Here is a 72,089-nt window from a genome sequence, read left to right on the forward strand (position 1 = left end):
AGATGACAGGGCCCCACGGGACATCCCAACGGGCTGGTGCGAAAGTGAAATACAATTCTGCTGGGAGATTTCTGTGACACTCTCCAAACAGGGTGGAGGCACTCTGATTCAAAACCCTTCCAATCCTGGTGATCGAGTTGCGGCAAAGGTCAAGAGTTGGGATATGGGCGTCTCTCATTTGCCGTTTGAAGCCTGGGCTAACTAGACTTTTAAAAGGAAAAAAAAAAAACATAATTGCGTTTTTGCCTTTTCTTTTTCCTCTTGGATTTGGTAGACTGGACTGGAGGACAGGCTGTTCTGAGAATGGGTTTAGAACAAGAAGTTGGACACCCAGGGTGGCACCAGTTGCTGAACTGAGTGTGGAACACAGTCTCTATGTCCTGAGAATGTCAGTGAGGCTGCCCTGCTGGAGTATTTAGCCCAAGTGTTGAAATGAAAATCTAAGGGAGACGCAGGCCCCATAGTGCACCCCAGGCACTCACCTCATGGCCCCATAATGCACCCCAGGTACTCACCTCATGGTTATCTCATGGATTGGTTTAGCCACAGCTGTGCCTGAGTTTTGACAATGAAGTTTTGATGACAAATAAAAGCTGTGACTTGGTATTTTATAAGAACACACACTTTTTTTTTCCTTCCTTGTTATTTTTTATTATGTGCATAGACTTGAGCCAAGCTTTTCTGGGCTCTAGGAGTTTCTTGTTTTGCTCTTTTCCCCCTCCCTTCTTAAAACTGGCACCGTGAATATTGCATGACAGAACTGATTCAGAAGCAATCTCTAAAGCTTCTACTTGGGGGGCCTTGCCAGGCTTAAATAAAAACCAGCATGGCAAAACCAGGGGGAGTCTAAAGTTTGAGAAGGAGCTTTGCAATGGAGACAGACTGCCAGGGACCCTCCTCTACGTCAGAGGAAGTTCAGGATGCTTGATTAGGCATCCCAGGTTGTTGTGTTCTGTGTATAAGGCATCTGGCTCCTTGATTTGATGTTTTCAATTTGTGACTTTATTTTTAGTCCAAATATGGAGTCTGATAGGTGCCTTTGTGTAGCTGGAGTTTTCTCCAGTCCCGCTCAGACCCAAGTAAAAAACACACAGAGACTTATATTACTTATAAACTGTATGGCCGTGGCAGGCTTCTTGCTAGCTAGATCTTACATCTTAAATTAACCCATTTCTATTAATCTATAAGTTGCAGCTTGTGTCTTACTGGTACTTTACATCTTATTTCTCATGGTGGCAGCGGCAGAAGCTGGCAGTGTCTCCTGACTCAGCCTCCGCTCGTCCCAGAATTCTCCTCTCTGCTTGTCCTGCCTATACTATACTTCCTGCCTGGCTACTGGCCAATCAGCGTTTTATTTATCAATCAATCATAGCAACACATTCACAGCGTACAGAAAGACATCCCCAGCACCTTTGGGAAAGCCCTTGTACGTAAAGCCATGTTCATTCTTCCCTTCTGTCACATGTCCTTCACTCTCACCACCTCCCCTTTCATAACTCCTAGGCTTCAGCCACTTCATTGGGATTCTTAGGGTTGATTATTTTTTAAAAGTTTCTGGATTTCTGACCCCCAGCATCCAGCTCATGTCTGAGATACACAGTTCATGCCTTGAGCCTACAAAACAACCTTGAACCCATGAGAGTTATTTTAAGCATACTCGAGTGGGAGCAAAGGATTTTGGAGATTTCCTCATTCACTTGACCTGTTATTGTCTCTAATTCCCCATATGACTGAAAGTGATTTCAAAACATCCTATGCAATATATCCCGCAATTTGCAAAATGTTTCTTGCGAGCTTTGTTGGCTGTCTGAGCTTGAAGTTTTTGAGCTTAAAAGTTTTGTGTGGTTATTTTATGATTAATATTAATATTAATAATATTAATATTAGGTGCTGTTGTCCCACAAGGGAGCTCCCTAAACCTCATAGAAAACTATCATGAAGTATAAAGAAGTATTATAAGAAAGTCTTATAATTCCTCCTGATTACTAAAGAATGATCAATTTCTTGGGGTTTTTTAATTTCTAGATTATCTGGACAATTACTTAGAAAGGAGCAAGGGTCACATCCTTTCTCTCACTCTCACCCCTAATTCTCTCTCTATTTTGTCACCCCACTTTCCCTTTTCCCCACTTCCTTTCCTGTCTCCCCTGCTCTGCCATGCCAGTTCTAAATACCACTAACACCTGTCACTTATCTACAAATCTTGCCAGGGCATGATTCAGGACCAGCTACCGATTTATTGTCTATCCACTCCCCCCCCTCCCCTTAGGCATTTTCACTTCGCTTGCCAAATGAGTAAGGTTTGCTGGTAGAGGGCTCAGCAGCTCAGCAGGAAGAAGGGGATTTGCTTCCTCTCTGAGCTGCTTTTCCTCCAGAAAGAGGCATACACCATATTTTTCCAAAGCTAAATATCTGCGGTGAGCATTTTCTAGAGTGCCCAACCCTAATAACGTGGGTGACTTCCTCAACATTTTGCTACGCTGCAAGGCATGTGGCTCTCCTGGGACAGGTTCCAGCATCCTGCCTGAAAAATGCATGGCCTCCAGCAAATGCTCATCATTGAATTGAGCACCTTCTCCTGCAATACCTTTCAGGTGGCTTCATAGGAAAGAAAGCGCCTTTGGGCAAATGGTTCCCTATGAATGGCTTCAGGGAGTGTGTACCTTGGACAGGGAGGACTTTTCTGGTATGATGTAGAATGGTGATGGTTTTTGTCAGGTTTTTTGTCATTCTGGGAAAATATACAAGATAATGAAGTTTAGTTTACACTTTCTAAGCCTTCGATCAGTTGCTGTTTGGCCTCTGTTTGGATCTGTACCATGACAATACATCATTCCTACAGTTATGTGATAAAAGTAAGCTGCCCACCTCATGGAGACCAGGAAGCAAAACAAATAGTAAGAAAGAAAAGGAGCCAGAGATGCGATATCTCCTTCGAGACCAGACCCTCAGCGACCACAATTCCCATGCTTTGCACAGCCCCTGAAGGTTCTACCTCCTCCAGTAAGGAGTACCAGGGTCTAAACACCAAGCCTTCAACATCTTCCTCTCAACAGCTTTTTCCAATATTCCTCAGCACGTTGTTTATTCTGCCATTGAAGTTTGGATACAAGTAATCTATTTGGCCATTGTCACTTGCAAGCTAGATGGCTGTAACAGCCTCTTTGTTTGTCCCCCTCCCTCTCCACATGCTCTCTCGCAACTTTTTCTCCATGTGGCAGCTGGAGTTGTTGCAAGTGTTACCAAAGAGTGATTGTGGGAGGTAAGTATCTGGTTATAAACTGTCAGCAGAAAGGATTCACATAACGGGATTAAGTGAATACTAAAATGACTGAGGTGGCAAACACACAGATCACACATGAATTAAAACAGAGACCTAAACACACACACACAACACACACACACACACACACACACACACACACACACACACACTCACATTTATTCATACGTTCCAAGTGTAACAGGAGATACCTAAACAAGATTAAAGGACTTCACCAAACTTATTTTTCTGTTCGTGGTATTGTTAAGATAGTTTTACAAAGTGTAACTAGTAAGAGAATGGAGATAAAGAGGAAAAAGGTATGGGCACTGTCAGAATTATTACTCCACTATGTAAATCTGCAAATACCTTACATGAAAAATTGGATATAAAAAGTTGCAATTCCACGTTGTGGGTAGCAGATGGGGGTTATTCTAATCATGCTGCCATTAACTCTAAATTCAACTTGTCTTTAGTAGAATGATTTATCTTGCTTGGAGAAAAGGATCTCTTGGTTTTTCTCCTGGAGAAAAAAAAGAGAGAGAGAGAGGGACATAGCAGTAATTGATTGACTGACCTTGTTTGACAAAGGATCTCGTTGCTGTAGAATGAAGATGTACATAAGGTTTAGGTGTTACACTTCAGAGCAATCCTTGCTTAAATCTGCCTTATGTGGCAATATTACTAATTTTTTTCTTAGGAAACATAAATTCAAATCCAAATGAGGGCTGCAATTGATATTATTATTATTATTATTATTATTACTATTATAGTAGTAGTAGAGTTTTAATGCTCCTCAGTACAGTCCCTGAAATTCAAGAAGATGCAGGGTCAAAGAGAGGCCATAGCAGGCAATATCTCTGGCCCCTCGGGCATCTAAACTACTGATTCTGAAATTTGTTCATAATGCAAATGTTCTATCTAGAGGACACAGTCAGCCCTCCACTCTACTTTTGCAGAGAAAGGGAAGCATCATGGAAATTTCTACCAAGCTTTGTTGCAGACATCCACTGCCCCAGATTTCCTCTGAAAGTATAGCTAAGCATTTTAGTGCAGCCCTCCCTGAAGACCTTAAGTGTATCAGAGGCTTGGATACAAGATGTCAGATATTATGGAAAGTGAGAGAATACCAGGCACGTTGCCTTTGGGAGGCACTAAAACTTGGTATCATAATATAATCTCTTGATAAAAGAAGAGAAGCCAGGCGGTGGTGGTGCATGCCTTTAATCCCAGCACTTGGGAGGCAGAGGCAGGTGGATCTCTGTGAGTTCGAGGCCAGCCTGTTCTACAAAGCGAGTTCCAGGAAAGGTGCAAAGCTACACAGAGAAACCCTGTTTTGGAAAAAAAGAAAAAGAAAGAAAGGAAAACCAAAAAAAAAAAGAGAGAGAGAGAAAAGAAGAGAAAATAATGACTATGAAGCAATTCAGGAAGTAATGAAATAGTCCTTGTAGTTATGAATTTTCCAGTGTTTGGGGAAGTTTACTCTTGCCAGGGACAGCATGGGAAATCTTGTAAAGGGACAATTGGCTAATGAAAGGGAGGAAATTCTGCATGGAAATGGAAAGAAGAATGTGAGGGAAAAGAGCCTTTCCTCTGAGGGCCTGGAGTCCTTACTTGCACCAGTCCCTACCAAAATAACTAGAAGGCTTAGAGGAGATACAAACCAGGAGATTCAGAGGTTCTGGAGCCCTGAGCAAGGTATTCTGATGGAAGTTCCTAAATGGGAGCATAAAATGAGCACCATGCAATAGATGCCATGCCCGCTTCTCTGCCTTAGGACACAGTTACTCATCCCTCCTGCTGCCAAGCGTTAAGTACTGTTTTGAATGACAGTGGAGTGACTCCCCAGAAATTTCCCAGGGAAATGCCTATGCTGAGTCAATTCCTCTGCACCTACAATAGCCCTAAAATAACTATCATGTAACTACTGGTTGGTACAGCCTATGGGATTACAGAGACATAGTCTACTAGTCCCTTGTCTGAACTAAGGATCATCTGCAGGGCTTTTTCATCTCCAGAAACCCTGGGCAATAGACTGATGTAGAAGTAACCAACCATCTTATTAAATAAGAAACACAGAGCCAATACAGAGATAAAAGCCAAGAGGTCAGAGCAATAGCTAAGAGCTAAAAACCTTACCCTTCACTATCGCGGTGGTCCTACCTCTCTGAAAGAGACCTACTTCCTGTGTGTCTGTCTTTATAAAGACTTTCTGTTCTGCTTTCTCATTGGTTGTAAACCCAGCCACATGACCGCCTCGTCACTGCCTGTCTGTACAGACCTCCAGGTCTTCTATGGTTGGTATTGAGATTAAAGGCATGTGTCTCCAATGCTGGCTGTATCCTTGAACACACAGAGATCTACCTAGCTCTGCCTACCAAATGCTGAGATTAAAGGCATGCACCACCACCGCCCAGCTTTCATTATGGCTTGCTAATAGCTCTGACCCTCAGGCAACTTTATTTATTAACATACAAATCACATTTCAATACAAATAAAATATCACTATAGATTGAGGTCTCCATTCCAAATGCATCTTCCCAAAGTCATTGTCTTCTACCTGTCATTACCCCCTTTCACTAACTTATAAGTGTTTTTCCTAGATACACTTTGCATTAAACCGGCTGTGAAAATAGAGGTGAATTCTATCCTAGGAACACATGTAAGATATATGATAAACATTCAGAATTGACCTGAAGGGTTTCTTATTGGAGTTAGGGAAAAATCAACAATGATGAAGCCATTAGTCCCTGACTGTGTAGTATAAGTCTCCTGAGTTCTCACTCGTTTTATTATTGGGTTTTAAAGCAGAGTAACTGAAGCCCAAGTGAGAGGACTTTACAGACATTACAGGAGATGAGCTCACTGTAGATGTGACAATGGAGTGACAGCTACAAAAAAGAAAGACAGACAAAAAGAAGGAAAGAAAGATAGACACACAGACAAAAAACAAAGAAAGGAAGGAAGGAAGGAAGGAAAGAAGGAAGGAAGGAAGGAAGGAAGGAAGGAAGGAAGGAAGGAAGGAAGGAAGGAAGGAAGGACAAACAAACCACATAGCATAAGCAAAATCAGAACATGGCATCAAGGTCCTCCGGGGTATGCCTTGCAGAAGCAGGTATATTAAGGGTGAGTCCTATGCCCTACAAATAAAGTTAAGTTAAAGTCATGCTGAGCAAAAGGAATAGCATCCAGCACCTCTCCACCCACCCATGCAGGAAGTGGCTGAGGCAGAAACTTGTAGTTGGACTGTAGTTGGAAGGTCCCACCAAGCTTCTCTGGTCCCACCAAGCCCCCACAGTCCTGTGGCCTGCATATAAAAATCATTCAGAGGCTTATATTAATTATAAGTGCTCAGCCATTAGCTCAGGCTTATTATTGACTAGCTCTTACACTTAAATTAACCCATAATTCTTATCTACATTTAGCCATATGACTTGGTACCTTTTCTCAGTTCTGCCTTGTCATCTTGCCTCCTCTGAGTCTGGCTGGTGACTCCTGACTCTGCCTTCCTCTTCCTGTCTTTCTCTTGGATTTTCTGCCTGGCTATATCCTGACTCACCATAGGCCAGAGCAGCTTCTTTATTAAACAATCATAGCAGCACATATTCACAGCATACAGAAAGACATACCACAGCACAGGACTTGGAGTGCTGTTAAGTAGTTCGTGGAAGATGGGGTTGGTTTCAGTAGGCACCATTACATTGCTTCACTGGATTTGTTTATATTGACTTTTATTTGATTAGTGCATGTGACTGACATTCTGTCCATCTCCTCTGATCTTCCAAGTGCTAGGCTCCATGGACACCATGTGGGAGCTACTTTACCTGTACATTTTTGTTTTATTTTTATTGTAAGGGGTATTAAGTGCAGGTAGGCTAATCAAACTCTCTCCTTCAGTGTGTAGAATAATAGTTATTGTCTTCATGTAAGTTAATTCTTCTTTGTTTCCTCTAGCATGAACTCTGATGAAATTCAATAATATATCAGAGTTCTAGAAACAGAATGAAAGTAGCATTTATGGACTACTGTACTGTGCCAGACATTCAGAAGAGGATAAATTGGCTAGCTAATTGCAGACCAAAATAATAACAAGACATCCGATATAGAAAAATCACCATTTTTTCCCAGAAAAATAATCTTATTTGAAAAACATGGTAAATGGCTAATAAAATATACCCCCTCGACCCAGACCAACTCAGTGTGGGAACAAACTTCCTGACCTTGTCATTCTCATTCATTAGGGACTATTTCCAAACCTTAGTGAGATTTCTAGCAGAAGCTTCCCGTTAGCCAAGCAAGCAGTTGTAAACCCCTCCCAATCACTTTGTTTTTCTTTGCAAAGCAAAATGTTGTAGCATTAACTGTCCTTCAAGTATTTGAAGAGATCTACAGCCACTAAAGCTCGTAGGTGGAGTAATCGGATAAGTTATTTGAAGCCCTATAAAGTTAACTAACCAAAGTATCGTGACTAGGGAGAGGCTGAATTGCTGTGAACGTCTGCTAACTAAGGCACACTCTAAAGCTGTCTCCCTTCACTCTACCAACTTATTTTAAGTACAAAAACATAAACGAGTTTCCTTTCTCAGTGGGTTTAGAGTGGAAAAGTTGGTCTGTTATCGGCCCACATTCCCAATGGCATGAGGAAAGCTGTGCTGAGAAAGCCTGTCTTTATCCGACTCTGGAAACTCAGCTGGGTTACATCAGCTCTAGGGAAATAATTCAACCTTTATAGATGAATTCTTACCCAGTTGTAAGTCTGCGGGCTACTCCTTATCTTGTCTATGAAGGAAATGACTCAAGTACAAGGAGGGAAAATGGGAACTACCTACAGCATCATTGGACTCACTCCTTGCCAGATAATGTCATTCCCATGGAGACACTCTCTCAAACAAACCTCATGCATTCTGGGCTTCTGTCCATACAGTGAGATATCATCTCTATATGCCCAGAATTAATTTTGAATAATTTAGAAAGTGACCATCTACTGGGATCATAGCAGTCAGTCATCATCGGGGGAAGGTCAGTAGAAGGTCTCAGCTTCCTTTGTATGCTCAGATTTCTGAGTGCCTTCTGCCAAAACTCTGCTTAGGGAAAGTTACTGCTGGTTACAAATCACAACCCAACACCTAGAACCTTGGCTATATGGAGCAAGACTTCTTTCATCTTGGGCTAGATGTTTGGAAAGGAGTAACTTCAGTATGTACAGAAGTATGTTTTCCCTTTCTTAGATTAACAAACAGCACCATATTTAGACAGGAAAAAGTACTACCAGATAAGAAAGACATATTGGAAGCTTAAATACACATTCCTATGGGACTGATAAAAAAAGCATTCTAAACATACAAAGCTCTAGTTTCACAGTCTATCCAAAAATCAAGCCATACATTTTCATAGTATTTACTTGGATCTGCTATGGATAAGTTCTTAATTCATGACAATAAATAGCAGAGGAGAATAAATGAGACTTAAACTTTGTTTCCAATGTGTCTGTCTTAGGCTTCAGTGTTGATCAACCAGTTCCAAAGTCAACTATCCTCAAAATTCCTTCTGGCCATATAAAAATGGTATCTCATTGTGTATACAGAAGGCTAGCCTGGACAACATCAGTTTAAGAAAGGGCCCCCACCTTTACAAAAAGCCACAGCTAGTTAAAGTGAAGGGAGCAACTGACCATGGGGCTCCCAGACCAAAGGGATACATCTACAATAGGAGACATGGCAGGAGTAGGTAGGGAAAGATTTATAAAAGCCAGAGTTGCTGAGCAGCTGTGGAGCACACCTTTAATCCCAGCACTTGGGAGGCAGAGAAAGGTAGATCTCTGTGAGTTCAAGGTCAGCCTGGTCTACAGAGCAAGATCCAGAACAGCCACCAAAACCTGTCTCGAAAAACAAAAGAAAACAAAACAAAAAGCCAGAGTCCTCTAAAATCTGTTATGGGATTGTGTCTCCTAGAAATGGCAGGGAAGCTTCAGCCATGATATCTCAACAGTAAAAATGCCTAAGCAAGACCCAATCAAGGACAAGACCAGTAGATATGCTAACATGAAAGGAGGAAAAATGAAAAATCATGGGGTCCCAGTCCTAGACAAAGAATTACAGGTAACTAAGGAACGCTATGGATGGAAGGAGTAGTCTTCCCCCACAGAGAGACCCTCTAATTGAATATATAATACCAAGTGATCAGTCATGAAATTATGCACGTGCAATACTGAAGAGACTCTGTAGGTTGTACCCACACATACATGCATATATACACATATATGACAATAGCAAAGGATGGGAGAGGAGGAATTTGGGAAAGAATGAGGCAATAGGAGGTGTGGGGATAGAGAATGTAGTGGTGGGGGGGGGAGAAGTCAGAGGAAGGAAAGCGAATATAGGGAAATGATGTAATCATATTTTTGAAAAATGTTTTGAAATTTTTCTAAGGGTCTCTATGGAAATAACATTGTCTGGCAAAGGAAAAAATCCAATGATACTATAGGTTATTTTCCTACTAGATTTATGGAAAGTTGATGTTTGGCATGACTCCATAAGAATGTGAGGTGAACCACAATCACTAGCATTTTTTATTTGCTAAGCACTGTTCTTGGCACTGAGATACAGAGTGTGCCCCTGCCCTCTGATTGTTATACCCTGTGTAGCAAGGGAGTTACCAATCAAGTAAATAAATAAATATTCTGCTTTCTGATAATGATAGATGCTTTGAATAAAGTAAAAGAAAGTGACAGTAGACATTGGAGGGGATTAGAGCATCACATTCCATAGTATGGTCAAGAAAGGAGTCTTGAGGAGGTGATCTGTATGACAAGAATAAATCAACCATGGTAACTTCTTGGGGAAGAGTGCTTTGGGAAAAATAAATACTAACTTTTCATGGCCCTGAGAAAGAACAAGCTTATCTTGGCCAGGGAACAGAAAAAAGAAGTGCAAGGGTGTAATAAATAAGGCAGAGGTATGTTTAGCAAACAGTCGTGAAAAGAAAGAGTGGTGAATATATTGGGCCTTATGGAACATGGTATCCTCAGAAAAATGGCACATAAAGGCATCTAAGCAGGTGAGTGACAAGCTTTCCCGTTGACTGTTTCATAAAGAAATAAAGAACGACAAGAATGGATAAGAGGTAGACGTCTCTGATGATAAACACAAGGTGTTGAGAGACTGGCCAACAACAGTCATGATAAGGATGAAGAGAAGTGTACAAGAAGATTGAGGGCCCTAAATTTCTCTGTCATGGAAAAACTCTGAGTGTCTTCTAACATTCATAAATACAACAGCAACACAAATCTGAAGAGTTTCTCTGAATTTCGAGTGGTTTTCCCTTTCAGTTATTATTTTTAAATCTCAATAACATCCCTACAGAGGTTGCAGCAGGGATATACTCTGCTATCTAGCAACGAGGGTATCAAATAAGACACTGGATCCACTGAAGTGGAGGGAGATCTAAAACCCACTGGGTACCAAAGACACATCCTTCCTCCTACTGTCCCAGTGTTTTGAATATTCTGAAACCCTTATTTTGTCAGATGCTACGTGGTCAGTACTGAATTTTATTCTGGCTATCATCACACACTGGATACTTACACAGTTCATAAGAAAGTATTAGACATTTAATGAAGATCTAGAGAAGAGTTCAAAAGCTCCAAGGAAGAAATAACCAAGAGATGGTGCGATAATAGATAATGATGTCAACGTGATTGGTCCTGGAATCACCGTGGTACTATATTTGAGTGTGTTTACAAGTGTGTTTCTGGAAAAGTTTAAGCAAGAAATGAACACTGACCCTAATGTGGGTGGTGCCATCCTGTAGGATGGGGTTTTGAATGGGATAAAAGGGCAAATCAAGCTGATCACTGGAATCCATCCCTGTGCTTCCTGACTGAAGATGCTGTGTGACCAATTGTCTCATACTCCTGCCATGTGATGGACTGTGAGGCAAAATAAACCCTTCCTTTCTTAATTTTACACACACACACATACACACACACACACACACACACACACACACACACACACACACACATTTGCAAGCTATTTTTTTTTTCATAGCAGTGAGGGAGAAATTGGTCCCAAAGAATGGGCTGCATCTGTGAAAAACTTGATTTTGTGATTCATAGTCTTTTAGAATGGCTTTGCAAGGGGCAGTGGATGGAGGAGTTTGACGATCTGTGCTTAAGTATCCCTGGGATATTGTAATCAGAGCTTAATGGGCTATTCCCGTGGGAGTCTGAAGAACTGAAATGCTAAGATATTCATAAATGTGCACAGCAGATGCCTGGTTCATGAAGTTTCAAGGGATAGCCAGGGCTCCTTAGAGAACTGAGACAAGAGACACTTATGCTATATTCTGGTGAATAATGTGGATCCATTCTTCTCATGGCCTGTGTACTGGATTGAAGCTGAATTTAAAAGCAATGGATAATTGGCAGAGGAAACTTCTAAAGAGATTATCCTGTTCTGTTCTCTTGTTCACATCTCACAAGAGAGAAGGGAGAAAGATCTAAAGGAAACAAAGCTTGATGTACACGGATTGCAAGCAAGTTGAGAAACATTGGCCAGTGACTTGCAGTGGACGGCAGTACAATCTGTCTCAGTAATACCTGCTTTGGTAATGCTAATGAACTAAGAATAGTCTTTCATTTTGTTATTGTTTGTAACATTTGTTTGAAAATTATCACAAAGAGGATCTGTAATATGAACATTATTCCAAAACTCCAAAATGTCAATGTTCATGAGCAAAGTACTCTGGGCCACATATACTCATGAGGTCATTTACATATCAACTATGCTTGTTTTCTTTTGTACTAAGTTGACAGAGGTGAGAATTTTCATGACATACCACCAACACTGGAAATGTAGACTATTTTTCTACATTACGAGGTTGCCAACCCTTACTATAGCACCAAGAGACTTTAGTGGGAACTCCCGGGACTAGAATCAATAATACCACTGATCCCTACTGAAACCATACTATCTGATGCCTCTAGCTACATGGTAGCATTGTCAAAGAAATGAAGGATTCTTTGAAACCAAAACAATAAAAATAAAATAATTTAGAAAAATAGATTAATTTTAATGTTAACTGGGAAAATGGAACAATTAATCATAAAAATTCCTCAAGCCAGAAAATGCTATTCGATGCCTCAACCTACTTTTTAAAAAATGATATTTATTATCCTTTTACTTCATGAAAAGACAATACATGTTTATGGTACTAGAAGAATACAAAAGTGTATACAGAATATAAATTAGCCATATTGCCATAATTAGATATAACCACATTTAAACACTGGTCATTACAAAATTGGTATGCTGCTGTACAAAACGGTCATGAATACTTCAAGTGTGACATTCTCCAACGTTCTCATATACTCTCTGATAGCCTGTTTAGTGGCTGACAATGTTCCATTTAACTGTTAAATAATGTTAATAAACCATTGAACTGTTGCTCATGTTATTCCATTTTAATTACTTTACATTTTTGTTATTTTGTGTGAGGAATGCAATGATACACAAATTTGTTTATTGCTTTTCTTCACTTCTGGGATTTGTTTCCAGCTATGACAAATTAATATAATAAAAATTTTCTCTAATTTGGGTAGCTACAAAGGAAGCATAGAGGAAGAATTTAGAGACAAAGATAATGTTAGTTGATATGGGCTCTCCGGGGATTTCCAACATAAAACTGGAAGATGTCTACTGAGTATATGAGTCATTAGCTGACATATTATCTTTGACCAGCCATGATACCTTTTCTACACACCTCATTTTTAGACTTATACCATTACATTCAGAAAAACAAACCCCCCTTCCCTTAGAAAAAAGAGACGGTAATCTTATCAAAAATATTTTATTTACAAAAAAATCAATTATACTATACATCCTATAATGGAAATACATTGAATAATTGCTAAAATAAATACAAGGCAATTAATTCAACTTTTTATAAGAATGAGAAAATTTGACATTTGAACGTTATCAAAGCTTAACTTAGAACATAAATAGTTAAAAAGGCAAACTCAAGTTTTAGTCTCATTTATTGTCGTGGTGTGTTTGTTTTCCACTCGCTGTGCATGCAGTGAGAGTCTGAGTTTTTCAGAACTTGAACAAACCTCTTCATACTCACAAGGTAGAATGTGCAGCTTCCCTTCATCATGATGGACCACGGAAGTCTGCATACTAAGGAAACAGCACATAGACTCTATATCTGCTTCACCACAATGCTTTTATCCAGCTATTCTTGTGTTAGTGCATGTTTGGCACAGGTCTACACAGCACCAGCCACAAGGCAAGATATATGGTGTGAAAAGTCAAATTGAATAACTGGGGCCTTGGAATAACTGAATTAGTCAAGTTCGGAAGAACTGGTTCATCACTTTTTGTATGTACCCGCTCTTAATAATGCTAATTAAATCTTAACATCATTTCTGCTTGTGGACATTTTTAGGAAGGCCAAGTATGGAAGAGATGAAACGATTACCTGTATAATTCAGAAAAATACCCTTCCTGAGAAGTAAAGAGGACACTTGGAACATAAATGTGCCAGTTCTGAATTATGTTTTATATTAGTTTAAATTCACTCAAGTAAACATCACCAACATGCAGTGTGAATTGGCAAACTCAGACACTAAACCTGGGAAACACACCTAATGTGTGTATGTTAAGGTCTACCACATACAGGCCACAAAATAAAACTTTTGATGAATTGCATTCTATTTGTCCCAATCACACAGATAAATTTTCACCAGCTTTCCATTTTCCTAGGCCTACACAAATACTGCCATCATCTCTAGAGATGACCCATTTTTGATGTTCATATTTATTCAGTACAAGGTGCCCAGTGTTTTCTTTCAAAGACTAGCATTCCCTTTTGAAAAAAAAAATCACATTCAAAAATTGCACTTTTCTACCCTTTTGGCCTCAACTTTAATGATTTGCTCTTGTACACACGTGAGTAATGTATTTTTACCTAAAAATTGAAATGTATCTTGGCCCTTTCTAGAAGAAATAAAAAGTTAGAATATTGAAAGTTTACATTTTTTTTCACAGAAATAAACTATTCAATTGTAAAAGGTAGAGAAAGAGAGAATCTTTTTATTCTTTCATGAACATCGGTCAACCAAGTTTCACATTTTGGGCAGGTTAATTTTTATAGTATGAATTTTTTAGAACCTATTTTATTATAAAAAAAAAGAAAAGAAAAGTGTATTTTGGCAGAAAAGTAAAATATAGACTATGATGTGAAATTTGTTTTTAAAAATTGGCATACAAAATGTAAAAACACAGTACAATTATATCAAAATACAGCATAGCCAGTGGCCTTTAAATTTTTCCTTTGGCATTTGATTTGGTAGCATTAAAGACAAACATTTTTTCCTTAAAAAAAGAAAGAAAAAAAATCATCTATCAAAAAAGTCCATAAGTTAGGTTGTCTAGGTTGAAAGAATGTTCCCTTGAGTTTTCAGAATCCTTTTCTTCCACAATCACCCACATAAAGCATGGCTAGTGAGGTATATAGAAAAACACTGTCAGGCGGATGCACAGTAAGGGGGAAAGTGCATAAACAAAGAAGTCATCCCACGTTCCTCAAAATGTCGGGTTAAATCCGAGTTTCTTCTTACTGATGTATCAATTCACTTTGGCAGAATCAAAAATCAACCCATCACACGTCTTTGTTCAAGTCCCAGCAGCAGTGATATGTCTCCTGTGGTGGCAGGGTGAGATGCCACAATACTGTACAACCCCTGGAGGAGCTAAGGTGTGTGTGTGTGTGTTGTCCCCATGTGTGACTGCAAACACCCCAGTGAGATCATACGTCAAGCACCATGTCGTACTGCTGTCCCTTCTTCCGCCTGCCACACTTATTGATGAGAACCACATACAGAGTCAAGAGCATGACCCAGTAGCATGCATAGATCAAGGTTCCCACAATGAGAACAGTCTGTTTGGATTCAGAAAATGGCTTTTTTGATTCCTTATAAATGGTGAAAATCACACCACCTAGAAGGATTGTAAACCACACGGACACTGGAATAAGTCCTATGAAATTAACAACAATGGTCTTCCTTCCAGATGTGCCCCACCCAGCTTTGTTTATGGTTGCAATTGCAAACATCTTGGCAGGAAGTAGGCTTGACATGTATAACACTGAATAGAGAGACATGAAGACCATGACAATATTTCCTCTAAGGCAGCTGGCAAAAGATGATTTTATGAGACCCACTAGCTGGACAGTTAACAGGAAGAGGAGGATGTTCCAGATTTTACCCCTGTAGAACAGCTGGATGACTGTGGCAATGAGAAAGAAAGGAAAGAATCCAGTGATAACAGCTTCATAGGTCATCCACAAGTGATGCTTGTGAAACCACATGGCATTGTACAGCCACTCTCGGAAGTAGGACTTGCTCCAACGGGTCTGCTGGTTCAGCCATCTGAGATACTCTATAGGTGTTTCAGTAAGGCACTTGGACCGAGCTGTGTATTTTGTTGCATAGCCCAGACTCAGCACCCGGTTGGTGAGATGCCTATCATCACCAAAACTGCATTGGTTGCCCATGAATTCCTGATTATACCAGTCTTCTACAAACTCATGCAGTAAGGAGTTTCTGTACATTCCCAGAGGACCGCTTATGCACTGGACACATCCAAAATAAGACTGGCAGGCCCTCTCTATATTAAAAGCCATCCAGTATCTCACACTGCTGAGGAAGGAGATCCAGGAATCATACTTGTTTAAAATCTGCAAGTAGAAAAATAAATAAACAGAAGTTAGCTTTAGCTTAATAATACCAACAAACCCCAAAGTGTCCTGAGATCACTGCCTGGCATGCGATCTGTTCTTCTGTGACTTGATTTTGGCTTCTCTTCTCTTTCTGCCACTCCTGGTCTTCTCAGGCTCTGTATTATGAAATAAGCTTGATTGGTTGGATGTATGTGTCTGTATATTAATGGATTTTTTTCCTACTTCATTATTCTCTTCTTCTTGCTATATTCTTTTGTGCTGTTGGGCATTAATATTGAGTTATATTTTTAAGCATCAATCATCAATCCTTAAATGTTCCCAGATGTGCTTTTGTAAATTACCATCTGAGAATGGAAGATTTTTAAGGTTCTAGGTGTGTTGTGATGGGTGTTCTGTTCACACTGGTTCCTGAAAGAAACAGGGTCACTCTAGGATTCTTCTGTTCTGGTTAACTTCCCAGTTTCCAATCCTTATCCGTTCATTTTCTTTCTCCATTTAGTAATACCTGGGATAAAAGACTCCCCCAAATAATTATTTCTATCTGAATTTTGTATATCTCTCTCCTTTTTAAAATAAATTTCTTTGTTCTTCCTAATATGATGTCTCACTATTGTCTTTTGTAGCATGCATGCATACATGGGTCACAAACCGATCCCGTTTTGACGTTCATTTTCTTTGTACTTCCCCTCTGCTGTTAAAAATTGAATACCATACTTTCAAGGGATATTTTGATTTAACCTTTTCCATATTTTCATATACTTATATTTCTGTCCAAGATGCATCAGTATTGTGTCATTAATAATTGTTTCTCCATTACTAATACACGGTGGGACACTTGTTGATTTTTGTCTTTGTCTGTTCTTACTGGTGTAAATTTGAATTGCTATTTCTCTCTTTTGCCTTTGCTTTTCAATTCTTATGTTTTAAAATTTTATGTGTATGAGTGCTTTTCCTGTCTATACGCATGTCCGTTATATGTATGCAGTGCCCACAGAGACCAGAAAATGGCAACAGAGTTCTTGGAATTGGAGCTATGGATGGTTGTGAGCCTTCATGTGAGTGCTGGACACTGAAGCCAGGTTCTCTGTATAAGCAGCAAATGCTCTTAACAATTTGATCATTTCTTCGGATCTTTCATTCTGTAATTTTAACCTACCACAGTGGCCAGATTTCTAAATGCAGAGGTATACAGCATACCATCCATTTCTAAATATACTTCCATTTCACTGCTTCTGTTACTAGATGACTGCATTATCAGATTTTAGTGGGGTTTTGAATATTAAGTTGTGATCTGAGGGTGCTTGGTGGAAATCATTATTCATACTTATACATTTGTAGTATATGTAACTTATCAGTCACTACGAATACATGTTATACACCCGGGCTAAGCATAGACATCCAAAATTATTTAAAGTTAGATAAGGCAACCAGGATTGAAGTTTATCTGATTCATGTTCTCACATGTTTCCAGCACCAAGACCATGGAACATTGAACACATAGACATTGAATGAATCAATACATGAGTGTTATTAAAACTATCTCATACAAAAACAATGAAACCACATGTACCTGGACATCTCCCCCAACACCTCCAACCATAGGGTCTTCTTCTAAAACTTTCACCATCTCCACAGATGAGGCAGGGTCAAGCATGGTGTCTGAGTCACACACCTGCCAAGGAGAAAGCAGGGAATGATTTAAAGAGAAACACGACTGGACCTCAATCACAGTGGAGCTTATGGACTGTACTCCTAGCCTTACTGTCCCCAAACTTCTGTCAGAAAGTGTGACAGAGGATTCTGTATATCATGCCCAATATAGACAGGTTTCCACCAAGTGCAATACACTGCTAGACAGGCTAACTTAAACAGTAGTTGAGTGTGGATAATCAGCCTGTCCCAGTTTGCTGGTTAATCTCAGTTGTCCTTTCACACAGTCTGTAATTGGCTTTCTGCTTCTTCATCATGCTGTACATGCAAGCCTCTATCAGGTGCCCGTGAGCTTTCCAGTCTCTAGAACTGTGAGCCAAATGAACTTCATTATAAATGATCCAGTCTTAGGTATTTTGTTACAGCAGCAGAAATCATCTCAGATAAGAGAGCCACGACACTCATTAATGGGACATAGTACTCTTTTCCAGTAAGTGACATAAAGCCCTAACAAATGTAATTTGACCAGAGTTGCTTTGTGATGAACCACTGGACAGGCTGTTGTGGTTTTTATGTGAAATGTCACTTATGATTTTGTCTGTGTGAACTTGGTCTCTAGTGAGTGGCACTGATTTGGAAGTTTATGGAACCTTTAGGAGATGGAGCTTCGCTGGAATCCTGGGAGATGGGGTTTGCAAATTTTAAACTGGTCTCTGCCCTCTCAGGTTCCTGATCCACAAAGAGATGAGCCAGGAGCTGCAGCCAGCTCCCATGATCACAGAGTCACCCACAGTCATGACTTCCCAGCCATGATGGATATGTATTCCTTTGAATACTGAGGCAAAATAAACCCTTCCTCCCCTAAGGTGTTGCCCGCTTCTCCCGAATTCTGTTTTTTGACATCAGTCCTGGCTATCCTCATAGTACAAACTCAAGATTTATCCTATTTACAGCCATAGGGAACACAATGATATTGTGGTCAAAGACAGGTGATGTGTTTGCTGGTGGCCTCATCAGATTATACCATCTAGTGGCTTTGTAGCCATTTTAGTGTACATAATCATACTCTACGATGTTTGCCCAAGTACAAAAGTCATCTAAAATGCATTTTCAGAGTATATAACCATTATCAACCAACACATAACCACATTTATAATCAAAATGGCCAATTTTAACCAAGCTCCGAATTTCCTTAAAAATAATTTGAAGAAAACAAATAAATTATCAAAGCATGGAGTCTTAGGAGCTAACTACATTTATTAACTGTAGTATGAACCACTCACCTTATTATCTAAGGAATCCCAACATTTTAAAAACCTGTCTCTTTCAACTTTGTTAATGCCTATTTTCCTGAAAAGATTCCTTGCTAGTGAAGATTGCTGGAAACAGTTATTTAAATGAAGTATTGGAATTTATGGATTTTAAATAATGTATGCACATACAATTAGAAGAAGCAATCTTATCACTTCTGATTTTAATTGTCGTAGTAAATTTGAGTTTAACTTATGGGTTTAAAATTTTTGTTGTTTTACTAAGTAGAAGCACTCCCTTACAAATGAAAAAAAAAAGTCTGTTCATTGTTCTTGTTGGGGTTGTCTGTTCTGCCTTATTGATTTTTGAAAATTATCTTTAGGATCACTATAGTCATTTATTTTGAGGAGGACAAAATAGGCAGAGGGAAGTCTTCGGTTTTTCATTCTAGAACACAAGACTTTACTAACACTCTTTTAAGTCCAAGCGTTCCAAGCCTGAGTAAGCTACACAAAGTCAATCAAAAAGTGACTTTGTCTCTTCCATGACTTGTTTATTACAAGTTTGCATAAGCCTACATGCTGGGCAGGAGGCCTGCACTAAGGGGAGAGAGAAGTAAAGGCACAAGTCCAGCCCTACTTGAGACTCCAGCATCTAAAGTTAAGGACACATCTACCTCTATTGACTTAAGTCAGGAATGGCAAACCAAAGCCTAAAATAAGCTTAAAACAACAGGAAGGGAGCAATCCAGAAGTAAAATTCAAATAACCCCGCCTGCTTCTAAGCATAAGTGAGCAAGAGGAACTGCCACTTTGAATGGACTAAACTTGAACTAAATCTCTGAAGTTCATATTTAAATTGGCCCCTCCCATTTTGCAAAAGAAACTCCAGGCAGTTTCTGAGAGAGGCTGTTAGTATGGTGAGCTTAGCTATATCAGGAGGAAAAGTTCTCAGAAATCTCCTGGGAAGGGGTTTGTTATCATAGGATTTAAGAGCTTTAAAGAATTTCAGTTTCTGGATTCTGTTTAGTGACTGAATGCCAACTAGAAACCCTGTCTTTACAAGCTGGAAAAAGCATGTGCACTCAGGGGCACAAGAACTTTTACCTAATAAGATATGAAGAACACAACTTTCATCCTTAAAACTCATCTAATAGGACATTGTTCCTAGTTTTCTCCTCACTGATTAATAACATGTACAAAATGAACGTTGACTGCTCAGCTCAGGGTTAGAACCTAGGACAGACATGCATTAGTTCATGAATAACTGAATCTCATGTCAAGAAAAGCTGTAGGGTGTGATTTGCACATAGGAGACAGGGCATAGATCAAAAGTCTTTGTCCATATTAGGGTATGATTGTGAATAGCTGAAGCACATAATAATTCGTTATAAGATTTCTCAGTAGCCAATAACAGAAATGAAGAAAAATAACAACTTCTGAATAAAGTAAGGAAAAAAAATAGTCCAATGTCCAGCCCACTGTTGGGAAAACCACAGAAAGACCAGTCCTCTTCTTTCTGTTTCTCACTCCCACCATTTTAGCCAAGAGTTAACCACGTCTTCTATATCTTTCCTTATATTAAGCAGGGATTGGCAAACAAGGGGCTTTAGGTAAAGACCAGCCTGCCACCTATTTGGATATTGCCTAGGGGTTACGATGATTTCTGTGTTTGAATTTGAAAAGAAACAAAATGAGGATATTTTGTCATGTATGTAGATTATATGAAATTCAAATATCACTGTCCATGGCATCCAGCCAAGCTTGTTCATGTACCTGTTATCTTGCACTGTGTTCACACTACAACAAAGTCAAACAGTTGCAAAGCATAATATTTACTCTCCAGGGTTTTACAAGCAAAGTGTGCCAACCTTGGGTTTAAAGTAATTGGCTGAAGGAAAAGGCTCTGCTTTCAAAAACGTAGCAGCAACACTGAGATTAAATGTTTTAAATCCCAGTTTTAATTATGCAAGGCTTTTCAAAGGTTCCTTTCTTCTCCATATAGTACAAAGAGTGGTGACTCATATAGCAGAGAATGTTAACTAGTGTATAGATTTTCTATAGTCAAGACTGCCTACCTTAAGAACAAATGTTCACAGAATCAAGTAACCTAAATTCTTGAGTCTTGTCTCTTACTAGTACACGGCTTTGAACTTATCACAATCAGGGTGCATTAGTGAGACCATGAATGCATAAATACTGCGTGTGTTACAAAGCACTGTATGCCATTAGTACAAAGTAGTAAGTAATCCTTAAATGTTTTACTTCTTTTTTATTTTTTATTTTTTATTTTTATTTTGGTTTTTCGAGACAAGGTTTCTCTGTGCAGCTTTGTGTCTTTCCTGGAACTCACTTTGGAGACCAGGCTGGCCTCGAACTCACAGAGATCTGCCTGCCTCTGCCTCCCGAGTGCTGGGATTAAAGGCGTGCGCCACCACCGCCTGGCATGATTGACTTCTTAAGAGAACCCAAACCTCAAAGATCTTTGCCCTACGGAGAGTGCTCAATTGAGAGAAGCACTAAAAGAGACACAAGACTTGATTACATGTAGACTATCTCTTATGGAAACAGATTATAGTTCACCTGGAAACATCTACAACAGTTAGGAACCTCACAGCAACCTAATTGGAGCTCCCCTCAAGAGCACTTCTCCCCCATCGCCTTTCATATCCTAAGACCCAAGTCCAAAAGGCAAAGGCTGTACGTTTCCCTCAAACTTTTGAAAAATGTCTTTCCTTTCAGTTTCACTAATGGATCACCTCTGTAGTTCATATTCCATCTTAACAAGCAGTGTACAGCCAGCACAGCAAGAGGAAATCTGAAATTGCTGTGGTTGACTTCTATGAGGAAACAAGTTGAAAAGAAATCAAGAACACTTCTGATGTTTCCTTTCCCAGTTCAACTCTTTCTTGATCTTGATCCTTTATCTTAACCTTGACTTTCCAACTTAACCTTGACTTTCCATCTTAACCTTAGCCCTTCATTTTAACCTTGAGACAATGTGACTATTTCTAGAGTGTGTGAAATTTGGTTTTGGTTCCTGCTACAACTTAATTATAAAGTAAATGGAAATTCTGGTCCTCTATCCCAAGGAATGTCTCTAAACAAAAGAGGGCAAGAGTGAGAAAAAAAAGAAAAAGCAATAACAAATAAACAGAAACAACAACAACACAAACCCGTCACAAATAATTACCAATTAGGAAACAGAAGATGGTCCCACTCTCCCTAAACTCCTCTAAGGATGCACCACTATAAACATTGAGAACTTAAAGGGAAGAAAAGGGAATGGGGAAGGGAGCTGATATTTAATTTAGTGGTAGAACACTCACCTAGAAAGCATTAGGCCCTGGGTTTTGTCTTTAGAACCAAAGCAAAAAGAAAGGAAGAAAGACAAAGAGAGACAGAGAGGGAGCAGGGAATAAAACAAAAGCACCATGTAAGATTTTAGAATGAAAATAAAACCATTCCCAATCCACAATCTGCCACTTACATAAACTTGGACCAGGTTCTTAACTTGAATCTCTCAGCTCATTTCTCTAAGCCTCTATCCCTCAAGACAAACATATAGATTATTATTGTTCTTATCAAATCTTGTCAGAATAGTTTCATGATAAGATAATATATATAAAACATTTACTAATGGATAATACATAGTAAATAATGAATAGAAATGATATACATGAAGAATCATATAAACAAAAAAACAAAGTTCCAAGAAAGAGCTCTTGGTGAAGTTAGTTTAACTAAACTATGACCCACCCCTGAGGCAGAGGGAACCAGAGTTTCACTAATACCTGACAAATTTAGATGACCCAAGTGATCTAAAGCCAATGTTGAAAAAAAGTCTTAGATTGAGTTATAGTTTGGTGGAAAGACGTATAAAATGTAAAGAGTGGTATGTATTTGACAGTAATTAATTCATGACTTGGTTGGGATACAAACCAAAGCACTTTTACTTGTCAATCTGCTCTCTTCTCCTTTAACATAATCCTAAATTAAGGGCCCTGTACTGAGCTTTCCACATTCCCTTCATGTGTTTTTGTTTGTTTCAAGACAAAAGCTCACCCTACACCCCAGGCTGGCCTCATATTTGTGATCCTCCTTCAGCCTTCCCTGTGCTATTATAGATGTGTGTCACCAGGCCCAGCTCTTATTCCCTTCCTTATGTTTTGATTTGTGTTGGTGTGTTATGTGGTGTGTGTGTTGTATGTACTTATTAGTGCAGGAGCGTACATGTGTGTTGGTGTGCATGTGAATATGTGTGTGCTTAGATGTGGAGGCCTGACTATGACTGTATCTTTCTTCATAGATGTCCACATTTTTGGAGACAGGTTCTCTCGCCGACCCTAAAGCTCATGGATTAAGCTAGATTGGCTGTCCCATGAGTTTCAGGGATTTACTTCTCTCTGCCCCACCTGAAGTTACAGGCACTAGCTGTGCATAGGCTTTTTACTTGGTAGGAGGTAAGGGGCATTGGGGGATGGAGGCCAAGGAATAAATTAAACAATTCTGAAAAAACAAAAATTGCACATCTTGATGGGGGTACTATGTGATGCTTTAAGAGGTATGTATATTATAACTGTTAAACTTAATTAATCATGTCTTTTGCCTCAAGAAACAAAGTGAAAATGAGAACCAAGACAGTAACAGATACATGGAGAGAACATTCTGATACAATTTGTCCTTTGTCTTTTACCTTACACTAGTAGATCTTCAGCATTTTGCTTTCAGTATCAACAGGTGGGAGGAGTAATAATGGTACTAAGTTCAGCCTTGATCTGGAAAGGATTTGTCAATCATGAGTTCTACCAGCAATAATGGATTCAGCAGAGGCCAAGTTCACAACAAATTAACAACAGAACTGGATCTCGCTATTCCTCTTTCAAAGTGCACTCAACCTTATATCTCCAAATATAATATTCTCAACACTGCCATGGGAATATTTCAGTTTCTTGGACTTTCTACACAGACTCAAAAATAGGCAAATGTCATGCAGCAGTTATCATTATTTATGATATCTGTGTTCTATAATTTTTCATAAAGACAGGAGCAGTAGTTATTAAAAATATTTCTAGCAGGAATCCAGGATTATGCTTCTCTGAGCCACTGATTACATTTTCAACCATTATTTTTGTTAACATTTTTATTGGTAGTTGTTTGAGAACTGTTTATATGCATATACCTGAGCAATACATAATCTTGTTGTGCTTGTGCTTCTGTTTAAATGTCTCTTAATAAATGAATATTACTGAGTACTAAGACTGAATTCATGACCAGTTACACATCCTGGAGAAAATTCATATATATATATATATATATATATATATATATATATATATATATATGCCAGGCAGTGTGGTAGTGGCACACACCTTTAATACCAGCACTCCAGAGGCAGTGGCAGGTAGAGCTCTATAAGTTCAAGGCCAGCCTCATCTAAAGAGTGAGTTCCAGGACAGCCAAGGCAACACAGAGAAACCCTGTTTCAAATCAAAACAAAACAAACAAAAGAAATCTGTGTACCTATGATGCTGTCAGGTTAAATTAATGATAAAATTGCCACTTGTAATTCTCCTGAGCTCTGGGAGTCCAGTTGAAGAGAGGGAAGAAGGATCATATGAGCAAGAGGGGGGTCAAGATCATGGTGGGGAAACCTACAGAGAAAACTGAACCAAGCTCAAAGGAACTCATGAACTTTAGACCAATAGTTGTGGAACTTGCATGGGACTGGACTAGGCCCTCTGCATATGAGAGACAGTTGTGTAGCTTGGTCAGTTTGAGGGGCTCCTGGCAGTGGGATCAGTGGGATCTATCCTTGGTGCATGAACAGGCTTTCTGGAGCCCATCACCTATGGTGGGATGCCTTGCTCAGCCTTGATGCAGCAGGGAGAGGCTTGGTCTTGCCTCAATTGAATGTACCAAGCTTTGCTGACTCCCCATGGGAGGCCTTAACCTTTTGGAGGAATGGGTGGGGGCTGGGCCGGGGAGGGGAGGCTGTGGGAGGAACAGGAGGAGGAGGGAAGAGAGGGGGATCTGTGGTTGGTATATAAAAATGAATTTAAAAAATTTTAAATTAAAAAAAAGAAAATGTTCATATTTATAGAATTCTTTCTGCCTGAGAAATCCTTAATGTACACATCAGGGGATTTTGGCTTTTTCTCTGTCTTATAGCCTGATGGCCACTTTGTTATGTAGATAAGAGATTTGAATAAACAATCATATAATGTAGATATCAAAATATGTTTTATAGTCTGATAACATTATGTCAAAATTTAATGAAAAATTAAATATAATCTTAAACTTTTGAAAATTCAGGAAAAAATACCAAGGGTATATGTTTAGAAAGCATTGATCTATCACTAGTGACTGATTTCTTGCAGGCCATTTAATTTTGTGCATTGTGATTTTTAAATACATAAAATATACTATTATAAATGTGGACTGCCTTAATAAATGAGATAACCAACATGAGCTTGCTTTTGAGGAGGTAAACAAGACTTTTCCCCTTTGGTGAGGTATAGGCAATTAGGTCAGCGTAGCCCCTTCTTGGAAACTGGTTTCATTACACAATACATCCATTCCAATGTCTAAACTTTCCTCTTCCTCTCTCTTCCTCCCCCATTCATAAGGGCTACTTTCCTTTCATTGTGTTTCCTTGCTTTCAGTTCTTCTTCTGTTTTTCTACGTGCTCTGTCTCTGAGAACAACCACCACCATCGCAGGTAAACTGCTACTACACTACCTTTCCCCAGCCAGGACTTCCTCAGTGTTCTGGCTTGAAAGGCTGCAAGTGCGGACAGTAGTCAGCCCAGAAGACAGACAAAGGGAGAGTCCACAATTTCTGAGGCCTTATTCCTGATCAGTCCAGAGGAACTGTAGAGTCCCCTGAGATTGTCTATAAAAGAGAGCACGCACACAGAAAGTCAAGTTGGCTTGGGTGCTATTGCTATAGGAAACACAACAGAGGGTAAGGATGGCTTTAAGAACATTTAGTATTGTTGGGTTTCTCCTTTGTGGGAGGTGAGATCATCTGTTAGTAGTTATGCCGGGAGGAGTTTGGATTGGGAACTGGGAGCATGGTGAAGATATGAAATAATAGGTCATGAGAACAATAAGCCAGAAACCCAAAAATCAAGTGCACAGAGTACTGAGGAGCACTGAAGACCAGCTGTGATTAGAAACCAAATGTCTTGGCCACACCTCTCCATGGTGAGTCGGTATTCTCTAGCAAGTACACAGATAGATGGTCACAGCTTCTTCCTTAGACTTCCAGTCCCTGTGTCATACCCATGGGGCATTGTGTCCTACTCTCCTTAAGGCACTTACCCATCAAGTTCAATCCCCAGCCAGGCTTTGTCACCACTGTCTTCACACTTCTCTCCTTTTTGTCTTAATGTGGCCTCTACTTCACAATTTCCACACTTTCGATCAGCCACAAGAGAAAATTAGAGCATTCAGGGTTTAGTTTGAACCTTAAGTAGCTGCCATTTTGTAATCAAGCAAGGTTATCTTTCAGGAGGTTTGTTGGGGAATAGCATGGGAAGGAAGGGCCAGCTTTGGGATATTAAATGATTTTTACTCCTATTTGTGTGCTTGCAACTGCAAGAGAGTCTCAGAAGGCCTCGGAGCCTAGATGCCAGGAGTTGCTGGGGTCAGTCTTTTAGAAAGTTTAGTCTGGAGGAAGACTCCAACAGGAAGCCTACTCTAGCCTTTCATATTCCTTATTGCTTTTTCCTGGACAAGCACAGAGCACAGTTGTCAAGGAAACAAACAAAGCTCAAAACAAGAATGATGGGAGAAGGGGGTTTGGGAGGAGTAGGTTAAGGAAAAGGAAGAATTAACACAGTGATGTCTTCCTTGGAACTGACAAGTGTAACTAGAATTAAAAGCAAAATATCAAAACAGATGTTTTCTTATTTAAGGCAAAAAGCTTTGTTTTTTGTGTTCTAAGTTATCCGTTTCTTTGGGAAACATCCTATCATCTTCCTATCTAGATCCAAAGGTATAAACATCAAATGTCCAGAAATAACTGAATCTGCCTTAATAAGTAAAAGTTGTACCGCTGAGAAATTAGGAGACAAACAAGAGAAGACCTATGCTGACTCCACAGAAATTATATTAATACGCAAATGGAAACCAGTGAAATACCTCCTACTCTTCCCACACTGTCTGAAGTTAACCCCATGACAACAACAGATGGTGCATACTATATATTTTAGTATAAATTGGAGGAATAATAAACAACCTATTCACGGTAAGATCTCTAGTTATATGGGCAATAACCATGTAACTTTTGCTAAGCCCTAGAGATGTGTTGATTGATCTAATTATTTTAAAGTGCATTTTAAGATTGGTTTACTCGATCTGGTAAACTGAGGCTCAAGGAGGTGAAATTTCTCAGTCAACAGCTAACAATCATTGTGATTAGATACTCAGGCAATGACTGTAAGATCATTACTCAGTCTCATCTCATTATTGGACCTGGGAGTATGACATGTGTCGATAAAGATCCCTAAGCAATGGGATCTCACTTCTAAAAGCAGGCTTTCCCTTCAGTGAGGATGGACAAAGGGCTACAATGGCTTTCTTACACCAGACTTACTCCTCTTTTCTTGGTCTCATCATGGTCAAAATCTAACTAAAGAAGCTGAAAACAAATGAAAACGAGAAAAATGCCGCATACCCAGTGTGAGCTGAGGGAGGAGAAGCCTTGTAGGGAGCTAGAAGGGAATTAAGGAGACACAGCCTGCCTCATTTTCCAGCAAGTACACATCATCCCCAACTCTCTCAAAGGTCAAGTTGCAGTGAGGTAATGCTGCTTGGGGAGTGAAATAAACAGCACATTGGTTTTGCTCCCTCTCCAATGGTTTGCCCCTCCTTTCCCTTTTTTCTTTCTCCCTCTCAATTTTACAATCTTCGCTCTTTTTAAAATCAAGGGCATTTTCACCACTCCCCTTTTCCCGAGTCTGCACACCAATCATTTTCTAGTCTTCCTTTCAGCCCTGCAGCTTTTCTCAAGAAAAGCTTTCCACTCAGGCAGAGGTTATTTTCTTACAGAGCTGCTGCTGCTGCTGCTGCTGCTGCTGGTGGTGGTGTGTGTGTGTGTGTGTGTGTGTGTGTGTGTGTGTGTGTGTGTGTGTGTGTGTGTGTGTGTTTAAACAGTGAGGACAAGGATGTTGGGTTTGACTTGGCAGAATCCAGAGGGACAGAGAAGAACGAAGGAAAAGAGAAAGAATGAAAGGAGAGGTCTCCTGTCCAAATAATCCCAATTTCTAACCAATGGCACGGACAAGGAAGCACTTTCATAGATGCTTTTAACAGTTTTACAAGAATGTTTTTTTTTCTGTCTTTCAAAATGTGCTTTCAACAGTCATGCTGTTTTCCAATGGACTGAAAGGAGCCCTGTGTTCAGAAGGGACGAGGATGGGCTATAGCATAGGGCTGGGGAGATACAAAAGCTGCTTTATTTCAACGTATGTTTGCCCTGGCAGGCATTTTTGGACCTACCTGTACATAATCCACACTTCGTCCTAGTGCTCTGAAGGCTGTGTACATGACTTCTCGCTTCCCGCCCCATTTTTGCATGATGCAAATGCTTTTGTTAGACAAGACCAATTGTGTTACATGTTGTGAACTTTCTTTATGGGACTCTTCTGTCTCACCAGGTCCCTTTTCATGGAAGTTGTTCTTCCAGATGTAGGTGGCTGATTTGTCCCTGCCCATGACTTCACTGAAGATGTCCATCATGTAAAGGTCATCATCTGAGTTCCCATCTATGACCATCACGACTTTAATCCCAGGGTAGGTCAGCCTTTTCACAGATTGCAAACATTTTCGTAAGTAGTCAGGATCTTCTTGATACGCAGCAATGCAAAGAGCTACAGTTTTGTTCAATTTAATGGGGGTTTCAAGGGACTTTTTCATTTTCCGGTGTTCCAAAAAGGCAAAGAGGCTTTGGATGATGAGGTGTGATGCTAAAAATGCACCATAGAGTCCAAAGGAAAAATAGTAATTATCCGTTTGGATAAACTGGTAGCCAACAATATAAGCAGCTGTGATTCCGAGGAGGAGAGAGACTCCAAAAAGTGTAGTTCCAATTATTCGCAGGACACATAGAAACCTCTCACAATGCATCTGTAATGTAATCAGAGATCCTTGTTGTTAACCAATCTTGTCCCAGGCAAGATTATCATATACAGATATTATAGGCATCAGTGAGCACTGTACAAGGAGCATTCAGGGATTCCCCCCACACCTCTTATTTGTATTCATTTTATATTTATTGCTTGATAATTTGAAACTTGTATTCAATAGATTTGATCAATACTACTGTCTACTCCATCCTTTCCAACTCTTCTCATGCTGCCACCATGATGCCACTCTCCCAAATTTATGCACTCTTTTTTTTTCAATCTGCTTAGTCTACTTAGTGCTGCCAACCTGTGCATAGATATAGCACCATTAGAGCCATATGCTGAGCATAACAACCTATCAGAAGGTGCATTACTGATGAAAATTGAGTCTTTATTCTCCAGCAGCCATCAATGGCCAATGGCTCCTTAGCTAGAAATGGGACTTGGTGTGCCCCTCCCCCACACATCATTCACAAATTACAACACCGAGTTTCTCACTTAACTTGTTATGTTGACACCAGAGCTCATCTTCAAGTCAGGATGCCCAGATAGCATAACTCACAGGACTGTTTCAAGAATCAAGTGAGTGGGTAGTGCTAGCATATGTCACATTGCATTGAATACATACCTGGATGCATTGTTCTCAGTGTCTTAGGTCCGATGTCTAAGGCAGCTAGCTCCCTTTGTATGTAGCCACAGCTAGGCATCAAAATAAATTTCCTAAAGCAATATTTTTGCCTGCTCAATACTTTCTTCAGTCCATAATTACTGATGAGTAAGAAATCCACAGAAGATTCTGCTGACCTTCCCATGAGAGTATGACTTCATCTCATCTCTAACACACATCCCTAGGCTTACATCTCCATGAAGCTGGATGAGGTTAGAGATTAGGAAGACTGGGTTCCGGGACTAGCTTATCAGTTAGTGCTGTGATCTGGCAAGCATCATCTCACTTCCCTGGATCTCAGTGTATTTGTTTGTGCATATGTTTGCTGTTTAAGACCTGTTCAAATGCTCACATTTTACAAATCCCCCTTAGATGTTAAAGTCTGTTACCCCTAGATGTCCTGTATAAAGATCTTTCCAAGCTCCTGTATTCAGATGTCTGCCTCTTCCACCCACCAGTGTCAGGTGGTACAGGCCTGAAGGTCAGGAAAACAACAGCATCATCATAGAACAAAATGCATATTATTAGAATAATGGCTTCATTGAGTAAGAAAAAACATCCCGCTGGATTCCAACAACTGAAAGTCCATCCTATCAAAAGATCCAGCAGATCAGACCTTAAGCCTATCTCAGGTTTCAATTCACCCCTCAATTCTGCATGTATCCTAAATAAGGTTATGTGGTGGGGGATATGTGTGTGTGTGCATATTTCTGTATGCACAAGCACATATGCACCTGTGTGTGCAGGCATGTGGAAACCAGATGGCAACCTCCAGGGTCATGCCTCCAATGCGGTCCACTTTCTATCACACTTTTTTCTTTTTGAGACAAGGTCTATCATTGGCCTGGAATTTTCCAAGTCACCTGGACAGTGAACCTTAAGAATCTGCACACCTCTGCCTAAACAACGTTTTAAATAATTTAAGGAGTGGAGAGCTGTAGCTGGAGATTTTCTCTCCAGCTTCCGCCAAGTCCTACTAGCCCTGGAGCCTACTTATACAATAAACACACAGACTCTTACATTATTTAAACTGTTTGGCCATTAGCTCAGGCCTATCATTGTCTAGCTCTTACTCTTATATTTAGTCCATTTCTATTAATCTATACTTTGCCACATGGCTCATGGCTTATCGGTACCTTACATCTTCCTTGTCCTGGTGGGGGCTCCAGTTGTCCCCCCTCTGCCTTCCTGTTTCCTCAATTCTCCTCTCTGTTAGTCCCGCCTATACTTCCTGTCTGGCTACCGTCCAATCAGTGTTTATTTATACAGAGTGACATCCACAGCAGAGAGCCATTTTTTTCTGTTTCCTAAATCATTTCTGATATTAAGCATTGGAATTTTGCTCCATAAACCCTTTTTATTTTATTTTAAGCTCCCCCTTCTAGGAATGAACTACCATAAGATGAATAATTGTTACAAATGCAGTGTTCCTTTGTTCACATTTCCATACCCACTTTGGGAATGGGTTATATTTGCGTATCATTAATTTATAATAATGTTGTAGTCCAACTAATGTTTGAAACGGAATGAATTTATTTTAAATGAAAAATTTGAGAGTCCAATTATCTCCACAAAACTTTTTCCTTTGTATGTTGTTTATAGTCTCCTAATCCTTATCAAACTGTAAAGATGAATATCCCTTAGGAAGTAGTAACATCTTGGTTATTAACAACTGTGCAGCTATCTTCACATTTTATTGCATCTAATCACGCTTGACTTGGTATGCACTGGACTTCTCAGAAATTTTGATGAGTCTATCTACCAAAATTGTTGCCTTTCCTTGTCCACAGACAGTATGATGGAGCTACAATATTGTGGCCTGTGGAAATTTAAGATAATAATTCTAGTAGAAGAGAGAAAGATTTTTAAAAAGAACATCGTCTCCCTCCAATCTTTTTTTAAATCTTCTTCTGGTCTGAATATATACCAGCAAGGTTCTGGGGGTATATATCACCCCAAGATAAAAATAGAGGTTCGTCATTCATTGCATTAAATGTAGAATGCAGTCATTCATCTATCAAGGCAGCTGCATGGACTCATGTTAGCAATAACTAACTTACAGGATTTTGTTTTGTTTAAATTGACCATTATACATTTTTGGATCTCATTAACCCTAATTAATATGACCAAGATAACATAATGTAGGCCAGAGACCAAGATCCTGGCTATCTTTCTACCTTGTGGACACCATTTCCTTCTGTTAAATGGAAATGATCATGCTCATCAGACTCTTCAAAACACTGTGCTGAGGAGCAAAGCAAAACAGAGTAGAAAGCATGTCTAAAAGCCAGAATCACTGCCTCCTTTGAAGGGTCAGTTGGCTAGGAAGCCGAAAAACATTCAAAACAAAATAGATATGTGAGTTACACATTTAGCAGATATACAAGACACCCTGGTGTGTGGTATCAGAGTCTGATGACAGCAACCTTAACACAAATGGCAAGTTGAGTCTGCTGGAGAAAGAGTGAGCTGCAGAGTCTTCCATGAGTAGTGAGCAAGGACTGTATCCCTTGTTAATTAACAGAGCCGACAGGATGCTGAGCACTCCCAGAGCCCACATTAACCGATGCCTAAAGGTGCTGCAAGCACCAGACTTGGAACTTGTCATTTCCAAGACATGAGTCATTCTCACAAGAGTGAAAAATTTCAAGGGGACCAAAGCATTTGCCAGGGAGAAGCTTACATGTGTGTTCAGCTTGCGTTTAAAAAAATCACCATCACTAGCAAAAGAACAGCCTTTTCTTCCCTTATTCACATTTTCCTTGCTTTTATCAGCACACATGGATGTAGAGAGCAGTCACAGAGCATCTGCTGGCCACAGCTGAGGTGGGAACACCCTCTGACATCATAGGCGTCTACAGAATGTCCTTTTGAAGCCTGGGAAAGTTGCTAACAAACTGCAATAATGTGGTTAGAATTGAACCTTTGTATTCCTGCTACAGCTCAGTACTGTCGGGTGAGACACGTAGAGCATCTCAGAGTGGGCCAAAGGGCAAAAGGCACATTGTAAAGCCTGCTTTGCTGAGTAGGTGCATGGATCTCAGAGAGTGACAAACAGGGATGTGTGTGTGTGTGTGTGTGTGTGTGTGTGTGTGTGGTTTGTTTAATTGCTCTGAGCAATTTCATAGATGTGGGTACCATATGTGTAAAATTTCTCAGAAAATCCTTAATTCAAACACTCTGTTATGCAAACCTACTTTTCAACTAAAAGAAGAATATGTCTGTGAGGCTTTTCTCTTGAGTTAGAGAAACTGGGTTATTTCAGTCCTAGATCCTAAGAAAGATGATTTAGAAATTTACATACTGTAAATATTTCAAATGTAGAACTTGAATTTGGGGAGTGGCTAGATCAGATTTTAGCCCATTGGCTTTTGGATTGCTACTGTGCTTGGACTTGATAGCAACTATTTAATAACTTCTTTTCTTCCCCCCAAAATTTAGGTGAAAACAAAATGTAAAAGAATGGATTACTCTAATACAGTATAAGCTCATATCTCCACCCATGCGTTCATGCATCTGTACCTCTCTGTACCTCTCTCTCTCTCTCTCTCTCTCTCTCTCTCTCTCTCTCTCTCTCTCTCTCTCTAACACACACACACACACACACATCTATCTATCATCTATCATCTATCTGTCTGTCTGTCTTTCTGTCTCCATCTATCTATCCATATATATATATATATATATATATGTTGTTTTCACTAATGCATGCATGACATAAAACACTGCCTAATTTACAGTTAATATTCACTCAGCTGAGTGAATGGATTCATCAAAACTGTCATCATCATTATCCCCTATGCAGCGGCAGCTAATAGTTATTTGTCATTTATTTGGCTTTAAGCAGAAAAGAAAGGCTTTTGTTTTATTTTTAAGTCATATGATCTTATTTCATCTTAATGTCTTGAGGTGGCAAACGTATTATTAATCACACATCATAATGCATGTATATGACAAAGAAACCAAAATACTGAGTATTGAAATTACCCACCCAAAGTTACAAATCAGGAGTGGGACCTACACAGTGCCTTAAATCCAGATAGCATTTGCTGAGAAAATGTTGAATCCTTATGAGAAATTACACAGAAGTCTTTTGTTTCTAGCTAAAAACTGCATGGCACAGGGAAGATTGGGGGAGAACTTTAAGATGCATCCCTGTCATTGTGGTGTGTAGACAATGAACAATCACGTTGGTTTGGATATATGGCCAGACAATATTCAAAAACTCCTGGGCTTGTGTACTTTTCCATATGCACGCAGCTTAAAGAGATAAAGAATAGTGTTGCTTCCAAATAAGCTAGTGGCCCATCTAAGCAAGTGTGATTTTAACGCCAGCAGCAGAAATCCTGTCTTGCCATAAGAAAGGGACTACTGTTTTCAGTACTGCCACCTGTGAGGAGACATACAGCCTTACGGGTAGCTCATCTCCCCGACATGGGACCCTGGGTCAGTAAGCATCAGGGCCTTTTCCTCACCCTTGACCATGAGGAAATGTCTTAGTGCCATGTTGAGAACTGAGTTCCCATAGATTTCATACAGCATCCTTCTATATTTGATCTGGAGAACTGAAGCTCACTCAGATTTGTTGCATGAGTATCTGGGAAAAGCAGCAGGTAGTAGGTCAGATGGTCTCTTCCAGGGTGTACAGTTTAATGACTGTGAGGAGTCCCAGACCAGCTCTAGAAGACTTTGGGGCAATAAAGATAATAAAGACAGAAGATATGCATGGTCCCTGAGAACATCCAGAGCAATTATGACTTGCAATCTGTGCAACTTTATGAGTAAGGGGGTCACATTTGGGCTACGAGGGATAAGAAGACTATCTTTGATGCACCAAAAGGCTATCCCCTGCAGTCCTGTTCTGTTCATTAATCCTCACACAGCTTTATATTTTGGCTCTAATGACTTGTAATTGTGATTATGATCGTGACGGTGAGTGTCTGTGAGTGTGTGTGTGTGCGAGTGCGTGCATGCATCTGTGTTGTCTCTTCAACTGGAGAGATTATGAGGCATTGACTAGATTAGCAAAAGTTTTGAAATCAGATATACTTATGTTCAAATCTCAGTTTGTCATTCACCCCATAGAATTTGGCCTAAAGCAAGAGATCGAGTTGAGATATAATCACAGCTCCTCCTTTTAATCTTGGGGCAACCTTGAACAAGGTACATAAGATAATCTGACTTCAGTTTCTTAAGCTTTTCAGTGGAGCTGTCTTGTACAGCTGCAAAGGAGATAATGAGGTGGACGGATAGGAGAAGCTTTTAAAAATAAATAGCTATCAATTAAATCTTTGTAATGCTGTTTTCCTACCCATAATGACCTAATTAGCTTCATTTGCCTCCCTTGTAGTCACTGCTACTTGTTAGTTAATAATTAATAAATTATGGCCTGATGAACAGTACGGAAGAATTAGGGGTTAGAGAAATTTGATTCAATCCAAGCTTTGCCCTACACCAGCTATCTGACTTTACACAAACTTTTGAAGGTTCTGTGAAGAAGCTATGTGACAATTCAATTGATATAATGGAACTTCAAATTTTGAGAGCGAGCATTAAGACTCGTGAATTTTAGTATTGCTGCCATTAGTATCACGGATAAACTTGGGTTACACTAAACCCTCCATTTCCATGGTCTTCACCATATTTACCTGATGAGAATAGACAGAAAATTCTTCTTGGTATCCACTCCTTGCACTTCATTTCCTGGTCTCTGAAGGACTTGTGAATAACACCGTTTTGAGGAACGAAGCATATATAAAATGCTTTGCTTGAAATATGGTGTGTATTTAAAAATGATTCTTTTAACCATCATTGTTGATACAAGCCAATATTTTAATGCAAATAGAGAATAATAATTTATAAAGTCCACACCTGCTTCCTCTCCTCATTATATTTTCAAATCCATTGAAGACTGTAACTTGCAATCAACATGTCGTCACATTAAGAACACAGAGATGACAGGAGACATGTAAAGGATGTTTCTTTACTGAAAGCACTGCTCCAGACTCTACCAATATATAGACCAGTACTGGAACATAAAATTTCTTTACCATAAATTCATTAAATATTTTGTAAGTGCTTCATTTTTTCCCCTATAGGTTTTATATGCTGTGTACAATCTTTAGAACTGGGAGTATTGGTGCAGAGAGGTGATATCAGCAAGGATAATGGAAACTTGCTTCTCCATAATAAAAGTTATTTATATGATAGTTCTGCCAGCTAGCCATGGACAAAAAAAAATTGATAGTGAATGAAAGGTTTAAATTCAGTGATTCCCAAATGTTGATATGTATCCGATTGACCTAAAGACATATAAAATCAACTGGTGTGTTGTTGGGACAGTATTCAGAGTTCCTTGATATAAGTTGCAACTACAGTATCACAAGATTCTAAAGTGCAACAAAGTCTGGGCCAGCAGATGCTGAGTTACAGAGTTCAATCCTCCTTCACCTTGATGTTTATTGTGTCATTTTCTTCTCTTATCTGTTAGAAACCAGAGCTAGAAATACCCAACTGAAGTTCTCTCAAGTCTTCATAGTGGAGCACGTCAATGCCTTTCTCTTACCCCTCTGACCTGCTTTTTCTTTGAAGTTATCTTTCTATCTCTAGTCTCACCTCAGTTTTCCTAGCAAAGACCCTGGAGCCAACTAGGCAGAATCAGAATACAAAGTCTTTTAACTGCCCTGTCACTCAAACGGAACTTCGGGCTTCAAATTTCTCTGCACTGCACCATCAATTTTAATCATGTACTTCTAGCATAGCCTTCTTCCCAAACTGCAAGTGTCTCCTAAATGTCACCATCCTGCCCTGTGTTCATAGTGGAGGGGGAAATTACAAGGAGTTGACATGCAGCCTTCCTGACTACCAATACTTGGGCTTAAAAACTTACTCTTTAAGTCATGTTATGCAGTAAAGCATAGCACAATGTCCAGTCCCTGTGAAATAATGTAAAGCCTTATGTAGCAAGTTGATACTCATTCTATGGATGTTTATGTGACAGGGAAAGTAATGAAACTCAAGCTGTGGTAACTTATGGCCATGAATTTTCTATACAAGGAGCTAACCCTTTTTTCAGTCAACACAACAGTTTCCAAGAGCTCCGTCCCTATCCTTGCAGCTTCTAGAAGAACACAGCCTGGGTATTCATGGATGAAAAGAAATCAGAAAGACACAGAGCTTATGGGTTAGTCCCTCATTACATAAATCTGTGGACTGCACATCATGCATGATGCAGGTAGTCAATAACACACAACTCCTTGTTATTCGTTCTCAGATTTCAAATGATATTGTGCAATGAAAATTCCCCAAAGGGGATCTCCACTTGGATCCCAAGACAAAGGCTTTCCCCACAGTGCCAAAATTAGGAAATATCTAGAGAAAGATATTTTTTAATGTGTTTTTTAAAAAATCAAAGAAGAAAATGCTTTGTAAAGTCTTGCAGCGAGGTGTGGTGATGCTGAGAATTTTTGATTTGGAGATGAATCTGGTTTCATAGTGAGACTATGTCAAAAAATAAAGGAAGGGAGGGAGGGAAGAAGGAAGGAAAGAAGGAAGAAAGGAAGGAAGGGAGGGAGGGAGGGAGAGAAAGAAGAAGGAGGGCGAGAGAGAATCAGAACATCAAGAGATCTTAGTTGGTAAAGATAGCCCAAACGGAAAAGTATTTATGAAATGCAACAATGTGAACTTACACCCTATAGAGCTAATAAAAAGGAGCAGTTCGAGCTATCTTACTTTCTAGTAACTATTGCTTAGTCTCCCATTGCACAAGTCCTGTTTTCCTGGACAACAGCCGACTGTATATAGTATTTACTTTCCTCAGAGTGATATTCAAATGTGATGCTAATCACTAATATGTTATATATTTGGATTTGTATATGCTGATGATTTCCGGTTTTAGATATAATAGAACCAACCAAGGTAAAATGCATCTAATCAACACATTTACAATGCAGGTGTCTAGTCATCTAACTAAGGTAAGGGGTAAGGGAAGGAGAATAGGAAAGATGATATTCCAGGTACAAGGCTTTAATCTAGAACCTCCACATAGGATCTGGGTTTGTTGAGAATTGTGAACACGCAAAGCATAACATATGTGCCACATCTGTGCTTTCTGTCTCTAAATTTTCACTGAAAATGTAAAAGAACCACTACTCTACTAGGGAAACCTTTGAGAGATTGTTACTACTCAGAAATACGATCTCATTTGAGTAGCTAATCTTATCTAGGAAACTGTAAACATTAAACTTATGAATGACTCATTTTGCATAGGCTGGAAGGCAAAGAGAAAGATTTAAAATTTGAGTTATTTTCAACCTAATAGTTTTTGCAAAATGTAAACGTTGTCCTTAAGTAAATAGGTTGATGGGCATGGATATTTGTTCCACAGAAATGCATCTTTCAATTTAAAAGTCTCATACTCTAAGATCAAATATGTGCCGACTATTCAAATATTTACTTTTAAAATAACCTATTAAAAACAAATCACAACCAGATTTAACACCTCCAAAGGTACACTGCTATATGCCTCTCTTTAAAGGGAAATCCCAGGCTAAGCCTTGACATCTACAATGGGCAGGGAGGCTGCTCTACCAAGTATGTGCCACACCACTTCAAGGAAGCCAATCTGCTTTCCTTAGCTTTACACTAAGCAGACCTTGAGTGTCTATATATACTCTGGCCTCTAACGCGGGGTGGGGGTGGGGGTTTAGGGTGGGGTGCAGGAGGCGGGGGAACCTTTCCGGGCCAATCAGAGCCTCCAAACCTATTGCATCACATACACCCCTCCCAGGGTGTGACATCAAATGCAATCCCAGCCCAGCCACGTGGGTTGAAGTAGTGTAACGTTTCTGTGCAGCTGCCACAGAGACTCATTTGGCAATAAAGGGTCCCAGGAGGTAGCGAAGTGAAGGGCGGGGAGGGGCCGGCTGGGCTTCTACATGTTCCAAGCCCGGACGGGGTTTCTGCAGCTGGTTTCCCTAGTGGCTCGGGGTACCTGAGTCAGGATAGTGTGCCCTGGCGTTTTGGGGATGTCCAGAGCAATGCTGGTGGAAACTGGAACCAAAGTCGGTGTAATAAGACCTGGGTCTTGTAAGCCCTGGTCCTCAGACACCACCCTGCTCCCAGCCCTTCTTCCCAGCCTTAATGGTCCTTTTCAGAGCTGTTCCCCCTGGGCTGTCTTTCTTGGGCCAGAGGAAGCCGCTTCTGTCGCCGTGAAGTTCTCACCCTCACACAGACCCTCCTTTCAGACCCGCCCTCTGGTTCACCGGGACTGATTTCTAAGCCCTGGCTCACTCTGGGCGGGAACCACCGTGACGAATTCCGCCCAAGGTGTTGATTATCCCGTCTCAACCCAGGCTCTGGCTCCCCTCCCACCTCCACTCCGGCTCCCAGGGCCCCTCGACCCCACCCTGGGCAAGGGTCTAGGGAGAGAGCCCCTAAGTCCCCCCACACAGCGGTGTCTTCAGCTGCAGCAGAGCAAAGAAGCGCCAGCGTGCTCCGTGCCACGTCGTATTTGGCTCAGGAACCGGTGCAGCTGCCGGAGCGCAATGCTGTCCCGGCGCACGCCCTGCCTCTGGGCTTCAGGAGACAGCCTGGAGCAAGGAGGGATGCGCGCCTTCCTCTCGCCCCCAGTGGCGAATGCCACCGCCTGCGTTAGGGACCCCTCGCCCCAGAAAGGCTTCCGCAGGGTGGCTGAGTCCGGATGCACCCCGCCTGACACTTTAATGGAGTTTGGAAACTGCAAAAGAGAGTGGAGGCCCTGGAAAAGGGGGGAGTGGCTGAACCAGGATGGTAGCGAGGAGGTGGCGCAGGACTTTCCTTCCTTGGGGTCTCAGCCCAACAGAGCTAGAAGCCTGGCTCGCTTAACCCTTTCAATGCAAACCAAAATTCAGCTTCCCATCCCCCCGACCCCCCTTTAAGCACACAGAACTGTGTCAGGGTGTTCCTGCCCACATAGTAACAGGGGTGGGTGGGTAGGAAGAAGGGAAGGGTGGGAAGGTAAGGACGTTTATGGAATGCATTTTTCCTTACACAGTGGAAATCCTTGTTTTCTAGCCCCGGAGCCCGTTTGACGCTCCGGAAGATGCCTAGTGGAAAAGTACATCTCCGGACAATCAGCTTCCCTAGGCTACACAGTTACCTGTGCGCCCTGAGAGGCAGGGGATTTCTGGCTAAGGCACAGGGATGATAAAAGCTGCTGCCAGATCTGATAGTGATTGGCAATATTCCCTAATATGCAGTCTGTTGGAAAAAGAAAACTTTAGACCTCACATGTTTCTATAGAAACTGGGTCTTTTTTTTTTTTTTTTTTTTTTTCCAAGCTCTGTGGATAATTTCTTCCCTGCCCGGGGTCTATCTAGGGCATTCACAGTTCACCCAAACGCGCCTGTGTAACGTACCTTGTTCAGTTCCTGCTCATAAACTCGTCCTCAGCCTGTCTGTGTGGTCCCGGAGGGTCGTGGAAGGCAGTTTCCAAAATTGAGGTAATAAGAAATCAGATGAATTTGAGACGACCGGCCAAAAAAAATAAGAAATTTAAAAACAACATTTAAAAAAAAAAGATGGGGGAGTCTTCAATGCTTGGTTCTCCCCTCTTTGAGAAGAAATTGTACTAATATTCTCTTTTATTATTTCCGTTGTACTTAAATCTCCTAATTCTTTTTGTTAAACGTGCTTTAAAAATAAATTAACTTTTTTTTTTCCTATTTTGCTATTTGCTCCAATCCCCTTCCCTCCGATAAGGCAAAGTCTCTTTTTCACATCAACCTAAAAGCCCGGTGAAGACTCAGCAGAGCGTCGGAAGCGCAGAAAGGAGAGAGAAGTCTTTGGCTGGTTCAAGTCCCCGGTTCAATGGGCTGCTCGAAGCCAGGACTGGGTAATTCTTTCCAGACGCCTTGACTTCTCCTGCCTTGCTGTCGCTGCCTTTCTGCCTCCTCCAACTTAAGGGGGTCCTAACAAGTGAGCCGGTGGGTGTTTTAATAGGACGGAGAGAGTGGGGGAGAGGGGAGTGGAGGAGGGAGGTGTGGACTGGGGAACCCGGAGGGGAGGGACTATGAGGGATGGGAGGCGGGGAGGAGTGAGGGGGGAAGAGAGAGAAATTGGCCATTCAAAGCCCTCTTAGAGCTAGAGGCCGCTTCTAAAGTCCAATGAATTCAATTAACTTGATTGTTAACGTGTGCAGGGAAACGCAGCTCACAGATGCTGCCCACCTCCTGACTCCCTTTCCTCCGGCGGCAGAGCGGGAGCCCTGCTATGCAAATACTGCCGAAGTCCGTCTTGGTTAAAAGGATTCCCTGGATTGGATAAACTCCCTCCTGCATATAAGTGATTTGTTTTAAGTCTCAATGTTTCTCTTAAGCTAAATCACTGCCCTGGGCAGGATAGTGGTGAGTGTGTGTGTGTGTGTGTGTGTGTGTGTGTGTGTGTGTGTGTGTACGCTCCTGCTACCTGGAGCCTCCCCAAACCGCCTAGGAAGCGGAAAAAGAGGGCGACCAGTCTGCCATTTGTTAACCCTTTCCTTCTGCCAACTCCAAACTTTTTAAGCTGAAGGCAAGTGTCAACACCTCTCCGCTGCTGCAGAAGTTTTCGCGGTGGGTGGGCTGAGAACTGAAAAGAGAAAATATTTTAAAATTTCTTTGCATTGTGATTCCCAGATCTGAAAACGTGCAAAAGACACACGGGAAAGAAACTTATCATGATGATGATGGTGATACAAATAAATCTGAGAACGCTCAAGGAAGGGAAACTGTCATCTCTAAAGTCCGCTGAAGTGACTTTTGCTTCTTGAGAGCCTTTAATCTAATGATTTCAAACTACTTAAAAAAATAAAATAAAATTCAATGCCGCCAAGACGGGACGGTTCGTTTTCCCGGTTATTTCCTCAACCTACAGGCGTCCGCTCCCCTTTATTCTTTTTCCTTGATCCCTCGCTGCCCCAGCCCCCGCCCCCGCCCCCACCCAAAGTAAAAGGTAAAAAGAAAAAAAAAAAAAAAGTTCAATGAGTAAAAAAATGGACAGTAGGTGGCGCTGTTTGGGAATAAATGAGATCGGATTTCGCAGTAACTTGGTCTTTGAAAAGTTGGCTAAAGTAATTTGGTAAAGCCTCGCTTGTCTTTTACTTCCATTTCTTTTATTCCTTCCTCCCTTTCCTTTTCTCTCCCTTCTACGTGACGCTGATGTGGAATTCTTTCCAATTCTACTGTATCTTGATGACTGGGCTGCTGGGTTTTTGATAAGATCCGACTATAAATTTGGGCCGTAGTCGAAGTGCCAACGTAAACGGAAAGGTAGAGTAAACTGAGAGTGCGATTGCTGCACACCGGACAGGTGTGGAGTTGCTGCGGGGTGTGACTAGGGTTGCAGCGTTTGGCTACAATGCCCGGTAGTTCAGCTTGACCCATCCCCCCCAGAGCTGGGTCAGCAAAGCCAGTCCCCCGCCCCCACCCTCGAAACACACAAGTCATTTCACCTCTGGGCAGCATGGCTGTGGTGGATGACTGCAGTCCACTCTGGGGACACCCACTTCCTCATTTCCCCAGCAACCCTCTTGAAGACTTCACTCAGTCTTTGAACTCTGCCTGAGGTGATTCAGCTGTTGCAAAGACTGGCTTAAATTTCAGAGCAGAATTTCATCTCACTTAATCAGACTTGAGTTTCCTGAGTTTTCAGGGTTTGGGGAATGGTAAATTATTATTATAAAGTACGACCTATAGTGTAAATTAAACTGAGTTAGGAGTAGGGTAGACATTGTGGGGTGCCAAGTCTCTCTACCTGTAAACCCCGCAAACGTAACCTCCAGCCTCCATCCCTACATCTCTTGCCACCTAACTGCCCACCAATGAGGGTGTTCTACCCGTTGGTGAGTAATGTTAAACCATCCCTATGCTAACAATTCAAGCAACAGAGCACCTATAAAACCGAGTTTCTTTATTAAAGAAAAACACGTTTGTTGTTTCTACCTTGTAGTTCATCACGCACGAAGCAATGTTGCATGTCCTCCTGCTGTGGGCAGATATAAACTACATCTGTGAACTTCTGCACTCCCCTCCCCCGCTGAGGCAAGGGAGAAAACGCTAGCACATTTTAAAGCAAGAAGATAAAGTTCCCTATAAGCAAAAGGGATTCACAATAATAGACCTTACGTGCAAATCACACCTTTGGTATTTATTGTCTGTGGGGTTAGAACGGTACTTTACTTTTCTGGATCTTTAATTTTGTATTTTGGAAGGGAGGGGAAAAAATCAGGAAAAAGGAACATTTATGCATTTCTCTCTCTCTTCTCTCTCTCTCTGGTGCTTGGCGCGCGCGTGTGTGTGTGTGTGTGTGTGTGTGTGTGTGTGTGTGTGTGTGTGTGTGTGTGTTTACTGTCTAGTCTTTTACAGAAGAAAACTGTACTCTTGCATTTATTTGGTATTTATCTATTGCTTTTGATAAAGCTCCATGAAAATAAAGCTGCTCTTTCCACATCCATGTCACTGAAATGGTTCCACCGCCCAACCTACAGAAACAGGAGTGAACTTTGGGTACTCTGCCACTTAAAAACTTGTCCATCTAGCCGGGCGGTGGTGGCGCACGCCTTTAATCCCAGCACTTGGGAGGCAGAGCCAGACGGATCTCTGTGAGTTCGAGGCCAGCCTGGACTACCAAGTGAGTTCCAGGAAAGGCACAAAGCTACACAGAGAAACCCTGTCTCAAAAAACAAAAACAAAAAAAAAAAAAAAACAAAAAAAAAAAGAAAAAGAAAAAAACAAACAAAAAAAAACTTGTCCATCTAACATTCTAAATGTGTCTCTTGGATGGTGCTGTGTATTGTGATTATTGTCCTAGACACCAAGTGTCTGAAGCAGGAAGATCATGAGTTCAAGCCAGCCTTGGCACCATCTATCTTATAAATAAATAAACCATCTTTCAAAACATTCATAAATTTGTAATATCTCATGTTGATTCTGAAACCTACCAGTTTACTAGTTTATTCAGATGTTCAAATTATTGATATCACACTATTAAAAAGCACACTCATTCATTACCAAAATCTCTGAGCTCATCTAATAAGTCTCTAAATACTGGAGGCTTTCATACCCATCATAAGAAATGGACATTTCCCACAGAGAAATTTTCTTCTGGATGCTCAGGGTTTCTAGCAGCAGCAGACACCATGGTCCTTGACACTGTGGTGGCAGGGTCGCTTCATCGAATTAGAAGAGATCCTTCAAGCTGAACATTATTAGTATACAACCATAATCCCAGCCCTTTGAAGGATGGGGCAGGAGGATTTGAGTTCAAGGCCAACCTGGCCTATAGAATAAGATGCTATCTTAATACTTAAAAAAATAAATGAAAACAATGAAATAATAGTAGTTCGTCTGTTCAGTCAAGCAAAAATGATATTCTAGGATCTAAGTGTCCAATACAGAAAGACAACACAAGGAAACATATCCAGCCAACAACCACAGTAGTTAAATGCACAGCAGAAGGCTTTTCCATGTGCTTCCCATATCTTCATATAGAGTCTTAAGAACCCATAAAGCTGAGAGTTGAAATTTGGTCAGGAATCTATAATGCTTCATCTAGGGCATCTCAAATGAAACTGCTCTTTGCTCGTGAGTGTGCCCGAGGGGTCACTTCAGTGCAATGATTTGTTTCTCCTGGAAAGCCTGGCAGGTTAGCCACCGCTTTTTGCCTCAAGATGACAAAGGGGGGGAAGATAAAAATAATGCATTGTTATTGTTATAACTAGCTTAGATAACCTTGAAGAGTCTTGGGTCCCCGCAAGGATTGAAAAAAAATACTATTTTATGTTATATACACTAAATGCAGTGGGGTGTGACTCTGTGCTTTTCTTATTAATTTTAAGATCTTACACAAACTGTCACTGATAGAGATGAGATCTAGAACTAGGAACACACATGTCAGTATGTTACATTAAGCATAGCTGTAGGAAATACTTAATGCTTCTTATGGCAAAAAGACGCAGAGAGAATAACAGACATTTGATAATTTTTGACTGTGTTCCCAAAATAATTCACACACATTCAGACATTACGATGTGATTTCAGAAGTCCCCTACTGCCTTCCAAACCTGTTCCCACAAATCTAAAAATCCCATGCTAAGAGAAACATTGCAGCATCTTTGAAAAGACAATGACATTCCAACTCTTCCTAATTATTTAGAAACTGTAATATGTGCTTAATTTTTTTTTAAAAAAGAGAAAAATACTAACATGCTGATATTTCTTCTAATGATGCATGCTCAGTTCCTTTTACTGCTCAGAAATCACTTTGGAAGACCATGTTTAGTGTTTAGGAAGCAATTTGGAAGAAATGTTAGGGAATGCTTGGTTCTCTGGGAGAATTCTGGGGATGTTAGATTCTTCAAGAATTCATTACATTTCCTTTACCTAGGTATTGACACCTGATTTCACGGTTAAGAAAGTATTCAGGTTAAGAAAACTCCAAGCCAGCACTCAAGAGGCACTGACAGAGGCAGGTGGATCTTTGAGTTTCGAGGCCAACCTGGTTTGCAAAATGAGTTCCAGGACAGCCAGGGCTATACAGAGAAACCCTGTCTCAAAAAAGAAACAACAAAAATACAAAAATTAAAAAACAAATGAAAGATAGAGAAAGAAAGGAAGGAAGGAAGGAAGGAAGGAAGAAAGAAAGAAAGAAAGAAGGAAAGGAAGAAAGAAAGAAAGGAGAAAATACAACAAACAAATTCAAGTAGCAAAAACTGGGGGCAGATGTGTCTGGACTTAGAGTGCAAAATGAGGTTTCCTCCCTTTAAGGAAGGAAGGTGCCAGGTGCACGCCCAGTTACGGGAACTGCACCTGGGGGCAAGCATTACCGCTGTCAACCCCAGTACCTTTAAGATGTGCCACTCCAAGCTTAGTCACTTCCTAACCGTCAGGGTGACTTAAGAATGACAGCAAGACATGGTGGTGCTTTTCCAAGAAATTCTGTTGTCCTGAGTTTCAGAAATGGTCTCTCCTGTGGAATTTTCCTTCCAACACCTTGACCTGACCGTTCTTGGTTTCATCGGATCGATGTGGGTATATGAGATCTGAGCATGGATATATACTCAGGTGTTGGGTTTTGCTCTTGGCTCATCTCTCGCAAATGGCAGTTTGTTCAATACAAAAATTACCAGACTTTTAATTAAGCAGTTTACGGAGCGGTTTTAATGTTAAAGACAAGGAGCATTGAGAGTCAAAAGGGAAAAGAAATACAAACCCGTGTTTTTCAAACCGGTCAGAGGATGGTCTTTGGTACGTGCTCTAGACTGCTTTAAAAAAAATGCAGATTATGTTAAAGCCTCAGGCCAGCCTAGTTCATCAGAACCTTTAGTGGCTCCAGGAAATATGCTTGGGAAATTTGGAAAGCCTCCTGGTAGTTCTTATGCACTCCTGAAGCTCCAGACCTTAAGATTCAGTAAGGTTGGAGGTGCAAATGAGATTCCCTGTGCCTTTTACACATGGTTATTTGTTTTTTGTTTGTTTGTTTGTTTTTGTTTTTAACTTTTATTTTTATTTTGCAATACAATTTAGTTCTACATATCAGCCACAGATTCCCTTGTTCTCCCCCCTCCCGCCCCCCTCACCTTCCCCCCACCCCACCCCCCATTCCCACCTCCTCCAAGGCAAAGCCTCCCCCAGGACTGAGATCAAGCTGGTAGACTCAGTTCAGGTAGGTCCAGTCCCCTCCTCCCAGGCCGAGCCAAGTGATCCTGCATAGGACCCAGGTTTCAAACAGCCAACTCATGCAATGAGCACAGGACCCGGTCCCACTGCCTGGATGCCTCCCAAACAGATCAAGTCAATCAACTGTCTCACCCATTCAGAGGGCCTGATCCGGTTGGGGACCCCTCAGCCATTGGTTCATAGATCATGTGTTTCCATTCGTTTGGCTATTTGTCCCTGTGCTTTATCCAACCTTGGTCTCAACAATTCTCGCTCATATAAACCCTCCTCATTCTCGCTAATTGGACTCCCGGAGCTCCACCCAGGGCCTAGTCATGGATCTCTGCATCCAGATCCCTCAGTAGTTGGATGAGGTTTCTAGCACGACAATTAGGGTGTTTGGCCATCCCATCACCAGAGTAGGTCAGTTCGGGCTGTCTCTCAACCATTGCCAGCAGTCTGTTGTGGGAGTATCATTGTGGATTTCTGTGGGCCTCTCTAGCACTTTGCTTCTTCCTATTCTCATGTGGTCTTCATTTACCATGGTCTCCTATTCCTTGTTCTCCCTCTCTGTTGTTGATCCAGCTGGGATCTCCCGCTCCCCCAAGCTCTCTTTCCCTCGACCCTTGCCCTTCATTACCCCCACTCATGTCCAGGCTGTTCATGTAGATCTCTTCCATTTCTCTGTCATTGGGTGATCCCAGTGTCTTTCTTGGGGTCCTGTTTTCCAGGTAGCCTCCCTGGTGATGTGAGTAGCAGTCCAGTCATCCTTGTTCCACATCTGAATGGGAAAAGATCTTTCACCAACCCCACATCTGACAGAGGACTGATATCCAGAATATATAAGGAACTCAAGAAATTAGACATCAAAATGCCCAACAGTCCAATTAAGAAATGGGCTATAGAACTAAACAGAGAATTCTCAACAGAGGAAACTCAAATGGCTGAAAGACATTTAAGGAATTGCTCAACATCTCTAATCATCAGGGAAATGCAAATCAAAACAACTCTGAGATACCATCTTACACCTGTCAGAATGGCTAAGATCAAAAACACTGAAGACACCTTATACTGGAGAGGATGTGGAGCTAGGGGAACTCTCTTCCACTGCTGGTGGGAATGCAAGCTTGTACAACCACTTTGGAAATCAATATGGCACTTTCTTGGAAAATTGGGAATCCATCTCCCCCAAGATCCAGCTATACCACTCTTGGGCATATACCCAAGGAATGCTCAATCACACCACAAGAGCACTTGTTCAGCTATGTTTATATCAGCATTGTTTATAATAGCCAGAACATGGAAACAACCTAGATGCCCTTCAACTGAAGAATGGATAAACAAAATGTGGTACATATACACAATGGAATACTACTCAGCAGAGAAAAACAATGACATCATGAGGTTTGCAGACAAATGGATGGATCTAGAAAAAATCATCCTGAGTGAGGTAACCCAGACTCAGAAAGACAAACATGGTATGTACTCACTCATAGAAGGATACTAGATGTGGAACAAGGATCACATGGTTATTTGTAGTTACAGCTTTTGTCTTTAACACTATTTGGCCATTGAAAGAGTAATGCTGCCTCTTTTGCATGATGCTACTGCGGAGTTTGAGCATTTCCTGTTGATGGCTTTATATTGTCTTTTACACCCTGAGGTCCATGTAATCGGTAGGCTACCAAATAGTACTTTAATCCACTGAGTGCATTCCGGAAGGCTGGGAGCCAGTGAAAAGTGAGGGCTTGAAACTCAACTGTCCCTTTGGCATCTCGCTCTTGTTTTCCACGTGGTCTTGGGAAATTGCTTAGTCTGCCTAAGCCTTAGCTTCTCCATAATAAAATGGATATGGAAATGAAAGTTTATCTTCGAAGTACATTGCGGGACATAAACAATAATATTCTTTTAATGTTCTGATAGGTATGAAAAAAGAGTTAGCCATAATTACTAGTGCTGTTGAAAATACTAGAAGTTTAAAAATGGCAGTGTCCCTAAGAATTTGTTCTTTTCATTACAGTGAGAATGTTTTGCACTCTAAAGCATAAAACACTGGTCGGTTCTTCCCGAAGACTTAAGAGCTGGGGGTCTGACTTTCAACACCTGCAGACAGTTCCTCTGAAAGCACCTCCTGAGCATCAGCAGCAAATATGCAGTATCTAAATAATTGCCAAATCTCACCGAGAGTATAGTAAGCTCCTTGTTTAAAATTTAAAATACTCATTTGAGAGAGCTTGTGACTTGACAGTCTCCTCTGAGATGCATGAGAAAATTAACCAGTATTGAGAGGTGTTAGAGAGGTGGCTCCTTGGGAGGTGATCAGGTCAGGAGTTTCTGCTTTCAGGAAGGATTAGTACCCTTGCTACACCAGGGGATAGTGATCAAGGGGGAGTTTCCGATACAAAGTCTGGGCTGTCTCTCTGTGGGTGCTCTGTTGTTCTTCCACCAGGAGATAACAGAACAAGGAAACATTTACCTTGACAAATGGAGGAATTACAAGTTCCTAGCCTGCAGAGTAATTTTTCTCTCTGAGTGCTGGAGTATTCGGCTACAAGATGGAGTCTGTGGCATCAGCTTTACTTTATCATAGCATGACTAGGAGCATCAAAGAAACACATTGTTTACAGCCAATGGTGTTTTCTCTGTTATTATTTCCTCCTTTAAAATTTATCTTACTGCAATTGTTGCACAGTGCCTCCTGGAATGTTCCACCACAGCATGGCTTTTGGTTGATTATATTAAAAGATAGTAAGTGATCACTTACATACTCACTAGTTTCTTTGGCCGATATTTATTCAATACGTAATAGTTTAAAAGCTTTGACTCAGGTATCCTAAGAGATGCAAAAGCAAACAGCATAATTTTCCTTGGTGTTAAAGAAACCCGTGTGTCAAGAACTTATTTTGTTGAGAAAACAACACTTAACAGCAATAATTATGTTGAATGAAAGTAGTTGCTATAGTAAAACTTGCCGAGTCTATCTAAGTTATAGAAAACCTTTTACTTAAATAATGTTTTTTTCTACCATTGTATTGTACTATGTAATCCCACTGCAAGAGGGCAGGGAGATGCCTCAATGGGAAGTGGTAGTTGCTGACAAGTTTCAATCCACAGAACCCACATGATAGAAGAGAAGCAACTCCAGTAAGTTGTTTTAACCCTCACAAAGTTGCTGTACACACACACACACACACACACACACACACACACACACACACACACGCGCGCGCGCGCGCGCAGAGAGAGAGAATAAATAAATAAATGTAAAAATTTAAATAACTACTGTAAAAAATGGCTTTTTAGAGTAGCTGTATTAGTAGGAGACCCCAACTTTTACCAGAGGAAACATACGGTTTGGAGAATAAGCTCCCCCACCATGGTTTCCTTTTTATTTGCAGTATGTGGTACCAAACGCAGACCTTGCTTTGTACTAGGTAGTGCTCTACAACTGAGAAATATCTCCATCCCTTGTATTGTTTTTAAGACAGAATCTCATTCTGTAGCCCAGGCTGGCTTCAAATCTCCAATCCCCCACCAGGGCTTCGTAGCTGTTGCGATTACTAGCATGTGCTCCCACGTAACCTACTATTTCTTTACTGACTGCTCAAAAGTTGGATGAGCAATGCCCAGGGTTTACCATCAGTTCTGCTTTTTTGTCTACTTAGTAGAGCTTGAAGTTCTTTGAAAAATCTTTTAAAATTTATTTCGGTAAGGAAGAAATGTCCTATCTACTATGTTTACATAGTTTACTAGTGGCAGTAGTGTTGATTCATCTTTAACATACACCACGCTATCTTGTACACAGAATAGAACAGAATAGACAATGTTACCATATAACATGCTGTCTTGTATATAGAATAGAACAGAACAGACAGTGTTGTGTTTTTAACAGAAAGTGTCCCCCTTAGGCTCATATAGTTAAACACTTGCTGCTGAGTTGGAGGCATTGTTTTGGGAAGGTTCTAGAACCTCTAGGAGGTCAGGCCTTGATGGAGGAAGTACATCAATTCAGAAGGGGCCTTGAGGTTTTTAGAGCTTTGCTCCATTTCCTGTTTTTTTCCTCTGCCTCCTGACCACCAGACCATCCCATAATGTTGGCTGCTGCCATGGGTGGCTGTTTACTGCTCTAGAGGCTGTGGGACCTCAGAGAAGGAAGGTGATAAATGAGGCAGACTAAAGTCTCATGCAATAGCCAACTTTGTTCTGAGCATCAGACAGTCGATACTCTGAGTGTTAAGAGGAGTCTCATGAGTGAAGTGTCCAATCATAAGGGCAAGCCACACATGACGGGCAAGCTGCAGGTGATGGGCACATGTTTTTCCATAGAGACATAGAAACAAATAACAATAGCCAGTCGTAATGAATACTCTGAAGCAAACTCATTGCTATCTTTTATACCTGGGAGGGGCACAAAAGCATAATCCTAGAACCATTCATGTTTATGAAGAAACTGAGGTCACAAGACTCTTGTCTTGGTTTCTTAGAGTTTTCTTGCAAGCATTCAGAATTCTTCTCACAAGACTCCATTCTTGAACTGTGTGCAAACAGGAAGCATCTGGAAATGGGAGGCAAAATAAAATGTTTCTTCCCTAAGTTACGTTTTTGGTTCAAGTATTCTATATATTGCAGCAACAGAAAAGAACCTAATACAGATAGGTAAGTGGATGGATATACAATAGATAGATGAGAGAGAGATAAGAGAGAGAGAGAGAAATAGATAGATAGATAGATAGATAGATAGATAGATAGATAGATAGATAGATAGATAGGACACATAGATATTTTAATAGTATACTACAAAACATTCAACAATCAGTGTCATTGGCTTATTCTCATTTTGATAGATGAATTTAGCAATTTCCACATCCCACAATGACTAACCCCATTTAATTTTGATTATTCTTCCTGTTTTCAAAGGGAAAAGAAGACACAAAATCTAAATAAGAAAATAAATGTGCTAAGGAAAAATGAAAGCTTGATAATGATAAGAATCTATACCAGATGAAAGTCAGGAAGTAATTTAAAATGGGTTGTTCCCCCTTGGCCCAGTTCTGTTACTGTGGCATTGTAGGGACTTCTTTGTGTGGTATATATTTTCATTTGTTTCACAGTTTTCAAGTAAGCAATAATCTTTTCCTTCTTATAGTCATATACATGCGAAAATTGTTTAACAATTTAAAGTGTTACCAGAGTCATGGTGCAGGGATCTGACCTTTCAGGAATGTTAGTAGGCCAGTCTGTGCCAATTAGAAACATGGAGTGATTATGAAGCAAGGAAGAATTTTCTTTCTTTATTCTTTTCTCATACAATACATCCAGACCACAGCCTCCTCTCTCCCCCCTCCTCCCAGGCACCCCCACCTCCCCTCTCCCCCAGATCCACTGCTCCTCCATTTTTCTAAGGAGGGATTTATGTATTCAGTGTGATCATCAGGGAAGAAACAAGGGACTAGCACCCTAAACCCTGTCCTTTGAACACCAACGTGACCTTTAGGAATGTGTATGGAAGAATTAAGGATGAAGGCAAGGGGTTTGCATAGCTTCATCCTCCAACAGTCTTGATGGAGTTGTGGTTTCCTATCGTTGTCTCAGATCAGTCTGTAGGAGGACTAGCTGACTCCAGAGAAAGTTTGATTGCTGGAGGGGGCAATTTGCTACTCATCACAAGATGATTGCTGCCTTGTGGGGACTTGTCATGTTGTAATGACTCCTGCTGGGGTGAGGACATCCTGACTTCTCATCACAGGTTCATATGCCTCCAAGATAGGCTGTTTTGGAAGACTTGAAAAGACAAAACAAAACACATCACTCTTGTCTTCAGCCTGGGGAATGAGACAGCACAGAAGGTTTCAGGCAAACCTACCTGCATTCCCAGATTTCAGACAGCCAGTCCTTAGATGAATGACTAAGAAGTGTGTAGCTAAGCAGATATTTGACCTAGAGTTTAAGATGGCAAAGGAGATAGCTGTAAACTCAACTTAGTCTTGACTTTGAGCTAAGGAGTCCTTTAAATTGCAATAGGATAATAAGAATATTTCAGTAAATCTAAATTAATCTTTTGGGATCTTTTTCCTTGTACTGGGTTGTCTTGTCCAGTTTTGATAGGAGGGTGTGTGTCTAGTTTCATTGTAACTTTTATGCCCTGTTTGGTTGATATCCATGAGAGGCATGCTCTTTTCTGAAGAGCAACAGAGGAGGAGTGGATCTGGGGGAGAGGGAAGGTAGTGGTGAGAGAACAGGAGCGGTGGAGGGAGGCAGGGGAGACTGTGGTCGTGATGTAAAGTACGAGAGACAAATAATTTGAAAATATGTAGGTATTTAAAATTGTGTTTAAATTCTTATAAAAGCACTTAGCACTGTGAACTCCCTACAACACTGTTGTAGAAACCGTCCACACATTTTAGATCCTGTGTTGTTTTTGTCATTCAGTTTAAGGTATATATATATATATATATATATATATATATATATATATATATATATATATATATATATGTATGTATGTTTCTTACTGACCACAATTTATTTAGAAATATTTTAGTCTTGTCTCCACTTTTCTGTTATAAATTTCTAGGTTGATTGCAGCATGGCCAGAGAATAAAGTCTATGTCATTTTAATTCATTAAATTTGGAGGGTTTTACTTTATGGTCCATGATACTCTCTACAGTGTGTTATGTGAGTCCTAGGATAGGAATATTCAATTTCATTGCTAATGATTTTGTTGTCCTATTATTTTATCAACTTTCAAGTTGCCCTCAGTGTGGTTTAAAAATTAGTCTTAGAGCTTGTAGTTGCAGCTTTAAATTGTCCTTTCTCTCTTTTCTGTTTTAATAATTGTCTTCAAAGACTACAGTTCTGTGAATTTTTACTGCAAATATATTTTGGGCTATAGAATTTGCTAGATAGATCATTACGTCATCCCTACAAGATTTACCTCTCAGTATTTAATAATGTTCCTTTTTCTGCATGAGGTGATACTAAAATAACCACTCCTTTTTTTAAATGGAAAGTTTATTCTTACATGCTTCTTTTGATTGTTGTTATGTGTTCAAGTGAATAATATGTTTGTGTATGTGGCGCATGTGAAGATCAGAGGACTGCTTTAAGGAGTTAGTTCTCTCTTTCCTCCTCTACATAGATTCTAGAAATGACACTCGCCTCTCCATTCTACTCTTGAGGGAAATTTTATTCTTCTAGGCAGATCATGTAAATGGAATTTTGTAGTATACATGTGTAGAAATACAGATACAATTCAATATTTTATTTTATTGCTTAATGCTTATCTGATGATTTGTGGTATAAGCATTTTTCCTATATTGTTGACATAGTGTGTATTGTCATTGGAGAAACATCTTTGGCTAATTTTTAAAATGAAAATTTTATTTTGAGTTATTGAGTTGTAGTCCTTTATATATTTTGCTGATTCATCCCTTATGTATAAATTTTTCGAACATTTTTCTCACTCCACAAGCATACTTTCCATATGCAAAGTGTTTCCTTTGCTGTTGAGAAACTTTTTAATTGGAGATAATCTTACATGTTTATTTCGGGTTGTTATTGTTTGCATCTGTAGTAGGATCCATGAAATCAGTGTAAAAGAACCATCATTGTGAAGATTTTCTAGCATATTTTCTTTTAATTGCACTGTGTCATGTCTTACATTTAAATCTTTAATCAATTTTTCACTTGATTTTTATGTATAATGTGAGTCTAATTTCATTCATTGCATACAAATATCAAGTTTTCCCAAGAATGTTTGTTGGAAATACTATCTTCTCTTCATTGTGAATTCTTGGTAACCTTGTCAATAGTCAGTCAATGAAGATTTGTTTCTGGGCTCTATATTCTTGTTCCATTGACTATGCCTGTCTTAATGGCAGGATCAATGCAGCTTCCTAATATTTTTTGAAATCAGATGCTGCCAATCAAAACTTGAAAACTTGCTGTTTTCATTCCATGTGAGTATTAATATTCCTTGTCAGTCATTGGGAGTGATGTAGGTAGGGTGCAGCATAGTGGTAGAGTACGTTTGTAACATACCCAAAGCTCTGCAAACAATCGGAGGCAACAGAGGGAAAAAAAAGTGTGTTAGAGAATTCTTTTTTCCTGAAAATAATGTCATTTAGATTTTGATAGGGAACATATTTGATCTATTGATCACTTGAGGTAGTATAGACATCTTACATGTAGTAATGTGCTGATATTTGGTTGTGCTCTTACAAATAAAGCTTGCCTGGAGGTTAGAGTGTGGAGCTAGCGGCTAGTTAACCTTAGAGGCCAGGCAATGGTGGCACACACCTTTAATCCCAGAACTTGGGAGGAAGAAGCAGAAAGATCAGGAGTTCAAGGCCACCCTGGGCTCTGCAAGATTGATCCAGTCTAAAAGAAGCAGAGCCAGGCTGTGGAGGCACACATCTTTAATCCCAGCACTTGGGAGGTGGAAACAGTAATATAAGGTAGGAGGAGACAGGAGCTTCAGCCCCTCTTCCATCTGAGGATTCGGTAGAGGTAAGAAGTCTCTCTATTGGCTAGCTCCTTTACTTCTCTGAGCTTTCAGCATTTACCCTGATATCTGACTCCAGATTTTTATTACTAAGACCGATTAGAATTCGCGCTACGTAGTAACTCTTCAGTTCAAGAATGAGGTTATGCCCCTCACGATTGTCACATTTAATTACTTTCTTTAGCGTTTTGTAGCTTTCCATCTTTCAGCTCTTCAAGTTTATTGCTAGATAGTTTATTCTTTTGGGTGCTATTTCAAGCACAGTTATTTCGCTAAGTTCCTTTGAGTCTATGGATCTACTCCTGAGTTTTGCTTGGTTTTGTATCTTTATAATTTTACCGAATTAATTTTAGTTATTTTAGGGAATCCAGGGCTTTCTGTTCATTATGTTTGTTGCACATAGCTAATTTTGCTTTTTCCTTTCTAATCCTGATCCGGATATGCTTTCTGTATTTGTCTGGTTACCTATCCCTTAATGCTCTGGATGATTCTGCTGGGTAGAAGTGGAGAGAGTAGTGGTATGTGTGTGTGTGTGTGTGTGTGTGTGTGTGTGTGTGTGTGTGTGTGTGTGCCTGATCTTAGGAAAGGCTCTAAGTTTTCACCCTTGAGTATGATGATTGATTGGTCTTCATCCCTATTGTTTACTATACTCCTTCTACCCTCAATTGATAAAAAAAAAATATTTTGTTGTGAATGAGTGTTTAGTTTCATTAAGTATAGTCTGTCGTTCTTCTAGTGAGATGATCATGTGACTTTTAACTCTTAATTTGCTGAGGTAATACACCATTGATTTTTATGTATTAAGCTACCTTTAAATTCCAAGGATGAGATTTATTTGGTCATGGTATATGATCCATTTAACTTGTTAATTTTAGTTTATTGATTTGGCAAGGGATGTTTGTTTACATTCACCAGGGACCCTACTCTATAGTTTTCCTTCGTTTTGACTAGCTGTAATATCAGAGAAATGCTGCACAAACTGCATTTGAAATTATTCCCTTCTTTTCTGTCTACTGGGAGAATTTGAGAGGGGCAGGCATTGCCTCTTACCTCTTGTTGAAATTCACTTGTTTCACATCTGGACAGTTGCTTTTCTTAAAGTTGAATTTATTGATTCAACTGCACGCTAATTATAATTTTATTAAGATTTTGCATTTCTTCAGGGTTCACTAGGTAGTTTGTATGTTTCTGATAATGTATCCATTTTTAGGTTGTTTGTTGATATCTTTTTTTTATTTCTGTAGCAGCAGTAATAAATTATCTTTTTTCATTCCTGAGTTTGATTAATTTAACACTTTTATTTTCTTAGTCTAAGTAAAGGTCAGTTTTTGTTATCTTTTCAAAAAGCCATCTCTTAGTTTCAGTGATTTTTAACTTTTTGTATTTTGCATTTTCTGCTCTAATAATCCTTGTAAGGGCTTTCTGCTAATGGGAGGAATTAATTGTATGGGTTATTTCCTTAAGGTATAGTTAGGTTATATAAATTTAAAAAGATGGAAGTTCCCATGGAAGTAGCCTACTTTAACACCATCGTTGTTCAAACATGTTGTAACTCATACATACATGTGAATTTTTCAGTTTCATTCCACTATGATCACACACAAAATCTGGCATTATTCTAGTCTTAAATTTGGTGACATTCATTGTATGACTTAACACATAATATACCACATACTGTGTTCTGGAAAAAGATTTGTGTGAATGTGAAAAACATATCGTGTGGCACAGCCAGGTGGAATGTTCGGTGTGCATCTGTGTCAGGTCTTTGGTCTACAATTTTATTCAGATCATCTAGTCTTACATCCTCTCTTTGTTTCTCTCCTTCTCTCCCTCCTTCTTTTCCACTTTTGGGAACACCTCACTAAGTAGGCTAGCCTGGCATAGACCGCATGACCTTCCTCCCTAAGCCTCTCTAGTGCTGGACTTGCAGGTGTAGGCCAACACTCGCCGTGCTCTGATATTTTTAACTGACCTTCAGTGGAAATTATTATTGAGTGTAGAGTATTTTAATTTCTCAGTAGTAATACAAATGTTCCATCTCTTTGCTTAGGCTTCCTAGTTTCTCCCTTGTGGGTGCTCATAAGTATATATATATCATCTTAAAATACTAGAAACAACTTTATAATACTACTTTAAAATCACCTTTGAGAGAATTCAACATGTTTATTTGCCCTGTTGGTGTAAATAGCCATGTTTTTATTTTCATTTAGTTTGAGATCTTCCTCGTTTGTGGTCTGATGAGTTATTCTAACTAGAAACTTGGGTATTTGGGGTATTACGACAAGAGATTATGGATTTCATTTAAATCCTGTTACAGTCATCTTCTTTTTTTTTGACATCACTGTGGGGAGAGAGAAGGTTTATCAGCCCACCTTAGGCAGATGAGGGTAGGAGTTTGGGTTTTCCACTTGACGTTTTAGGAAGGCTCTCTTTTATTATTCCTTGATAGGGCTGAGATTTGGAGTAGGTCTCCAGCCCTGGGATCCTGTCTGGGAAGGGGTAGTGTGCTTTGGCTCTTGGTGTGTCCTCACTGACACAGTGGACAGGAGAGGGGTATAGACTCTGACTCACGGGGACAATGGTAAAGTCCTGCCCTATAGTCATTCTCACAAATACTGTCCCAACACAGAGCTGGGGTGGGGCATTGTTACTGCCAGGTAGAGGTGAGGCTTCCAGGTTCCTAATCCACCTCCTGTGGCAGCTCAGGCAATGAGGGTTCATTACCACAAGGCAGGCACTACTGATTCCCTGCTAAATCTTTGGCAGCAAACTGGCAGAGGATGTTGGAGTTGTGACATCTTCTAGATTAGCCTGATGAAGGGGTAAACCTAGCTCCCTACTGGGCTTTTTCCTGCACAAACAGAGAGATGCCATAGTTATTTTGGTGTGTCTAGAAGTTCTATTGAATGTTTTCTGTCTTGCTAGCTGCTCTTTTCTTGATATACTGGCTAAAGAGAGGAGGTTTTGGTAGGGTTTTGAAGTTGTTTTCTAAATTAATTGATCTTTCTAAGTGGCCAACTTTGCTATAGTGTGATTTACAAAACATATGTATGTCTATGATATCATATATGTATGTATATATATGTGTGTGTATGTATACGATATCATATACATGTGTGCATATATGTGTGTATATATGATTTCATATACATATGTGCCTATATATGTGTGTGTGATATTATATACATATGTGTATATGTATCTGTATGCATATAATATATATGTGTGCGTATGATATCATGTACTTGTGTCTACATATATATGGGTATATGTATGATAACATATACATATGTGCATGTATATGTGATATCATTTACATGTGTGTATATGGATATGATATCATATAAATGTGTGTGTGTGTGTGTGTGTGTGTGTGTGTGTGTGTGTGTGTGTATTTATTCCTAGGAAACTCACAGAAAGTCACTCATTTGTCATTCTTTAGAACCCAGGATGCCTAGTTAGTCAACCTTCTTTTCTCCACTTCTCAAGCTTTTCGTACATTTGTCTTATGTAATTCCCAAGGTTTCTAGTTGAGCACAGGGAAAACTATACAAAAAAGATGTGCATTTTACTTTCTCCAGAAGCAGAGGTTTGCTCTAAGTTTTAAAATTTTTTGAGATTTATTTACTATCTTGTGTGTGAATGTTTTGCTTGCCAGTATGTCTTGCCTGGTACCCTCAGAGGTCAGAAGTGGTCATCAAATTCCCTAGAACTAGACCGATAGATGATTGTGAGCCATCATGGGGATACTAGGAATTGAAACTGGGTCCTCTGGAAGACTAACAGTGCTCTTGATTACTGAGCCATCTCTCCAGTCCTGGTTTGTTCCACTTTTGAGCTACAATAATTAACACATTTGTGAAATTCTACATAAATCAACAAAATTGAAGTGTAGGGGAATTAATGGATACAAACTAAGTTTTTTGAAATAATTACTATAAAATTAGAATGAGAAACTTAACATTTTGTGCTATGGAGCAATCCTTTTCTACATTATTAATATGTATTACTCTCATTGGTTAATAAAAAACTGACAGGCTGGAAGCTGAGCAGGAAGTTAGGCAGGAAAGCCAAACTGAGAATGATGGGAAGCAGAGTCAGGAGAGATGCCAGCCAGCCACCCAGGAAGCAAGACATGCTAGAAGACAGGTAAAGCCATGAGCCATATGGCAAGACATAGATTAATAGAAATGTATTAATTTAAGTTGTAAGAGCTAGATAGTAATAAGCCTGAGCTATAGGACAGGCATTTGTAATTAATATAAGCTTCAGTGTGTTTTTTGAGAGCCTCTGAGGGACAAGAAACGTCTGTTTACATATGGTGTTCCAATGTGTGATGTGGCTAAAATTTCCACGTAAAACCTGACAAAGCTTAAAAAATGTTATAGTTCTAAAATAAAGTCCGTAAAAATGGAATAGTGTAATAAAGAAATATGAAAAGTCACATAAAGATGGAAAATACACAGAGAGTCTAGATACTATATGTTATTGTATTGTCTTTAAATTTTTGACTACTACTAAACAAATGTAACTTCTAAGAAACATTTGATTATGAAAACTACCAGATTAAACCAACCTATATATTTTAAAAATATCATGACTTCAAAATTTAAGTCAAAAGATATGCTACTTTGGGAAAGAGGTTCTGCTTTTATTTCCACAGGAAATGAGAAGCTGTGATACATTCCAGGTTAAGAAACATCAGGGTTGATTGACGAAGACCCCCTGAAACATCTCTGCTGGGAATGGATGGCCCAGATAATCCAACTTTAAATAGCACTCTGTTGCAGTTTCCTTTGAGTTCTACATCCTGAACAGCTTCAAGGCTGCTGGCTGAGATGAGTTTTTCTTAGTTATAATAGAAAGTAATTTAGACACAAAACTTTAGACTCAGCAAGATATGATAATTAAGTATTTTCTCTAAATTTGCCAAATGCAAATGGATTGGATATTGATACTGCAATTCTTACTTATAAATGTTTCTGTTGTACGTAGTTTTACTATGATAAGGTTAAAACCTTCCTTTTTAATTAGACAAAAAGGGGGGAAATTCTGTGGAATAATCCTTTTCTACACTATGAATATGTATTACTCTCATTGGTTAAAAAAAGTTGACAGGCCAGTAGCTGGGCAGGAAGTTAGGTGGGAAAGCCAAACTGAGAATGATGGGAAGAAGAGTGGAGCTAGGAGAGATGCCAGCCAGCCACCCAGGAAGCAAGACGTGCTACAGGAAAGGTAAAGCCATGAGCCATGTGGCAATACATAGATTAATATAAATGGGTTAATTTAAGTTATAAGAGCTAGTTAGTAATAAGTCTGAGCTTATACTGGCTTATTATATTAAATTGGCTGAGCATTTGTAATTCATATTCATCTTCTGAGTTGGTTTTTTGGGACTGAGCAATCAGGATAAGAAACATTCATACAATTTTGAAAGCTTCTGCGCTGGGATGGAATTTAAAGATTTTCTAGGTTCTCATACTTTAAAGAAACCCAAACAAGGCACAGAATAAGTGGTTTACTAATGACATGGTTTTTTAAAAAGAAAAGAAAAATGTCACTAATCAACACACTTGTGATCATGTCCTTCTCCCTACCAGTGCCTTAGTTGTGTAGCAATCTACTAACAGATGTGTGTGTGTGTGTGTAAAGTTAAAACATGGTGTTTATCTGCATTTTATGATACTTTTAAATATTGGTTGGAAGGAAAGAAGGAAAGGCAGTAGTCTACCACATGCTGCAAGAATTTTATTCTCCACTTAGAATTAATTAATCCAGAAAAGTTCTTCTGTTGCTTCAGAAGTTTGGATTTTCCCACAGTAAGACCTAAATCATTACTGAATGAACTTTAAGCAGGTTTGTTAGACAACTAAGAACATTCATTCTACATGAATTTTTATTTTTAGTTTAATATTAGCTGTTTTGCAAATTACCTTTGAAATTGCAATTTTTTTGAGAGCTGGGTCCTTATTTTGTGTGCAGGCACACACACATTTTCTCACACTAACATACAAATATGCTTTATAAAACTCAGCCAACTATGTCTTTGCACCTGTACTTTTGGGTGGCAATAGCTTGACATGGAAAACCATGTGATAGAGACATTGATGGTCTGTTCTCTTTAGACAGTATAGCAGATACTGTCTAAAACATCAAAGAGAAGACACCTACTTCTTTCTGAGTTTCAAGAGTGAATAACAACTTTTCAAAGTCTAGTGTAAAAACAAGCCTAACAAAACATACAAAGGAAAACGACCAAAGAGAATTCCACCAGTCTTTTCCTTCTGAAATGGTTGTTTTAGGGATAAAGAGGATTTCAAATTCAAAACATTTGATTGTTTTTTCCCAGAAAAATGGACTGAACTGCATGTATTGATTCACAAATCTGATAATCCATCCTGTGGCCTCACATGGTAACAAGAGAAGATGTGTTTTGGGTACATCATTTGTTAAAGAGTTGTGCAAGAACGGAAAAGTAATTGGTGATACACATTTCTGTAATCTGTGATTTTTTTTTTCTAGTCTTCACTAGCTCAGCTAATCCTTACTCTTTAATTTAACTAATGTTGTATAATTGAAAGAGAATAATCAAGCAAAGGGATGAGGCACCAATAGCTTTGAGTAATCCAATTATATCAGGGAACTTCTGGAGAGAACAAATCAGATTTTAATATTTTAACATTTTAAAATACACACAAAGGAAGGTAATGTTTCCAAGTATGTTAGAAAAGTTTTCTCTAAGTCAAGATGACCTACTTGCTCATACTGGTCCGCAGCTGCTATGTCCTCATGTGAAACATAAAGCTTTGCATTCTAAGTCTGCCAAACACGGATTGGAATGCCCTCTTCACTGGCAGCTCTTTTCGTTTTGAACAGTAGCTCTTCAACTTTTGGTTTTCATTTCTGCTACATGACGTTATGATAATGACTGCTAATTCCTTAATCAAAGCTTTGGAGAGCAGATGCATTTGGTAATATAAAAAGTGAAACATTTTACATACAAACTTTTATTAAGGAAATTGCTTAATGTAACTTAGATATGTGTTAAACCACTTAAGCACTTTTCGTGTACCCTGAATAGTACAAAAATGGATACTGGCTGTCCTCATTATCAGGAATTATTACACACCTGTGTAATAATTCAGATGACCAATGTGAGTTAAGTTTTATTGTAGAGTTATAAAATTCTGCAGACATTCAGAGGCAAAAATTCATCTGCTAGAGTGAGTACATCAGGAACAGCTTATAAGGGAAATAATATGTGGACTTGTTCTTCAATGTTAATATTTTTCACAAATTCTCTTTATTAATTTTGTTTCTTCTATATCTCTACTGTCATCTCCTCTCTCTTTAGTGAAGAATTTGAGAGTGTTATCTGTCTATCATCACAAATTCAAACCCATGTGAGTGATCTTCAAAAAGCAGCTAAACCCCGATTCAGACTAATCAGCAAATGGAACATCGATTGGTGATGTTAAACTCAAAAGGTTGCAAATGTACCTTATACTTAATGCTCCTAACAACTATGACTATGTTTTTAAGTCATCTGAAGCTATCTTTATTAAGTTAAAATTTTTAGAACACAGAATTCATCTAGGTTTAGTGTCTAACTCACTAACATTTTGTAAATTGGCAGATATACATAAATAATTTCTATCATCCTGAAAAGGGATCAGGAGTTCCAAATGCTTAGAAATCAATGCAGTACAAACACTGCATGTTACTTAATAATCCAAAGAAATATATTAACATTTTTAGAGGATTTGAGACAATTTCAATATGAAACTTATCACAATGTCTATAGTGAGTCAGATAAACGTTGATTTTAAATAGATAAAGTCTATAAATGGACTGTCTCAAATCAAACCAAAGTTCACCTCTGAAAGATCTTATATCAATACACCCATTGATTGAATAAATACTTTCAGGTTTCAGTTCTAAAATTGCAGAGAAAGTACTGACCTGAAATAGTCTCTTTCTGGGGTCATTGGGAGAGTTCAAGAATAAGGAGCTTAGCAGAGTACAGGTACAAGAAGACTTAATCTAGCCCAGTTCTGTGGAGGCTCCACAGCTGTTGGCCTAAAGTTCATGAGTTCCCACTAGTTTGGTTTGGTTGTCTCTGTAGGTTTCCCCATCATGATCCTGACGCCCCTTGCTCATAGAATCCCTCTTCTCTCTCTTTGACTGGACTCCTGGAGCTCAGCCTGGTGCTTGGCTGTAGATCTCTGCATCTGCTTCCATCAGTTATTGAATGAAGGCTCTATGATGATAGGATATTCACTGATCTGATTACCAGGGTCAGTAATCACCCTGTTCCCTTGATGTCTCCCTCTATTATGACATCTCTTTCATTGCTCTCCAGCTCTGTCCCTGTTCCAGCTCGACCATTTCGTTCCCTTATGTTCTCATCCCCTAACCCCTATCCTCCATCGCCCCCACTCATCCCCAGTTTACTCTTGGAGATTTCATCTATTTCCCCTTCCCAGGGCAATCCATGCATCCCTCTTAGAGTCCTCCTTGTTAGCTAGCTTCTCTGGAGCTGTGGGTTGTAATCTGGTTATCCTTTGCTTTGCATCTAGTATCCACTTACAGTTGTGTAGCTTGATCTGCTTAAGGGGCCCCCTGGCAGTAGGGTCAGGATTCATCCCTGATGCATGATCTGGCATTTTGGAATCCACTACCTATGGTGGGACACCTTGCACAGCCTTGATGCCAGGGGTGGGACTTGGACCTGCTTCTTCTGAATGTACCAGGCTCTTCTGACTCCCAATGGGATGTCTTACCTTGTTGGAAGAGGGAATGGGGTGGGTTGGGAGGGGGAGGCTGAAGGGACAGGAGGAGGGAAGAGAGAAGGATCTGTGGTTGGTATGTAAAATGAATAAAAAATTCCTTAATTAAAAAAATAAAAAAGAAGACTTAATCTGTCCATGAGTGTGTAGGGTGCTAGATTTTAGTGCTTGTGGTGGAGTTTATAAAGCTCCCTCTATGTAATAAGGGGACTTGGTTCCAGACCCCCTGACTGTTTACTGGCATGATCTATTGTGAAAAGGAGCTGAGAGTTAATATGCCTGAGCATCAAGCACTGCTTCTAACATTTTGTTCATGTTTATTATTTTAACACTTGTGTCAAACATATGATGCAGGTGGGAATTATGACTTCCACTGTATAGATCAGGGCTTTTTAAACTTTTTCTAATCATGGTCCCTTTTCACCATAAAAATCTTCTCAACCCTAGGTATACAAATCAAACCTTTCCTGATGATAAGCCATAAAGAAACTTATTTAAACTAATTCTTTGATATACATATATTATCATTTATTAAAGGCTAAAATAAATGTGCATAATAATGAGATAGTTGTACATGTTTTTTACATAATTGATTAAATCTAGGCTAAATAGTTGATATAACAATATATAGGAATTGTCAATATTTTTCTCTTTTTCAATATTTATTTATTCTTCTCTCATATATTACATCCTGATCACAGTTTCTCCTCCCTCCACAGTCCCTTCTCCCCACTTCTCCTCTTCCCCAGATCCACTCCTCCTCCGTTTTCCTTCATAAAAGAGTAGACCTCCCAGGGACATCAACCAAAAAGACATAACAAGTAAGACTAGGCACATACCTTCATATCAAGATTGGACAAGGCAACCCAGTAGGAGGAAAAGGGTCCCAAAAGCAGGCAAAAGAGTCAGACACCCCCCACTCCCACAGTTAGGAGTCCCACAAAAACCCCATGCTAAACCATAGCATGTATGCAGAGGACCTGACAGAGACCAATGCAGGCCCTGTGCTTGCTACTTCAGTCTCTGTGAGTTTATATGCACCCTGCTTAGTTGATTCTGTGGGGCCATGCTCTCTTGGTGTCCTTCAATCCCTCTGGCTCTTGCAATTCTTCCTCTCCCTTCTCAGCAGGACTTCCTGAGCTCTGCCTAATGTTTGGCTGTGGATCTCTTTATCTGCTTCCATCATTTGCTAGTTGAAGTCTCTACTGACAGTTATGCTAGACTCCGGTCTATGAGTATAGCAGAGTATCATTAGGAATCGTTTTTCAGAGTTGATCAACTGAGAATGTTGTTGCACATAAATATGTTGTACAAAATGACAGAAGGATGTTCAGGACCATTTCAGAAATTATTAGAAATTACCTCCTAATCCCAAGCCAAACTTAATTTAAATTTAAATTTTTTAAATATAATCAGAAAGTTTAGAAGCAAAGATAATACGAGGCAAAGATATATAAATTTAGTGATAACATATTATGATGGTTAGTTTTAATTGTCAATTTAGCACAGTCTGGAATCTTCTGAAATGTGAGAGACTATCTAGATCTGTTTGGTCAGAAAGCATGTCTGTGGGGGGATTATCTTGATTTCATAGTTGATGTGGGAAAACATTATGGTCTAAAAGTGGGTGGCACCATTCCCGAGGTTAGTCCCAGGAAGGACTGTACACTGAGCAGAAGCCAGAAAGCTGTCTGTAAACATGCCCACATCATTTCTTTCTCCTCTCTTGACAGAGATGTAAGTGGCTGCTTCGAGCTCCTATAGCCTTGACTTCCTCACAAGGCTGTCACCTTGACCTCCCCACTGCTACACCCAGATCTCGGGGACCCCAAAAAGACCACCACAGAGACCGAATCCCACATTTAAAAGCAAAGAGCCCTTATTTCAAGCTCCAGGGCTTGGTCCCTCTGTCCAACGCAGCAGTGAGAGCAGAGAGCCCTGAGCTCAGGTGCAGCGGAGTTTTTAATCATAGCAGAGATTGGGGAGAGGGGATTTCCAGGGTCCAGGACCCTGATTGCCTGACAATTAATTGTCTAGGGTTATCTGTAAAACAAAAATAAGTGTGTGCTAGACTTAGGGACATCTGGCCACCTTATCTAATGATTGGAATGTTTAGGATTTCAGGTACTTCCTCATCCCTGGATGGATCCCTGGGTGGTATCAGCTTAAGGCTTTTCCTGGATCTGGGTATTGCCTGCCAGTAAGCCTTTCACAGAAGCTGTGTCTAGGCCCCTAAGCCTGTCATGGCTGTTGTGTGGTCAAGCTGTTTTGGGGCCCTCCACACTCACAATGCTGTAGCCTTGACTGCCCCATAATGCTGTAGCCTTGACTTCCCCACAATGAGGAACTATATCATGGAATTGTGGACAATTAAGTTTTCTTTTTTCTCCCTTAAAGTTACTTTGTCAAGTCTTGTTTTGTTTTGTTTTATTATTTTGTTTTTGTTTTTCAATCACAGCTACAGAAATGAAACTAAGACACAAAATGAGGAATGATGGCAGGAAACTATTAATTCTTTGTTTTCCATTATAAAAACCAGTATATTTATAAGATCAGAGAACTTAGTATATATGCTGCAAGCCACAGGAAAATGTAATGGAATTCAATTACTATCTCAAAAGCTACTACTTGGAAAGGTCAAGGACTTTTCCGAAGGTCAAGCCATGGCTTAAAAAGTCTTGCTGATATTTTAGCTTTTGTGTATATATATATTAGCTGATTCCTGCAATGATTTTCTTGTATGCTATGTGTGCTTCAAAGAACTCCTAACAGTGTATTTATCTAAAATACCTATCAAGTATTTAAGGCCAAATGGTCTCCTGAACTAAGGTTAACACCCTTATAGAAACAACATCTGTCTCCTAGGTCAGGCAAATAGCTGAGATCCCCCTTTCTTACACAGCCTTAGTAGTATTTATACTAACATTATAGACTCCTAACATTTTACCTAACCACTTCTAGGAATGTAGATTGAGCACATAAATCCCCCTTTTCTGATATACTAACTGATCATTAGCTCTCAGTTGACCTCCTCCTTTACCACTCCCCTTTTGGGTTGTAAAAGAAAGCCTGATGATCACTGCCTGGGGAAAATTCTTATCTGCCTTTATGACCCTGAAGGAATTCAAGCCTGGTGACCTTGCTCTGCCAGAGAATTTCTATTGCTTGGGTTTATAACTGAATACCTCAGAGACTTGGAGAGAACTGAGAAGTAGAAGGAGACTTAGAGGAGGATTTTGACTGGAGTACTTGAGGATGAGATGGAAGATGAGGAAGAGCCAGATACAGAAGAATGAGATGAGAAAGACCAAGATGGGACAGAACTAAGACAAGAGAATTAAGACAGAACTGGAGGGGATAGAAGATAAATGTAGAGAGAAATCAGACAAGAAAGGAGCTAGGCATGAGAATAGTTCGGAAGTTATGTAGATAGAATTTTATCCCTGAAGAATAAAGTAAATGGACAAAAGAGCTTGGCGTATATAGATTCTTTTCCCAAAAGAAATTCTTGCCATTTGTAGCTTCTCTTCTGGGCCCCTGGGAAGAATATTAAGGATGGTCCTTAATAATATAAATATATATATTTATTATTATATAATAATATAATAATATATATATGGTGTAAAAACACATCAATTACTAGCCCACAGTAGCACAGAATATAAGTTAGAATGTTTTAGCAGCATTCCTTGACAGTTCATAGGGTAACAGAAAGTACAGTGCAGCGTTCTCATGTGTTCAGAACCAAAGCTGCATTGGAGTCATGTGATACCACACAAATAAGCATTAGGGGATTGGGAATTTAGCTCACTTGATAAGATGCTTACCAAGCTAGGATGAAAACCTAATTTTCAGGTATCCAGCACCTCATATAATAAAATGCCAGACACATGAAAAGTAAGGAGAATCAAAGATTAGGCATGGCAGTGTGTGGCTGTAATTCCAGTGCTGGGGAGGGAGAGACAAGAAAATCTCTGGGGCTACATGGCTAGTTAATTTGTGAGTTCTAGGTTTGGTGAACAACTCTGTCTCAAAAAATAAGGTGGAAGGTTCACACACACACACAGAGCAAACAAGATCTAGCCATTAAACAATTTACTTAGTACCACACATACAGTAAATGACCTAACCTCTAGAGTGATGGATACTCAAAAATCTTGTTTAAATATCAAAAATACCATCTAATGAGGATACACATGTCAGTATGGTAACACACCATAAGCCAAGTCTCATGTCTAGATAAGTAAGAAGTTCATTGACATATAATGATTTAGCAGTTTGAACTACAAGAGATACAAGAGTATGTAAAGGTGTGAGTAGGTGCTGTTGTGGAGAAATTAGAGTGGATAGAAGTAGGTGATAGAAGAAAACAATATAACAGAAAACAATGGAAATACTGAGAATAGGATTAATTCCTCAGAATATACGGATACACAGGATACTTCCTCAGATAGAAAAGAAAAAACACATAGCAGTTCATCTGAACTGTCTCCTCAAGGATAAATGGAAGTTGCTTTGCAGGCATAGAGTCAATGGATCAGCGACAACCACTTCTTGAAACACTGATGCAGGCAACAGACTCAGACATATGTCTCAGTGACAGATTGCAGACACTTGAAATCCACTCTGGACTTTCCCAGGATTAGTGTAAGGCTATACATTGCTTTGGGAGGTTAGACTCTCTGGCCTTCAGTTGCCAAAATTAGTGTATGCTTTAGCTGTAGTGTCAGACGATCTATATTTTCTTTTGGTCACCAATATCCTGTCAATACTTAAAATATATGTTGAACTCTTTCCACTTCCTTCATTTTGTCTACATAAAATAAGTCAGAATATACTACAAGTGTATGTGTATGTTACAAAATAAAATAGAACAACAGCAGAGAAATATTTGCACATGCATTCATATGCGTGCACATGTGTGCAGACCTCCCCCATTTTAACAATAAAAAATAAAGGTTTGAGTCCAATATATGGTGACAGAAGCCTGTAATTGAAACTCTCAGAAGGCTGAGACATGAGGGTCCTTAGTTTGAGACCAACCTGGGCTACCTAGTGAGACTTTCCTAAAAAATAAAGACAGAAGAGACAGAAACAGAGGCAGGGAGACACAGACAGAGAGAGAAAGAAAAAGAGAAAGCAAGAGAAAGTGATTTCAACCTGAGAACACCTGCAATGCTAGTACTTGGAAGCCTGAGGCAGGAGGCTCTTGAGTTCAAGGTCAGACCGGTCTATGGAGAGAGACCCTATTTCAGGATGGTTCTTAGGAAAGAAAGAATAAAGATATTTGAGAACTCTGAGACTCTAGTGTTGAGGATCCATGCTACTGATTTACATTCGCCCATAATGCTGCTTTGCAAAACTCCTTATAATCACACACAAGGCAGCCTCACCCTTCTGGAGCCTATTTGCCATGTTATTGTGTATATCAAGAAATGAAACTGAACATATACTTCCAATAAGAGGTAAAGAGAGTGAGTAGCTGTATCAGCAAGGGTTGCGAAGGAGTGGTAAAAGGCAGGCAAATGATTTCATAAACTGCCCTGAGTTCCAAGTGAATTTACACAATGGGATCCAAAGACCAGGCCAGACTCCTGCAGTCTTCCCTACACAGGAGATAAAGAAGGAAGTGGCTGTGGGACAGGATGTTCCTAATCTAGCAGAGATAAGCCATGGAGGCCAATTAAGCCAGGAAGGTGTGAACAGGTCCCTGTGGAGTAGTGAGAGAGGAGACCCTTGACCTCTTGTGCTCGGAACAGGGAAGGCACATTGTTGGCCTCACGTGGATGGAACATCCAGGGAGGCAGCAGTGTGTGCTGTACTCACTTTGTATCTGAAAGGAGGATAGGGTTTCTAAAGGCTGCAATGAAGCGTGCGCACAAAGAATGCAACATCAGCATTCAGGATATGACGTATTTGAGACTGACAAGTGATGTTAGGCTGGAGTGCCCTGAGATAGCTGCTCATGTCATTACAGGATAAATTGGATCTAATTTCCAGTGCCCATTCTGTCAATCATTTCTCCTGCACTCGATACTTTTGGGTTGCAATTGTCAATAAATATGAAAAGTCACCCACTCTTTATGATAGGCTAAGCATTTGAATTTCATTCTGCAAAGCAAAATTTCAAAAAAATGTAATTTCCACAGTTAACAATTGCTCTTTTTTGGTTGTTATTGCTCAGGAGTGGGACAGGGTTTCACATTCGGACTTAGATGAGGTGTTCTGATCGGCATGACAGAGCAGCCAGTTCTTCTGAGGGAGATGAGCAGAAGCGAGGAAATTGCACAATACAGAGAGAAGAGTGATCGCCACTGGTCTACTTCAGTTTGCCTTCCCCGTGCTAGAAAGGTGGGAGCGGCATTGTTCATGTTAGTCATAGTATTGCTTTGGGAATTCAGAGACATCTCTCTCTTCTCGTTACTCAGGTTAGTTTATCAACTTTGCTTCCACTTACCGATGTGCACACTTGGCACCAAAGTCTCCATTTTGCTTTACGCCATTCTGCTAGAGGCCAGTGTAAGAGCTCAGTCCCTAACAATGGCCAGCCATAAAGCTTGCTTTTAACAAAGTTCAACACACATAGAGGATTCAATTCCATTTTTCAAGGTGAGAAAATAGAGCTTTCAAAAGGTTAGTAGCTTAAGTTCAAAGGTAGGAGAGAGTTGAGATTCAAAAGCCATATGCTTAAGTCCTGACACATATTGATTTTATATTCTGCTCAACACTTTGGTTTCAATTATGAGTAAGAGTGACTCAGCCCGTTCTCTTTGGAAAATCTTGCTCATCACAAGATTTCAGCAGTTTATGTTGAGAAACAGGGAAAGTGCTAGAGCCGGTAAGGAAAACAATGTTATACAAAGTCTCTTACTGTTTGCTGCAACTATGTGTGACCTAACAGGAAAGAAAGAAAGGAGAACCACCTAGAAAGGGCAGAAGAGGTAAGGATATCTGGATGTCAAAGAAAGAGAGAGCCGACTAGACTGTAGAGACTGCATTATTTAAGGGATACTAGAGGAAGAAAAAAACATCAAAGATAAGAAAAGATAGGTATTAAAACACCCAATGCATTGAGAACTACCTGTTTTTATCATGTATGGGTCCATGTAATTCTCACAGCAAACTAGTCAAGTAGCTATAATGGTCCCATTTTATGAGAAAGGGAAATACGAATTTGACTAGTAGTTTGTGGTAATATTAGATGAAGTCTGGCATGGCTATGTCTCCTCCCTCCCTTTAATGGGTAACCTCTCAGTTCAAGCTGTCTTCTACAGATTAGAAGTATTAGAAACCATGGCAACCTAGAAACACTCAGAACATAACAAATGTATATGGGATGCAAGGATATCTAAGAACAGCGTGTGACTCAGGACAAGAATGTATGGGAAAACACTTCCTTATAGGAGTCAAGAGCTAAATTGAGACTTGAATGTAAATCCATAGCTTGGCAAAAGGCTGATTTATTTGAAAACAGAAAAGAGGTGTGACCGGGAGTCTATAATCCAGGCAGAAATGAGTTTTGCTCCCAATTTAAAGCTATCAATATGTCTTGCTAATAATATTCACTGAGAGCATTGATAAGTACTATTATTGTAGATATAGAGTCAAACAGCAAGTTGTTTCTCAGCATATATCATCTGGAATTGTTTTATCAACAGCAAGATGATTAAAAATATTTTTAATATATTTATTCATTAATTTTGTGTTGTGTGTGTGTTGTGTGGTGTGGTGTGTGTGTGTGTGTGTGTGTGTGTGTGTGTGTGTGTGTGTGTGTGTGACATAGTACATAAATGGAAATCAGAGGACAGCCCTAGATAGTACTTTTCTTCTACCACATGTCCTAGAGATTGAAGTCAGCAATGGACTTGGTAGCAAGCACCTCTATCTGCTGAGCGATCTTGCTCCCTGTCCCCTGTCTTTTATTTTGTTTATGATAAAGCGGGGACTCAGAGAGCTGATTTAAACTCATTCTGTTTACTAAATCATTTGTATATTTTGACTGGTTACTTTTTATCGTGGGAAACGAATGGGCCGTGCTGTGCTGATGTCATTCCAACTAAAGAAAAAAAATCCAAACTTTTGTCTGCGTTAGCATATAGGGTTGTTTCTGCCAAGTCTGGTGGTAAACTACCAGTTTTACAGATACTGAAGTAGGTGTCAGATCTCTACCCAGTATCTCCGCTTTTGAATACATTACAAATGTGTATGGTGTGTCTAGGGCTGGTTTGAAACCCCTGACTTTATCTCCCTTTATCTTGGTCTCATATCTGTAACAATATTGTTGGATTCAAAATCTGGGGTCTTTTCAATTCTGTGATAGACCGGGTGTTAGGTGCCAGTTTCTATGTCTCATAGGGCCAACACACCTCTATCAGAGAGTGTATTGGGTTTTACATTCTGTATTGATAATTTCTTGAAGTCTGT

The 72,089-nt window shown here is 39.9% G+C and overlaps 1 protein-coding gene across 1 annotated transcript; it reads right to left on the reverse strand.

Moving 5' to 3' along the window:
• Positions 1-12,410: 12,410 nt before the first annotated feature.
• Has2 (hyaluronan synthase 2) lies at positions 12,411-40,213 on the reverse strand. The gene is made up of 4 exons (XM_052747832.1): positions 40,100-40,213; positions 28,410-29,036; positions 17,574-17,675; positions 12,411-16,000 (listed from the first exon to the last, which is right to left on the reverse strand). Exons 2-4 carry the CDS (start codon positions 29,034-29,036, stop codon positions 15,071-15,073), a joined length of 1,659 nt encoding a protein of 552 aa, XP_052603792.1. The 5' UTR covers positions 40,100-40,213; the 3' UTR covers positions 12,411-15,070.
• Between the last annotated feature and the right edge of the window lie 31,876 nt (positions 40,214-72,089).

This window comes from Peromyscus californicus, unplaced genomic scaffold (assembly GCF_007827085.1).
Source record: "Peromyscus californicus insignis strain IS unplaced genomic scaffold, ASM782708v3 Scaffold_20__1_contigs__length_68692818, whole genome shotgun sequence".
Taxonomy (NCBI): Eukaryota; Metazoa; Chordata; class Mammalia; order Rodentia; family Cricetidae; genus Peromyscus; species Peromyscus californicus.

Excerpts from the sequence above, each read along its gene's own strand:
- Has2 (XM_052747832.1), bottom strand. The coding sequence starts at position 29,036 with ATGCATTGTGAGAGGTTTCTATGTGTCCTGCGAATAATTGGAACTACA. Across the intron at positions 17,676-28,409 it reads GAAGTGTGGATTATGTACAG|GTGTGTGACTCAGACACCAT; the intron begins GTAGGTCCAAAA and ends TCTCCTTGGCAG. Across the intron at positions 16,001-17,573 it reads GTGTTGGGGGAGATGTCCAG|ATTTTAAACAAGTATGATTC; the intron begins GTACATGTGGTT and ends TTCTACTTGCAG.